This window comes from Podarcis cretensis, assembly GCF_951804945.1.
Source record: "Podarcis cretensis genome assembly, chromosome: 3".
Taxonomy (NCBI): Eukaryota; Metazoa; Chordata; class Lepidosauria; order Squamata; family Lacertidae; genus Podarcis; species Podarcis cretensis.
In genome coordinates this window covers 118,765,244-118,837,332 of record NC_137172.1, presented here as the reverse complement: position 1 = coordinate 118,837,332, position 72,089 = coordinate 118,765,244, and the positions used below count along the sequence as shown (strand labels likewise).

Below are 72,089 nucleotides of genomic sequence, written 5' to 3'. Positions count from 1 at the left end.
CATTAGACTGAGGCGGGAGAGCAGGTTATAAATCAAGCCATTTCCAATAAGCTGCCGTAATGGTCATTCATCATTGCCAGCTACGGCGCACAGCAGACCATGGAGACATTGGAGGCTGCTAAAGCTGAGACATAAACAATAATAATCCGGGCTTGATGTTTCAGCCCTTCAGGAAATTTAGGAACATTTGCTTTTCTTTTGTTTGTCAGAGGTGATATTTAAAGTGTAAGATGTAATAAATAGAGGATAGTTGACATCAGTACAGTTTACAAGCACTGCATTGTGGGTGTGATTAAAGTGGTGGTGTTGGGGTGGCGGGAAGCAGGAGGAGGTTGGAGAGGGAACTGAATATCAAATATATCCAGAGCATCTGAGAGATGGCTCACTCCTTCCAGCACAATATATTTAACGCTCCGGATGCGGGAACCCTCCGGTCTTTTCTCTGGGAACAAAAGGCACACGGCTTCCTCACACCTTGCAGTGCTCCCCTGCCTCCTGCTAAACTTATCCGTGTTTTGTGAGGGTCAAGGGAAAGGAATTGATATGTGTAATTAGGTGGCATGTGGAGAAGTGGGATTAGATATGCATGGGCTGTACATTTTAATAACGTTTTATCGATTGTTCTGCACGCAGCAACATTGCTGCGCCAGATGAAACTCTGACGGCAAATATCGCGAGGGAATCTAAAAAGAAATGTTTGTAGTGAAAGCCATGGGGGAAAACCCTCCAGATTTTCCATAGTGCACAAAATCATTAGTTAGTTGGACTTTGGCTAAACACATGGAACAATCCTTTACTGGATGGCTCTTTTGTTCTTCAGGAAAAGACAGATATGTGGTTTAACACCAGTCCTTTCCCCCCCTTGTGAATCTGACCTTGCTACTCATAGGGCTGCGCCTGAATGAGGATGCAATCTGAACAGGGCAGCTTCAGCTCTTTGCAACCACACAGCAATGCTCAATGGCACATGCGGCCTCACAAAAGAAGTGGGAAACCCTTCTCTCTGCAGAATTCTTGAGGTGCAATTTTCATTGGGACAGATTCTGCCGATGGAAGCGTAAAGCCACTATCACATCTTTTCTACATTTTCTCTACATTTTCAAAGCCCCCTGCCAGGCTCCTTGTCTTTCTGCATTGGCTATTCCATGGCCTGCCATGGATTGTGCAGCAAGACTGTGCTATTTGCATGTGGTTAGGCCTGACTAAGGATAAGGGGAGAAATTCGTTGCAGTTCACATTTGAATGCAAGCCTAGCTAAGTCACGTTTCTGGAAACCAATCCAAAACATAGCTGTCTTTCAAAATTCACATTTCTCTGAATTTTCTGGTGCTGCTGTCCAGCCTATTAGTGTGTACAAAAACGAATATGTAAGGAGAAATTGTGCCAAAAATGAACATATTAGTGAAAATAACACAAAAATGTATTGCTTGCAAAATGGCTTGCACAAATGTGAATATTCAGCAAAATTGCCAAATATACACAATATAATGTGCAATAAAATGTAGACAATTTTTCATGAGGGTTATAAAAATGGTTTGCAAACTGTGGAAAATGTGGAAACGTGCCAAACTGAACAAACCAAAATTGCCACCTTTGTTCATCTATAATACGTGACTAGTGGGGGGTGGATGAGGATATGCTTTGTCACGTTATAGCTAAAGGTTGATAGCAAAGGGAACTAATTGTTTGGGGTTGTTCATTGGGATTTTCCCTTGCATAAATGTTGGGTGTGCTGGGAGTTTGGATGGCAAATAGAGTGGGAAACTGGGCTCCATCCACCCCCTTCAGGCTATCCTGAGCATATTACGACAATGTGGAATTGTGCCATCAAATGGAGGTGATAGCAGCATGTCACAGGCTAAAAGCTGGGAAGTCAACAGCAGAGATATAGATCAGTGGTTTTCAAACTGTATTCTGGGAGACCCTGGAGCTTCTCAAGATCAGCAGTTGTGGGCAAGTGGCCTTGAACAACAGGATATTAGTGTCACTGTTCGTACCCTGAAATGAGAAGCCACAGGAGAGCATTCTAGGTCACACTCTCAATTCAAGCAGGGCGAAAGTGGAAGACCATCAGACCCAGCCCATATCCACCCCCAAACAGAATGTGCATGACCCTAGAGCATGACCCCAAATCAGGGATTGCTAATGGTAGAGTGTTTGACAGCCAGCAGTGTCTGCTCTGCCACCCTGGGTAGTGTACCGCCATTTGAGGCACGCCAGTTCTGTACTGGAAGAGCGAGAGAAAAGAGCTTTCCTGTGCCCTCTTTCTTGCCTCGTGAAACTGCATAGGGCTGGAATATTTCTTTTTATTCCTCCTGCTGTAAACTCTAATACCTGGTTTAAAATTATATTACAAGCTATTAATACACACGGAGAGTTGGGGAGGATTTTATAACCCACCAGAGATGGCACTCTGGGGTTATGATGTCATTCAAAGCCATTTGATAATATACTGCAACTAGCTTGCAATATTCCAAAAGCAGCTATTAAACTAAATATAGACAAGGAACATGTTGCTACAACAACACAAAATATTATGAACAGCAATTCTCAGTAATATACTGCAGCAAGTGGGATTATTTGTTTAGTCGTACTGGTCCACCACCACCTAAATGTTGAGATCTGTAACATAAAGGCAGCGTTAGTAGAAAGAGAAGCAGCTGGCTGTTTGGAGATGTTTATCTGTAGGTAACATAAAAATATGGCAAAGGGTGGGAGGAGAGAGAGAGAGACAGAGAGAGAGAGAGAGAGAGAGAGAGAGAGAGAGAGAGCAGATTTGAGGCAGGAAATAGAGCAAACGGAGAAGGCGGAGGAAGAAGACAAATCAAATGGTGAAGTAATCCAGAAAGAAAATGATGTATGTAAACCACAGCACTCCAAGCCTGATATAAATCAGTTGCAGCCATTCAAGATAATTCAGATGCATTAACTTTTCTTTCCGTACCAATGTTTGAGCAATAAAAGAGGGAGCAAATGTAAACATCAGTTCCTACACTTTAGTAAGTCACCATTAGCAAAACAGAGTGCTTTTAATTACATTTCCAGACCAGGGTATGGACCTGGTGACATGTTATACTGGAGATCAATGTGAGCAACAGCTATTTTTCTTTTCCAGTTAGAAAAACACACACATACACAAACATTTGCCAAGGCCTGTTAGAAACTGCTGGCTTTAAAGATTCACATGGACTGCTTCATTAAATGAGTTTTGTGATCTGTTTACTTGTTATCTTTGCAAAGGCAAATCCAGCGCTTCTGCCATTTGGTGCCATTCGTAGTGGCTTTATGCTAATGGAAATCCCTGGGGTGTGGTCAGTCTCCCATCCAGGTCAGTCGTCATGCAGAGCCACCTCAAATGCACTCCACAGCCTTTGGAGGTGGTCATGACATTATAAAGAGGGATGCAGAGGAGACCTCAGAATCATTCCCAGATTACATCCCTGGGTTATCGCAAGGAACACAACTTACCCCATATTTTCAGCTCAGCTTGGCAGTTTGACAGGAGCTGGCTGAGAGCACACTGCCAGCATACATATTTTATGGTTTGTCTAAATATTCTCTCTTATAATTAAATATTTGAGCATGTTTTAATACGAAAGTAATTGATTGCTTTTCTCTCTTTCCTGATGAGTTGCTGTTTAAATGTTCCGTTATAATAAATATTTATAAAGCATTTATAAATAAAATATTAATTGCTCAAAATGACATTTTAATGTGGTGCTAAACGTCCAAGGAACGCTGTGCTACATGAAGTCATCTCAGTCTGGGATTTGTGAGCTCAGAGGCAGGGATGGCATTGAGTCAGAGGGCTATGAATAATCCCTGCCTTAGCAGGCTACGGTGGGAGCTCTCTCAGGCGGCAGCAGGAAACAATGGACAGGTTCTCTGCCACCATGATTGGTTTTTCCCTTTCCTTTCCTTGGGCCTAGTGGCGAAGGGGCTTGATTAACTCAGAGAAGCAATGAACTATGCCGAGCAGGGCACCCAAGATGGACAGGTCATAGTGGAGAGTTTTGACCAAACGTGATCCACCTGGAACAGGAACCGGCAAGCCACTCCAGTATCCCTGCCAAGAAAACTCCATGGACAAAGACAGTTTGAAGCTCAACATCAAAAAAACGAAGATCATGGCCACTAGTCCCATCACCTCCTGGCAAATAGAAGGGGAAGAAATGGAGGCAGTGAGAGATTTTACTTTCTTGGGCTCCATGATCACTGCAGATGGTGACAGCAGCCACGAAATTAAAAGACGCCTGCTTCTTGGGAGAAAAGCAATGACAAACCTAACCAAAACAGCATCTTAAAAAGCAGAGACATCACCTTGCCAACAAAGGTCCGTATAGTAAAAGCTATGGTTTTCCCAGTAGTGATGTATGGAAGTAAGAGCTGGACCATAAAGAAGGCTGATCGCCGAAGAATTGATGCTTTTGAATTCTGGTGCTGGAGGAGACTCTTGAGAGTCCCATGGACTGCAAGAAGATCAAACCTCTCCATTCTTAAGGAAATCAGCCCTGAGTGCTCACTGGAAGGACAGATTGTGAAGCTGAGGCTCCAATATTTTGGCCACCTCATGAGAAGAGAAGACTCCCTGGAAAAGACCCTGATGTTGGGAAAGATGGAGGGCACAAGGAGAAGGGGACGGCAGAGGACGAGATGGTTGGACAGTGTTCTCGAAGCTACCAGCATGAGTTTGACCAAGGTGTGGGAGGCAGTGGAAGACAGGAGTGCCTGGCGTGCTCTGGTCCATGGGGTCACGAAGAGTCGGACACGACTAAACGACTAAACAACAACAACAACAACAACAACTGGCATGAGAAATAGCAGGAACCTGCACAAAGTTCATTTAGCTTCATCTGAACTTGAGGGGAAAATATTGTTAGGTATACTGTATATTTCAACCTTGCAAACACAGCTACAAAAGTTCTTGGTCCACAAATATATTTATCACCCGTATGCACCCATATTAGTGACTGCGACAGCCTGAGAGAAAAGATCTGTTTTGTCCCAATATTACAAAAGGTTTCCCTCTCTGATTGCCTGAGGTCCATAGCAAAGGTGTGTAGGTATTCACCTCATGTATTTTAAAATAAGTGTTCATGGCATAGGCTGCATCTTAGGATGGTCTCACCGATCCATTTCCCCTGCAATACATAATGGGCTGGCTGGAATGGCCAAGAGCCACACAATAGTGCAAGAAAAGCTAGAATGTGTTGTTGGACTCAAGTTCCTATCAGTCAACATGGCCAATAGTCAGGGGAGATGGGAGCTGTAACTCAACAAAGTTTGTACATATTTGTACATTTATGTAGACTTATTGTTCTAGGGTGAGTCAGATCTTCCTACAGGAGCATGTAAAGCTAGAGCAATGCAGACTTGAATCCCACCCAGACCATTTCCTAGTATATATTTAGACAAATACTTAACAATTCCTTTGTGAATGATGGAGTAGAACTGAGCATATTTTTTTCTTTAATTTTTTTTATTGATTCCCCCCCAAAAAAAAAAATTAAACAGACAAACAAACAAGCAAACAAACATAAATCTCATCCATAATTAAACCAATCTTAGTAGCATTGTTAAGTGACTTCCTCGTATCCCCCTGGTTGAATTTCAGTGTATATCATTTTAACAGTTTTCCAAAACCAATTTTCTCATAAAATTAACTTAATCACTTAACATCTTTCTTTCTTTTGATTTTGGCATTAAACATATTAATTCCTAATATTACATATTTAAATCCTAAGCCTATCTGATATTTGCAAGCTTTCCCAAATAAATTAACTTAACATATTTAAGTAAATAGTCTTTAAATTTCCTCCATTCCTCCTGGTACTCTTCCTCCTTCTGGTCGCAGACTCTTCCAGTCAGGTTGGCTAGCTCCGAAAAGTCCATCATCTTCATCTGCCATTCCTCCACTGTTGGGACTTCTTGTGTTTTCCAATTGCGTGGACAGGCGGAGTCCCCAGATCCCGAGTGGTCCGCCCTCGTCATGTGGAATAACGACTCTAGACAATGTGCTATGGGATTAAATTGGCCACAACTTTATTAAATTTCAAATGTGGGTAGACCTTGGCCCAGGCATTGGGCGTTCTCCCTCCCCAGTCCCCAGCCGGGGACCTAGGGAGCTACAGGGTTATCCAGTGTGTGTGTGTGGGGGGGATCGGCTGGCTCTGGAGAACATATGTTCAAGCAGAGATAGCCGCCCCCGTTATGCCGCCGCCGCAGGGGAGAGCAATGACGACCTTTCGGCGTACGGTCAAAGCCTCCCTTCAGAAACCCCTTTAACAGGGAACCCTGGTATCGCCGCCGCAAAGAGGAAGATGAACTAAAGGATTCTGCCCAAGGCCTGATACTGCCAAAGTTGTGACGTTTTGCTACGGGAAAGGCGAAACCTGCCAATGCAGGGAAATTCCTTTCCGGCTCTTTAACAGCGACCTTATCGTAGCAGCGCCCGCATACCTGTGGAGAAAGGTTAACCTGCAAAACCTATGAAGAAAGGTTAACCTGCAAAAGAAGACATTAACTGAGGGTGGGTAGGGTGGGAGAAGCTCTGGAGCCAAGTGAGGATTACCAGGTAAGATCCACCCTCTGTTGTGTGGGCAGGTAATCCCTCCCCTACCTGGCCTGGTCTCCTTGGCAACGCTTCCCCCAGGTGGGATTGGACAACTCACTGGGGTAGGCGGGGACCTCCAGGTATCCCACCTGAGGGAAGGCAAAGCCTATGCTGATGGGGCCACTCCAGATCCAGGGCTGCACGCGTCCACGCAAAGGGCGCCCCCCGTTTTAAGTGGGGAGCGGTCATTCTTAGCTAACAAAATTCTCGCTGCAGTTGTGGCATACAAAAACAATTTAACATCTTTCTTGGGCAGTTTCAAACCTATTATTCCAAGAAGAAAGGCCTCTGATTTCTAGAACTGAGCATATTTCTGCATCTCATAAAGCTTTCTGTGTTGGGGATCAGTCGAGCACCATTCTATGAGCAGAAAGCTTTTTGTCTCCTTTGCCATGGACAGGAGCTACATCATTTGGCAGATTTTTGCTTCTTTAAAAGTGCATCTGGGGGACCCAAAGCTCTCCTGTTGCCCTGGTGTGGGGAATGGTGGAATCTTTGGAGCTGGCATAGTTTATTTCCCTCCCATTGGTTCCAAGTGGTGTATAGCTAGATAGCTAGTTAGATAAATAACTAACCAGATAAATAGATAAAGATATATACACACACTCAGAAAGGAGAGGGAAAGTGTCAACCCCCTCACAACTTATTCCCTGCTAGCACCAGAGAGATAAGACTTTGGATTTTCTGGTTTGCCTGCCATTTAATCTCCATCCCTTGGCCTGGTAGGATTGCTCTGTCAGAGCATTTCGGGATTTGTTATGAGTCATCTGTTGTGCCCCAAACTCAGGGCAAAATATAAATTATTTTAATATGCACATCAAGCTTTAAACCAATTACTTCAATCCTGTCAGATATTACCTCAGAAAACTTGACTGAATACCTTGAGAAGAGAATAAGCAAGACTGCTCATTCCAACCATCGTTGCTGTATATATTCATTTCAAAAGCACTGCTCCAAAACTACACTTCAGTTAATTAACGTAATAACCTTCCATTACTTTATTGACTACTGATGAGCATTATCAGAATTTCTGGCACAATGCTCACAACAAGCGAGTTTTTAAAGGAACAGTTGCCATCCTCCAACGGATAATACCTCTGGACACTATTTAACTTGTCACTGAGAGGACATTTGATAGGATAGATTGGCAATAGTGACATATTTAGGGATGGCGATACCTTCACCTCATGAGGTGAAAGTATAATGGACCTGGATTGCAGATCTGTGCATATTTACTTAGGCGTAAGCCTCGTGGAACACAGAGAAATTTACTTCTGAGTAAATATGTTTTGGGTTGTAGCAAGTATTTTCATGCCTTAAAACTCACCCCTTGTTTTTACTGAAATGGAGAAGGATGTTTTCATCTTTTTTCTCATCTAGAATTTAAACTGTGGCGTCATTATTATTTTCTGACTATCAAAGGGTTGAAAGTGACTTAAATTAGAATGTGTCAAATGATAATGTTTCTACGGATTTTGAATGGATTATTAAATAATCAACACTTCTAAGGCAATGTTGAAAGATTACTTAGGTTGCTTCAGAATACAAAGAACTTCACTGTCTGTCAAGCATATATTTCCTGCAATCTGGTACCAAGGCTACTGAGTCTTCTCCCCGCCCCCCAATTTTTCCTATGTTTTGCAATGGTAGAAATGCAGAAAAATAAGGAGACAGGTTTACGGACATTTGAAAAACCCCTGTTTGCTGTTGGTTTCTATATTAAACTTTCATCCCCTCCCCTTTTTGTCCAAGTGGCAAAATCTCAGTTATAATCAGGTACAGTGGTACCTCTGGTTATGAACTTAATTCACTCCGGAGGTCCATTCTTAACCTGAAACTGTTCTTAACCTGAGGTGTGCTTTCCGTAATGGGGCCTCCCGCTGTGCACATGCCTCCACCGCATGATTTCTGTTTGTATCCTGGGACAAAGTTCACAACCAGGAGCAGCTACTTCCAGGTTAGCGGAGCTCATAACCTGAAGCATTTGTAACCAGAAGTACCACTGTATTCAACTTACAGGCCTGTGCATGGACTTCTGGTTGACCAATGGGGCTTCTTGCCCCTCCTCCCCTTGCATGTCACCTACAACTGGCTTGGGGGAGGGGGTCAGGAGAACCTTCAGAACACCAAGTGGGAGAAGGAAAAGGGGGAATGTTTCAGCTTGTCGTGATGGAATAATTAACACAGTGCAATGTTGAATTTCTCCTCTTAGTTTTAACCAGTGTATAAAACTGTTCCATGTTAACATCCACAGGACATTTCAGGTTCTTATGTTTAGATCTGATAAGAAATGAAGTAAAGTTCAATTTGTAATCTTGGGCCAGTCATTCAGAAGATGAAACAGAGAGGACTTCCTCTCCCTGTATGAAATGACCCAGACCCTGCAATCACCATCTGAGGCTCTTGTTAGGTTTCTGTTATGCCACTGTGCAGTTCTTAGAGTCACAAGACTCTGTTGACATTCCAGACTGTTGGAAGTCTCACGGGAGACGGATGTTGATGTTACTGGTTTCCTGTTTCTTTGTTCTGTTGTTTTTCTGTCTCTCACAGAGAGCAGATGCATATTCTTTTCTGTCTTACATAGTTAGAAATAAAGTAGCAATGTAGCACATATTTCTGGCTCCTTCTGGAGAGCGTGCCTGAAGCCTCATTCAAAGGCTTAGGTCGTTCATCACCATCGGAGGAGAGCCTGGATGGGTTCTGAAGATACGTCAGAGGAGTAGCCATTACAGCTCGGTCGTGTGGAGGCTCTGATAGCTCTTCTTCATGTGCCTCCTCTGCAAGAAGTCTGGAGGGTAGCAACATGAGGGTGGGCCTTTTCTGCAGTTGGAAAAATCACAAAAAACCATGTTACTTTAGGTACATGGTGGGCTGCTACCTCACCACTCAAAGTGTGTGAACCAATGCACTGATAGAGAGAGTTCCAACAGTAGCTCTACTTACTGTTATGCCAGTTCTTAAGATCCAGTGGTCATGGTCTAGCTAGAGGTATGTACTTTAAAATTCCAATGGGAAAGCTGTAATGAAACTAAAAAGTGCTTAACTAAAGTTGGTCCATATCCAATGCTATTAACAAAAAACAAAAGTGGTGGGTGTGTTATTAGCACCCAAAGCCTTTTATCACTTAATATCCAAAGTGCCCAGGCTTCGGAATTGAAACTTTTGCCCCACGCTGCAAATCGATCTTCTGTACACCTGCCTGCCAAATATATATTTTCATTTCTTTGGCTCAGCACCGGACCCAACTGCAAAGGTCATTTGTTGCAGGCAATTTGTACGATTGCATTTGGAGGGAGAGGGAGAGTTAAGGCTTCAAAATGCCATTGTGCCATGCTCATGACAGCCAGAGGAAAGCATTGTATTTAGAGCCAAATGACAAGTAGGCTAAGGTCCACAATGCACCTTCATAATTGCCTGTGTCAATTGCCTTGGAGACTCACTGACAGATTCTGACAAGTCGGTGAGAAAGTACCATATTTAATCTATTTAAAACTAGAGTGGACAAAACACTTGAGAATATACTACTGGAGTAGGGGGCAGTGACCAGGATAAAAGGGTGGGTGGGAAGAGTGACGTTAAAAACCTATGGTCACAAACAGGAATAGTGAGTAGTCTAACAGCAACTGCACATTCCCACCTAGAGGCTTTGGAGAAATTTATGAATATTTATCTGGGTGTGTGAGACATAAACTATGCATTTTGCAACTGCATCATGTTATAATAAGGGCAGCATACAGAACTGGAGAGAACAAAGGTATGCAAGGTCTCTTATTTTGGGACACCTTTTTGATCCTAAATAACATGGGTATAAATTCTTATTGTATACAAAATGTTAAACTAATAATATTGTAGCATATCATACTTGAACGGGATATAAAAGCTTGTGATCTGACTCACCATCCTCCGGGGATGAGGCCTGGAATCTAGAAAGAAAATCAGAGCAAGAAAGGGAATTGTCCTCAGAACCAACCCCAGTGGTCCCAGAAGCTCCAGGCCAGAAGCCCATATTTCTGTCACAGCTCTGTAAACCAGAAGCCCCATCAGAACCACGACCTCCCATGAGCTTCCCTTTACCACAGCATGTGACAATGAAGCCTGCTTTCCACCTCTCCAGCCCCATTTTTGAAGCCACTTGTGTTCAAAGCCACTATTTCCCTTTTATTTTTCCTCTTACACTTCTCCCTTGTTCAGTCCTCAGCTGCCCCATGTGAGAGAGATGAAGGATGTGAAGACCTAAAATATTCCATAGTACTTCACTAAAACCTCTGCTGTTGATTTAAATCACTGTTTTCCTCTTAGGTCCCTTCATCACTGCTTTACTTAAACTTCTCCCATTGTTTTAAACCACCACTTTCTCCCTCTCAGCACCCCACCCTTCTCGCCCCCATGCCTTGGCCACTGCTGGTGTGAAATCTGCCCTGACTTTGGGTCATCTCTCACCCCGTCTACATGCAAATCCCAGATTGTGATGAGCACTATAAATCCTCCAATGTGGGGCACAATGACTATTTTTTTGGTGTGTGTACATGTTGGGGAGGGGGAATGGACTGGTGCCATGGCTAATGTGTCTGTCTAGGATTGCAGGAGTTTGATGTTCAAATTCTCACACAGCTATGAAGCCTACTTGGGCAAGCTTAATACAAATACCTGAAAGGGTTGTGGTAAGCATGGGCGTGGAGGGAATATTATATACCACTTTGCACTCTTTGAAAGAAAAACAAGAAGCAGTGTAAATAACAAATGAAAGTAAGTAAATGCTTTGTATAAAGTGCTATTTGTTAGATTTCTGTTTCCTCCCACCCCTGTGATTCCACTGAATTATGACTTGTAATGTTTTCTGTGGTGCTCAGCATCCTGTTACCACTAGCTAAATATTATTGAAAGAGATTAGAGGGGCGCTGTGCAAATGCAGACTTGGAAAAGTAGGTCATCCCCATTTCACTTGCAAAGTAGTCGTCTCTCGCAGTACATTTTGCTGTCCGGCGAAATTACTGCTAGTTGACAAGAAACCACATCGTTATGTGTGGTCATCTGCAAACCTCAAGGAGGATCTCTAGGATGAGAAAACTGCTGATTAGAGGAGTGCTGTCAAGTGCAGGCAAGAGAAGCTTCACTCCTTTTATGCACATTGCTGATGCTTCCTGCGGACAAAAATTCTCTCTTGCACAGTGTGTTGTAAACGAATTTGGTTAATGATTTGTGTTCACTGGGAGGATGCACTGCGATTGCAATGACCAGACAAACAGCAGACTCCCTCTCTTTTTTGTGTGCAATGCACTTATCTAAATGCTATGATACTGAATCAAGCAAAATGTTTCGCTAACTGCTGTACAGTTTTCTGATCCAAAAGTTTGTAGACTTCTATTGAGGGGTTTGAAAACAATATTCATGAAAACAAAAATAAGTGCAACTTACCCAAATGATTTAAGTCTGTGTTTCTATGGTAGGGATGTGGGTGGCACTGTGGGTTAAACCACAGAGCCTAGGGCTTGGCAATCAGAAGGTCGGCGGTTCGAATCCCCATGATGGGGTGAGCTCCCGTTGCTCGGTCCCTGCTCCTGCCAACCTAGCAGTTCGAAAGCAAGTGCAAGTAGATAAATAGGTACCGCTCTGGCGGGAAGGTAAACGGCATTTCCGTGCGCTGCTCTGGTTCGCCACAAGCGGCTTAGTCATGCTGGTCACATGACCCAGAAGCTGTATGCCGGCTGCCTCAGCCAATAAAGTGAGATGAGCACCGCAAGCCCAGAGTCGGTCATGACTGGACCTAATGGTCAGGGGTCCCTTTACCTTTACCTTCTATGGTAGCTGTAGTCTAAAAGCCCAGTTCCTAAAAGTGGCTTAGCAGAATCAGCCATGGACTATGACATTGCAGGGTGTTAAGTAGGAGTTTGTATTTTGTGATGCTCCATGAAAAATAACATCTCGATGGGAAGACTAGGCCAAATCCTTCCTCCTGACATGTTAGCTTTCTGCATACAAGGTTCTGTGGTTTGTGTGTGTGTTTGCAGGAGAGCAGATAGACACACCAACCTCCATCTGCAATTAGAGAAAACATCACATTCTTCTCTCCATAGGAAGGTCCATCTGGTTTTTCTTTCTTTTCTGAAGGAGCCTGGGAGACAATTCCCTTTCCAAAATGCACCTGAAGTGCCATGATGTTGGTTTCAGTACTTTGTTAAAAGTACACAAGCTTTATCATTGCTCTACTGATTTCGAGTCACTGCTTCACAATCATGAGCATGCAAATGTGTCTTTAAATCTCATCGAGAATATATGTGGCCACACTTTTTCCTTTAATGAAAAGAAGATCTGCTGCTGCTGCTAGCAGGGGAGGAATCTGTATGAGTCTGCTTCTCTTTTGGGGGTTCAGAACAGGATATTGAAACTCTCATTCTTTTTTCCTTTTCTTTTTTTGCACAAAGGCAGCCACATCACCCACACACTGTGTGTCAAGAGGAAGGCATTCAATCAGCTGGGACATGGCATCAAAACACAGCATGTTCCAGCCCAGAAACAGGGGGAGAAAGAAACAGAGAAGGAGAGGGCAAGAAAGAAAGGGGGGGGGACCCTCTTCCCTGGTCCTTTCATTTCGGAAGAGACAGGGCAGTAAGGAAAGTGGAATTGGTGCAATGGGTGTAGTGCTCAGCCATGTATGGGGGCGATGAGGTGAGCCATGAAATCGGCATTTGAAACACAACTAGGAACTCAGCCAAAAACAGCAGAGTTTGCTTTGGCAAAGCATAAAATATATGTGTTTAGATGAACACGTACCCTCGCTGAGTCCTGAGCACAGCAGGTACCCGATCCAGGCACTTTTGATGCAGCTAGTGGGATTCTGGGGGTAATCTTCACACACATTACTGTAGGCATGGGATGAATTAAGACCCTGGCTCTCCCCGTAACCTACAGTACAGTGGGAGAGAATTGTCTTGTTAAGCACTAGAAAGAATTTGGCAGACTTGCCAGAAAGATCTTGCTAACCACAAGGATTAACACAATATGGAATGCTTCTAAGCAGAGCATGAAAGGCAGTGACAGACTTCCAGAGCTTGGCAAGGGAGCAAGACCAGCTGGGGGTAGCTCTTTTGCTGTCACTGCAGGCCTCACATGGACCAAAGGAGGGTGGCTGTATGAGTCGGCCAAATTTCGATTAACCTAGGAAGTGATCAAAATAATAGTGCTATATATATTTTAAAAACCTACAACTACAATGATGCCAATAATGTCTGTCTATCTGTCTTGTCTGTCTATCTATCTATCTATCATCTATCATCATCTATCTATCATCTATCTATCTATCATCTATCTATCTATCATCTATCTATCATCTATCTATCATCTATCTATCTATCATCTATCTATCTATCTATCTATCTATCTATCTATCTATCTATCTATCTAATCTATCTATCTATCTATCTATCTATCTATCTATCTATCTATATCTATCATCTATCTATCTATCATCTATCTATCTATCATCTCTCTCTCTCTCTCTCTCTATCATCTATCTATCTATCATCTATCTATCTATCTATCATCTATCTATCTATCTATCTATCTATCTATCTATCTATCTATCTATCATCTATCATCTATCTATCATCTATATCTATCTATCTATCTATCTATCTATCTATCTATCTATCTATCATCTATATCTATCTCTATCTATCTATCTATCTATCTATCTGTCAGGGAACTGACATCAGAGCGAGAAGCGGAGGCAGGGCTCCAGAGCGATGCCGGAGAGAGAACCAGCAAGGGGGAAGGAATTCAGCGTGACACCAATAGAGAGGAGAGGGAGATAGAGGAATCGGTGTCAGGGCTCCAAGACCCTTCAACCGAAACTAGCGGAGAGAGCGCTGGCACGCCCCTGCCTTCCCCTTACTTGCGCAGATGCATTCCGCGCAGGGAACATAGGAGGAGACTTGGGGTCAAACAGCTTTTATGCTGGAAGAGATTCAAGAAACGCCCACTGACGGACTCTGCAAGTGACTAACAGGTCACGGAGGGTGAGCTCTAACCCTAAACATGATTGAGCAAGCAATCTAACTAATCTGAAGGCAATTTACGCACAAGTAACCCCCTCACAACCATTACACTATCTATCATCTATCTATCTATCTATCTATCTATCTATCTATCTATCTATCTATCTATCATCTATCTATCATCTATCTATCTATCTATCTATCTATCTATCTATCTATCTATCATCTATCTATATCTATCATCTATCTATCTATCATCTATCTATCTATCATCTCTCTCTCTCTCTCTCTCTCTATCATCTATCTATCTATCATCTATCTATCTATCTATCATCTATCTATCTATCTATCTATCTATCATCTATCTATCATCTATATCTATCTATCTATATCTATCTATCTATCTATCTATCTATCTATCTATCTATCTATCTATATCTATCTCTATCTATCTATCTAAAATGTGTCTGTCTATCTGTCTTGTCTGTCTATCTATCTATCATCTATCATCTATCTATCATCTATCTATCTATCATCTATCTATCATCTATCTATCATCTATCTATCATCTATCTATCTATCTATCTATCTATATCTATCTATCTATCATCTATCATCTATCTATCATCTATCTATCTATCTATCTATCTATCTATCTATCATCTATATCTCTATCATCTATCCTATCTATCTATCATCTATCTATCTATCTATCTATCTGATTTGTGGTTGGACAGAGCTTGAAGAAGCCACCTGCCCAAACATTCTGGCCTACATTACACCTCCCAGATGCCCTTTTGTGAAACCTCCCACCCTATACCACATGCAACAGGAAAGCTTGAAAGAAATTCTATGGTTGCAATCCAAAGTGGTAGAGCCTACCAGTAGCAGATGGTGTGGTTTCTGTGGTATGTTGCATATGCTGTCCCCTGTTTCAGATGTGAGCAGGGCAGGTATGTGAATAAACAAACAAGCATGGCTGGATGGCCCCAAATGGGACATTATGCACAAAGATAGTGTAGGCCATGGATTAGAATCTTCTGGCCCTCCAGACATTTTTGGAATGTACCGTATTTTTTGCTCTATAAGACTCACTTTTCCCCTCCTAAAAAGTAAGGGGAAATCTGTGTGCATCTTATGGAGTGAATGCAGGCTGCGCAGCTATCCCAGAAGCCAGAACAGCAAGAGGGATTGCTGCTTTCACTGTGCAGCGATCTCTCTTGCTGTTCTGGCTTCTGAGATTCAGAATATTTTTTTTCTTGTTTTCCTCCTCCAAAAACTAGGTGTGTCTTGTGGTCTGGTGCATCTTATAGAGCAAAAAATACGGCAGCTTCCAGTATGGCTAATGATCAGGGGTGATGGGAGTTGGAATTCAACAACATCTGGAGGACCTGAGTTTCCCCAGCTCTGGCACAGACCATTGTTACCATGCTGAGACTTACAGCTGGTTCACATCTGCATCATTGTATTATTGTGCTCTTCAGTCTTCCCTAACCTCTGGCCCTCCAGATGTTGTTGGACTTCAACTCCGATACCCCCAGTCAGCATGATCAATGGTCAAGGATGATGGGAACTGTAGTCCAACAACTTCTGAAAGGCCCTGGGCTGGGGAAAGCTGCTGTACATGGTGACTGCAAGTGAAGATATCAGACTCCAATTGTAAAGCATTGTGCTTGAGGTGACATGCAGAAACGTGGGCATTTTGTCACAGATATGTCTGTCATGGTCCATCCCCAGGCCATCACTTGATGGTGTAGTCATGAATTGCTGAGAATGTATATCTGAACCAGGGCTTGTGGAGTTACCAGGGAGTCACTGCTTTCTTACTTGAAGTACATTCAGAAAGCACTGGATACTTAGTTATGCCTATTGAAAAGGCAGCTGGGGTTTAATTTTTCAGTATATCATGAGACTCTTGATCTCAGGATTGTGGGTTGTGGGTTCAAGCCCCAGAATGGGCAAAATATTCCTGCGTTGTAAGGGATTGGACTAGATGACCCTCGTGGTCCCTTCGAATGCTACAGTTATACACATGGCTGTCTTAAGCATACGCGCTGCCAGGGTGCAAAGATCTGCCCAGTGCCCCCCCCCCCAGGTTGCCCAGTCCCAGGCACTTAGGAGGGCGGAGCTGGCCGGCCGGCCGCCTCAGCATCTCGCTGGCCTAGTTGTCTCCGAACTTGCGGTGCAGAGCCGCAGCAGAAGAGCCCACTGTAGCACTCCAACCAACAGATGGGCTCTTCCCTGGACTCAACTCTCGGGCCCTGGACTCTTGGCCTGGCCCCCCGAGAGCCCAGCGCCCAGGTGCCCCACACCCTTAGGGCCTATGGGTAAGACGGCCCTGGTTATACAATTCTATGATTTCATGATTCTCAAAAAAAGGAGGTGCTGGCACTGAAGCCTGCCCAGAAGTCCAAAAGCCTTACCTGCCTTCCTCCAAGCCCCAGCTCTGTGTGGGTGGACTCGGAGAATCATTCTTTCCTCTGTTGCAGCACATCTGTCACTGGGCTCTGATAATGAAAACAGGTTCCAACAACCCTAGTAAGGCCTGGTACATATGTATCCTGTGGACTGTCCACTCTTTCCTCAGTCCCCCCCTCCTTTTAAAACAAGAAGCCACTGTTCTCATTCTAAACATTTCCACAAACACACAGCCAAGTAAGTAATCTCCTTTATCATTACTAAAAACACGCGCATCATTTCTTTAGTCGCATTTTCCGCATTTGTCCCCTTAGTTCTTTCTCTTCCCTATTTGTGCAAGAAATGCTGATGCAGGGGTCCCCCACCCAACCCACTATCCCACCACCCCATATTCTGGCTCTTTTGATTGCTGAACCCCCCCCCCCAAAAAAAAAGACCCTTTGAATGACTTGTTAGGATATTGCAACAGCCTTGCTGAAGTTATAAATGTTTGCCATATGGCAACTCAAGGACTTTGCCGCTTCCCAGTTCACCCCTGTTGTCACTTCACTGGAGTCCGTCCAGGGATGAAATCAGTGCTATTTTTTAAATGCCTGAACACCAGCAACATTAATCTTTCAAGAAGCTAGCCCATACTTTAAGGAGATGAATAGTTATCTCCCGGCAGTGATGCCGCCGCAGTCTCTTTCTGACCTCTGGGCTCTGCTTTTGTCCTAGTAAGGGAGCCCCAAGGGTAGGGCCAGGGAGATGCAAGTAGTGGCTTTAGGATGTCCTCTGGCAGCAATCACACAAGTGACATTATTAACATGCCCAGCAGAGGACTGAACTTGGCACGTCAATTTCTTATTTGAATTAATTCCCAGGCAGGCTCCATTTATGACCTTTATTGCAACCACATTATGGCAATGCAATGGTTGTTCGGGACATTCTCTATATTCTGGGTTGCTAAGGACATAGGCAGAGGCAAATGGAAGAGAACAGGCTTCTGCTCTAAAACAAAACTTAAAGCAGGAAATGCTTCTAGACAGATAAATCAAGATTTTTTTCCCGGTCAACTCCAATAAGGGAACAGGGTGTTTCCATAGCTAAGGGAAAAGCTTTCCCTAAGCCAAAAAGAAAAAAAAGATGTAGGTGGGGGGGGATAGAGAGAGGGGAAAAAGGAGTTGAGTATTCACTCCTTGAGCATCTGTGTCACTGAGCCGTCTAGTAATGTTGGCACCACAAAGGAAATGAAATGACAAACAAAGAGTAGAGTGAAAGATTATGAAAGACCACTGGCATGTCTTGCAACTCCCACATGAATGGAAATGTGTTTCTTAGAGAATTAGACACCCCTCTCCTTGTGTATGTTTCCTTAATTCCTATTCACACACAATTCGGACTGAGAAGATACAGTCAGCGAGAGGCAAGCATTCTCCAATAGCCCACCGATTTCCAGAAACATATGCAGGAACTCATATAAAAGACATCAAACCGGCCATGATTGCTAGGACTGACAGTGCTGATGGCAGACATCTTTTTCTCCTACAGTTTCTTTAATACTTCCATGGTGCCTTTCCTAATGGGAGAAAGAGACAGCTGTTGCCAACCTCAAACCTTTAAAGTCTGGAGTCAAATATTTCAGGTCATGAAATGCATTAAAAACGTCATAAGATTTTTGTTTTTAAAAGATCTCTCACCCCCCTTTGTGTGTATTATTCTATCTGTACAGAAATGCAATATGATTGCTACATTTCTGTTGGAAAGGGGCAGGAAAAAGAGATTGATTCAGTCAATAATATGTATTTATCGTATGTATATATTCTATGATGGCACGATTGTAAATTTACATGAGACAATTCATAAATCAATAAACTATTACGATTACTACTGCTATAAAATGATGTAACTAGATCAGTGTTCATAAAGGCTACTACTTTTTCATAGTTTGGAAGGTAGGTAGCTTCTCAGTGGTTGAAATTTAGAATTAGTATATGAATGGCAAAGCTGCCACGTGGCTATTATTTACCGAGAGGGCTTCTTTTTCAATAGTTTGATGACCGATCTTCAACTTAAGTGTATTTGCTGCCCTAACTCCTTCTTGGACGTGGGTGGCGCTGTGGGTAAAAGCCTCAGCGCCTAGGGCTTGCTGATCGAAAGGTTTCCTAATACAACAGAATTCCTTAAAGAGGAAAAAACAAAATGAGAAGAAAGATAAGATTTTGGAAAAGATAAAAGAAGGTGAAAAGAAATTGAGGTTAAAACCAAAGTCTCATGAGATTTTGAGAGAAATTACATTTTACCAGTTGCAGTATATGGAACTGATGAATCAAGAGATAGAATGGAAAATTAAACAAATGAGACAAAGGACATTTGAATCAGCAGACAAATGTGGGAAACTTCTAGCATGGCAATTGAAGAAGAGACAAAAATTGAACACAGTCACAAACTTGGAGGTGGAAGGAAAGAACATCTATAAACCAAATGAGATTAGTAATTGTTTTCAGAGCTATTTCAGGAGACTGTATGCACGAGGGCCGGAGAAAGAAGGAGAAATAGATGATTTTCTTAAGAAATATGGATTACAAAAAATTTCACAACAAAGTACAATGGCCTTGAATGAGAAAATAACAGAACAAGAAATAGAGGGTGCCATTCAAAATATGCAATTGGGGAAATCTCCAGGACCAGATGGATTGACTTCCAGATATTACAAAGCTCTGAAGGAATGGTTAGTACAACCACTGAAGGAGGTCTGTAACGAAATTTTAGAGGGGAAAAAGGCACCTGAATCGTGGAAAGAAGCATTTATTACGCTTATACCAAAAACTGAGACTGAAAAGAACCAGATTAAGAACTACCGCCCTATATCATTACTTAATGTGGATTACAAAATATTTGCTGACATTTTAGCAAAAAGACTGAAGAAGGTGTTGGTGGAAGAGATTCATAAGGACCAAGCTGGCTTTCTCCCAGGGAGACATTTGTCAAACAATGTGAGAAATATAATAGACATTATGGAATTGCTAGAAGTTAATATTAATACGAAGGCAGTATTAATATTTGTGGACGCGGAGAAAGCCTTTGACAATATTTCTTGGAGTTTTATGAAAAAGAATCTCCACGGGATGGGGGTAGGTCAAGGTTTTGAAAATGGTATAGGTGCAATATATTCTGAACAAAAAGCAAAGTTAATTGTAAATAATGTGGTTACTGAAGAACTTTCTATAGAAAAAGGGACATGACAGGGGTGCCCAATATCCCCACTACTTTTCATATCTGTCTTGGAGGTTTTGTTAAATATGATCAGGGGGGACCAGCTGGTTAAAGGAATTCAGGTCGGAGCTAAACAATATAAATTGAGGGCTTTTGCAGATGATTTAGTATTGACTTTACAAGAGCCAGACACTAGTACGAAAAGAGTTTTAGAATTAATTCAAATCTTTGGTCAGGTAGCAGGATTTAAGCTGAATAAGCAAAAAACTAAAGTTTTGGAGAAAAATTTAACAACAGTAGAAATAGAGAGGTTCCAAAATGAGACAGGATTAATGGTGGCTAAGAAAGTGAAATATTTAGGGATCAACATGACATCTAAGAATGTGAATCTATTTAAAGACAACTATGACAAATGTTGGACAGAAGTAAAGAAAGATCTAGAGATATGGTCAAATTTGAAACTTTCCTTGTTAGGCTGAATTGCTGTTATTAAGATGAATGTATTGCCTAGAATGTTATTTTTGTTTCAGACTTTACAGGTTGTGGACAAAATGGACTGTTTCAAGAAGTGGCAGAAAGACATATCTAAATTTGTCTGGCAGGGCAAAAAGCCCAGAATAAAATTTAAGATATTAACTGATGCAAAAGATAGAGGGGGGTTTGCCCTGCCGGACTTAAGACTTTATTATGAATCAGCAGCTTTCTGCTGGTCGAAAGATTGGCTACTTCTTGAGAACATGGACATTTTGGATTTGGAAGGGTTTGATAATAGATTCGGTTGGCATGCATATATATGGTATGACAAGGTTAAAATTCATAAAGGATTCAAAAACCATATCGTTAGGAAAGCATTGTATAATGTTTGGATTCGATATAAGGATTTGTTGGAAAATAAAACTCCTAGGTGGCTGTCACCAATGGAAGCTAAGGGGGTGAAAAAACTTAATATGGAATCTAAATGGCCAAGATATGGTGAAATTTTAGAGCAAGATAGTGGGAAAATTAAATTACAGAGTTTCGAGAAATTGAAGTTTAAAGTAAGAGATTGGCTTCACTATTATCAAATAATGGAGGTGTTTAAACAAGACAGGAAAATTGGCTTCCATTTGGAGAGATCAAAACTAGAAACAGAACTGTTAGAACCCAATACTAAGAATCTATCAAGAATGTATAACTTGCTGTTGAAGTGGAATACATTAGATGAGACAGTTAAATCAGTTATGATTAAGTGGGCACAAGACTTTGGTTATGACATTATGTTTGCTGACTGGGAACAGTTATGGACCACCGGTATAAAATTCACGGCATGCAATGCCTTAAGAGAAAATATTATGAAAATGATTTACAGGTGGTACATGACCCCGGTCAAGCTTGCAAAAATTTATCATTTGCCCAACAACAAATGCTGGAAATGTAATACGACTGAAGGTACCTTCTTCCACCTTTGGTGGACTTGCCCGAGGATTAAGGCCTTCTGGGAAATGATTTAAAATGAAATTAAGAAGGTACTTAAATGTACTTTCCATAAGAAACCAGAGGCATTTCTCCTGGGCATGGTCGGCCAATTGGTGTCAAGGAAGGATAGAACGTTTTTTATGTACGCTACTACAGCAGCAAGGATTCTCTTAGCAAAGTATTGGAAGACACAAGAACTACCCACGCTGGAAGAATGGCAAGCGAAGGTGATTGACTATATGGGACTGGCGGAGATGACTGGCAGAATCCGTGACCAAGAAAAAGAGACGGTGGAAGAAGATTGGAGGAAATTTAAAGTATATCTTAAGAACTGCTGCAAAATTAATGAGGGCTAAAATGTCAAGGGAAAGGAAATTATAGAATTACAGCTGTAACCGATTAACTATGAGAATGAAATTAAAATAAGAAAATGTTATTATTTGATTGACCTGAGGAGTTGTTGGAAAAAAAGTTTTAAACAGGATGCAGAAAAGGGGAGGTAAGGGGAAGTCCGGGAAGCAAGGTTAATGAAAAAGAGGGTTTGAAATTATACATGTTTACATGTTTTTGTATGTTTTTCTGTGTGTGTTGTTTTGTTTACAATTTGTGTTGGAAAATCAATAAAAAATTATTATATATAAAAAAAGAAAGGTCGGTGGTTCGAATCCCTGCGGCGGGGTGCGCTCCCGCTGCTCGGTCCCAGCGCCTGCCAACCTAGCAGTTCGAAAGCACCTCCGGGTGCAAGTAGATAAATAGGGACCGCTTACCGGTGGGAAGGTAAACGGCGTTTCCGTGTGCGGCTCTGGCTCGCCAGAGCAGCGATGTCACGCTGGCCACGTGACCCGGAAGTGTCTCCGGACAGCGCTGGCCCCTGGCCTCTTAAGTGAGATGGGTGCACAACCCCAGAGTCTGTCAAGACTGGCCCGTACGGGCAGGGGTACCTTTACCTTTACCTTTAACTCCTTCTTACTCCCTTGCCGCCTTGGTTTATTAACAGTTTTGACTTGGAATTGTTATATTTGTATAACAGCCAGTGACAACATGGGTCCTTCGACAGTTCATGACTGACCTGCTGGGAGTCTGAGGGCCCTGCCCTGCCTCTCTCCCCCTGGCTTGAGGTGGGGCCTGACGGGCTCCATAAAGGACTGCTGCTGATGCTTGACACAGATGGATCTTTTCAAAAACCGTTTTTATTTTTTATCTATGTCATTTAAAATTGTTATTGATATTAATGTTGTATTTCTTTGGTTTTAGATTTTATGATTTATGTGGAAATTGTTTTCCATTTGGTTGTGTTCCTTTCGATGTGCTTCATTTATTCGTTGTTTATGACTTTTGTTGGGGATGCAGGTGGCACTGTGGGTTAAACCACAGAGCCTAGGACTTGCCAATCAGAAGGTTGGCGGTTTGAATCCCTGTGACGGGGTGAGCTCCCGTAGCTTGGTCCCTGCTCCTGCCAACCTAGCAGTTCGAAAGCATGTCAAAGTGCAAGTAGATAAATAGGTACCGCTCAGGCGGGAAGGTAAATGGCTGCTCTGGTTCACCAGAAGCGGCTTAGTCCTGCTGGCTACATGACCCGGAAGCTGTACGCCGGCTCCCTCGGCCAATAAAGCGAGATGAGTGCCGCAACCCCAGAGTTGGCCACAACTGGACCTAATGGTCAGGGGTCCCTTTACCTATGACTTTTGTTATGTTGGTAATTACGTAAATCCTGTCATGCTGTAAGCCGCTTTGAGCATTGTTTTAACTATGGAAAGGCGGCATACAAATGAAAAATGATGATAAATGCAGCCAGCAATCAATGCGCTGCAGGAAAACATGCCAATCATAATAAAACCAGCAAGAAAGCAGGAGTTTGAACACATTAAGAAGAGAGAGACCTTTAAAGACCTAGGGAAACAAAGTCTTACCCTGATACTCAATGGAAAACAGGAGGTGGGAGCTCAGCTTCCCTTGGACTCCATAAGTGGGGCACCACCACTGAAAAGGCCCTGACTGCAGAGGAGACCCCTGAGGTGGAGTCAGCTGAGTAGTCTGCCCATGACAGGTCAAATATCAGGTAGGCCACAGGCCACTTCCCTGGCCCACACAAGACCCATTTGGCAGTTGTGCTAGCCTGGGAAAACCCTCCAATAACTGCTTCCTGGCTGGACCATGGGGGGCCTGAGGTGTCGTACTGGAAAAGTGCCCAACCATTGAAGATTAATAATAATAATAATAATAATAATAAATTATTCATACCCCGCCCATCTGGCTGGGTTTCCCCAGCCACTCTGGGTAGCTTCCTACAAAATATTAAAATACAGTAGTCCATCAAACATTAAAAGCTTCCCTAAACAGGGCTGCCTTCAGATGTCAGATAAGCACACTTAAAAGGTAAAGGTACCCCTGCCCGTACGGGTCAGTCTTGGCAGACTCTGGGGTTGTGCGCCCATCTCACTTAAGAGGCCAGGGGCCAGCGCTGTCCGGAGACACTTCCGGGTCACGTGGCCAGCGTGACATCGCTGCTCTGGCGAGCCAGAGCCGCACACGGAAACGCCGTTTACCTTCCCGCTGGTAAGCGGTCCCTATTTATCTACTTGCACCTGGAGGTGCTTTCGAACTGCTAGGTTGGCAGGCGCTGGGACCGAGCAGCGGGAGCGCACCCCGCCGCAGGGATTCGAACCGCCGACCTTTCGATCGGCAAGTCCTAGGCGCTGAGGCTTTAACCCACAGCGCCACCTGCGTCCCAAGCACACTTAGGGTACGATAAAAAAAGGAAACGTAAAAAATGCCAGTCACATGTATAATAAATTTAATACAAATAATAGTAATGGTAATAATAAGATGAAGACAAAGTTAGCCTTTCCCTTTATAAACAGGAAAAGCTATTTTTTAATCGTCTATTATTCTTTGTAATCAATAATTTATTCTGCAATAATATTAGTTTAATAATGCACATCTGTATTCATGCAGCAAAATGCTTTGCTGGAAGTAGACTTAATAATATATGTAGAAATTGGACAAGAGGAGCAGATGAAATCCACAGCAGACTTTGCCTGGGAATACACCATGGACAGAATTTGCTTGAACTGCTCATACGCCTTGATGGGTTCTAAATTAAATGTAGCCACTCAGGAAAAAGGAGCTAGGCATTGGTGTAGACAGCTTGATGAAAGCACCTGCTGAAGGCCCAGCAGCAGTCAAAAAAGCAAACAACATGTTGGGCTGGATTAAGAGACAGCTCAGCTGGTAAGAAAAATACCACAATATATCTTCAAAAATAGCCTTAACTGGTGTCTCTCTCCCCACACGCCTTCCCCAAGGAAGGAGAAAAACCAAAGAGAAAAGATGAGGGGGAAGGAGGGGGAGAGCTTATTAAAACAAAACACCATTCCCTTTTTAAAAAGAGAAATGAAAATAAAAACTCTACTTTAAAAAGTTTGAGATGTGTCATTGCACTGGACAATGAAAAGTTCTCTTGGCTAGCACAAATGAATTCAAGCTGCATGGAATTTGAATGTGCCAGGGGCTGCCAACTTGGGTTATGAACATGTGGGCAGGGAACTAAGTGTGATGAGGATGATGGTGAAAATTCTGCAGTGGAGTTTGATGGGCATGGATACAGGATTCTTGCCTATGAAGCTCATCAGGTATACAGTGGTACCTCTAGATGGGAACGGGATCCGTTTCGGAGCCCCGTTCGCATCTAGAAGCAAACGTACCCCGTGTCCACGCATGCGCGGGCCACGTTTCGGCACTTCTGCGCATGCGCGGGGTGTCATTTTGAGCGTCTGCGCATGCGCATGCGGTGAAACCCGTGCTCCGTTACTTCCGGGTTGCCGTGGAGCGCAATTCGAACGCGCTCACCCCGAAGCACATTGAACCCGAGGTATGACTGTACTGGCTTGCGCTGCTCCACATGACTGATGGAAGGGTAAATATAATAAAAATAATGAAGCACTTTGGCTACCTTTAGAAAACCAACAACAACAACAGCAGCAGCAACAACAACAACAACAACAACAACAACAAGAAGCAGCACTTCAACCACAGTGTTTTGTGGTTCAACCACAGGGTTTGTCCAATATGTATGTATGTATGTATGTATGTATGTATGTATGTGGGATGCAGGTGGTGCTGTGGTCTAAACCACAGAGCCTAGGGCTTGCTGATTGGAAGGTTGGCAGTTCGAATCCACATGAAAGGGTGAGCTCCCATTGCTCAGTCCCAGCTCCTGCCCACCTAGCAGTTCGAAAGCATGTCAAAGTGCAAGTAGATAAATAGGTACCACTCCAGAGGGAAGGTAAACAGCGTTTCCATGTGCTGCTCTGGTTTGCCAGAAGCAGCTTAGTCATGCTGGCCACATGACACGGAAGCTGTCTGCGGACAAACGCCGGCTCCCTCGGCCAATAAAGTGAGATGAGCATGGAACCCCAGAGTCGTCTGCGACTGGACTTAACGGTCAGGGCTACCTTTACCTGTATGTATGTATGTATGTATGTATGTATGTATGTATGTATGTACTGGATATTAATCATCCTCTTCAGATGAAAAGGATCCCAGAACAGCTTACAAAGATAACTAATAAGCCAGTAAATCACCTCAGACTTACAATCTACGGAAAAGTGATGGATAGGGAGAAGGAATAGGATGAATTTTGGCACTACTTCTCAGATGCATTAGTATTTACCAAGGAAGTTGATTGAGGGGAACACACGTAAAACATACAGTAAGCAAAGTGAAGCAAAACAAAATACAACCTCCCTACCTTCCATAACAGGAGAAAAGAAACCCAGTGGGTTTTACTGAATATATTATTTAAAGTAGCACAGCAGTGTGGAATTCTAGATCCTGTGAGATACTTGGGAGAAACTGTGGCCTTCCAGATGTTGCTGGATTAAAACTCCCACCATCCCTGACCATTGACCATGCAGCTTGGGGCTGATGGGAGCTGAAATCCTGCAACTTCAAGGGGGGGGGGACAGATTCCCCACCCCTACTTTAAGCATGTGAAAGCTGTTTCTCCATGAGAAGATCGGGAGGGCCTGAAAGCTGCCTCAGAATAACCCACCAACATGGGTGGGGCCAGTTTTTCTTTGGGAATTGGCTTCCTCCCTCTGGGTGGGGTGTTGATTTCCAGGAAAAGGTCCATGTAATAATCAGCCTTGCCCAGATGTTTGCATCTTGCAGATGCAGCAACAGCATCATGAGAATCTTTTGCAGACAACAGTTTTCATGTGGCTGGGCTGTAAACAGCACTTTCCTTACTCACGGGCAAGAGGTTGAAATTGGTTCTATCTGACCCCCTTTTTGGTTCACCAACTTTAACCTGCTGAAGGACCAAAGAAATTCATGGCTAGATCTCATAATTTCAATGGGAGGGTCTGCTGGGCTTCCATGGGCCCATCAAGAGGTCCCATGTCCAGGCTTCTTGTCCCTTTCTCTTCCTGCATACAAATCGTGTCCTCCCTAAAAGAGGGTATGTGTTGTGGTGAGACCTGGAGACTGACCTCCTGGTTGTGGGTGGGTCTATTGGATAGCCACACACACAACACCTGATTGGTAGATCCCTTGATGCTGGGTTTAATCTGGCCAATGGGGTGCAGTCTAAACGGATCGAGGGACCTATATAAACCCATGCACGTGTCCCAGAGCTTCCTCTTTCGCTTGTGCATTGGAACACCCACCCACCTCTCCCTAATTTAATTTTTTTTTTCATGAGGCAGACAGTGTTCTTTATTTTTATTTTGTTTAAAAGCTGCTGATCTGTCTCCTTTTTTAAAAAAATGATATTTTATTAAGTTTTACAAAAGAGAAACATTACACACAAAAAACAAAACATCAAAACACATAAATACAAACAATCAACATACAATGAAAAAGAGAAATCAAAAAGTTAACAAACAAAAAAGAAATAAGACCCTCTTTTCAAGTTATTAACATTCATGAACTTATTTTCCTGACTTCCTCACACCTCCCTTTCTTGTATTCCAGTTTAAAATTGGTTAGCAAATTCATTCTTATTAGTTTCATCCTTGATTACTTTCCCTCACATAGTTTATTTCTCAAAATTTTCATTTAGTATCTAACCCTTCTTTTATACTCTTATTTTACCTTATTTACTAGAACCCCTTCATTTCATTTCAATGTCATCAACATTCAAAAATTTTACAGTGTTTTTGTAGATAGGTTTTAAATTTCTTCCAGTCTTTTTCCACCAGCTCTTCTCCTTGATCTCGAATTCTACTGGTCATTCACCTCTCCCTAATTTTAGGGCATTTTGCGATTGACCTTGCTATGCCGTCATGTGTCATCTGTCGTTGGGACAGGGGCACGGCAGGAATTTCCCCCACTTAGCTGATTGGCTGTTGCCATTGGGTTTCACTTGCCGTGTAGCAAATTGTCACAACTTGTAAGGTTGTACCCACCCACAACACAGGGTTTGGTTGTCAGGTTGCACCGCAACACGTGCCCTCTTTGAGGGAGGACACGATCTGCAACAAGCACTGTAAAAGTAAAAGGTAAAGGTACCCCTGCCCGTACGGGCCAGTCTTGACAGACTCTGGGGTTGTGCGCCCATCTCACTTAAGAGGCCAGGGGCCAGCGCTGTCCGGAGACACTTCCGGGTCACGTGGCCAGCGTGACATCGCTGCTCTGGCCAGAGCCAGAGCCAGAGCCAGAGCCAGAGCCGCGCACGGAAACGCCGTTTACCTTCCCGCTGGTAAGCGGTCCCTATTTATCTACTTGCACCCGGAGGTGCTTTCGAACTGCTAGGTTGGCAGGCGCTGGGACCGAGCAGCGGGAGCGCACCCCGCCGCAGGGATTCGAACCGCCGACCTTTTGATCGGCAAGCCCTAGGCGCTGAGGCTTTAACCCACAGCGCCACCTGCGTCCCAACAAGCACTGTAACTCTCCAGTAATTTGACATTGCCCCCAAAGGGTCCCTCTTCCATTGTCTCCTGAGAGAGGTGGATGCCAGAAACCAGCAACAACATTATAGTCCCACAATGGTGGGGTAACAGTGGTTGGCAGAAATATCGCACTCCAGGTGACCAGTCGGTGACAGAGGGAAATTTTATAAGCCTAGCAACCCCTCTGGAGGTGAAACAGGGCTGTCTTTGTTCTATCCAGGGAGAAGCATTTCTGCAACACCCACATGGTTAGCACCCAAGAGAAACCACATCATATGCTACTGCTGAAGCTGAGATGGAAGATATTAAATAAAAAAACAAACAAACACACAAATAACAACACAACTGTTATTGCCATCACATCACATTTCAATGTGCAAGTGGGACTACAGAGATGATGATAGCTGTAGGATATTTATATCTCCCAGAAATCTCTCACAAATTGAAAGAAGATGTGTGTGTGTTTTGCTGAGGCTCCAAGAGGTGCTGTACTGTAAAACCTCTTTGCCTCTGATGGGGAAGGTGTTACCGTAACAGGCAAGGAAGCAGAGCCCTGCAATTATTTGGGTTTTAATTCAAACTGGAAAGTATCCGCAGGAGGACTGCAGCATCTGAAGGTTCTGAGAGAGGCACTACAAGATGGGGGGGGGGGGGGAGAGCATGTTTATGCTATCGCACATTGTGCATCAATTAAATATAATCTGAGCAAAGCACAACTGGTGGCTACAGACATAAAAATAGCCTTAATATTTTAGCGCCTCTGTTGCTTTGTGCATCCAGGTTCTTAGAAAGGTGGCTGCAAATGATTATTTCCCTTAGCAAGTTCACATGGAGTTGTTTGCTCAGTTTAATAATAGTCTATCTTGTTCAGGGTGAACAAACTGGTCCCGGGAGGGGTAGTGGGGTGGGGGAGGCAGTAATAAATCAATAGCCCAGATGTAATCTTAGGTGTCTAGAATGCAGAGAGGGATTTTGGAGCATAATGGCAGTGGTTGTCTATTGTCATTCAGACATGAGCTGCATCAGAAAAAGGCTTGTGGGAACTAGATAAGGGTTGGTCAAAAGTGGGCTATAAATCAAACAGAGGCAGGATTCTGCTGATTTCCCGCGCACGCTCGCTGGGGAGGGAGGGGGGGCAGTGATAGATCTGCAATTTACTGCTTATCGCATCTGCTGGAAGTTTCATAATACAAAAGCCTGACCTTCAATGAATAAACACCCTCATTGACTACCTGTTTCTGGCTGCAATATATATATATATATATATATATATATATATATATATATATGACATTACTCTATGCTCATTGCAGAGAGCTGCTGAAAAAAGAAGACAAGCAGCACTATGAAAATGATGTGACATCTTTTTGGGCTTAACAAGCTCTCGCCTGTCGCTAGCAGCTGTCACTTCAGCTACGTGTAGTCACTTTGCCATCAAAATGCGCAGAATTTATTGAAAGGAACTAGATACTTATTCAACAGGACTAAAAGGTCTACGGGGAGAAAACAGCCGCTCAGCCACTAAAAGTGTGCAGAGCAGGAGGTCAGGCTCTTTTAAAACACTCTCGTGTGAATAGCCCTCTTCCCTTTTAAGTGGGGAAGAGGCCTTTGTTCTGCCTTCCTTTGGTTGTGAGAAAATTCAAAACAGCCTCACCACTGGAGGAGGCGGTACTGGAGTCTTGGGTGATATAGCATAGAGACTAAGAGCCTGAGTGATGGACCAGAAAGACCCTTGCCTCTGTTACAATACATTTTGTTTGATTTACTTAATCTGATTACACGTATACCCAAGGAGCTCGAGAAAATAAGCACCTCCCTCAAAACAACGCTGTGAGGCAGGTTAGTCGGTGAAATGGTAACTGGCTGAAGGTCAACCTGTGGTTTTTCATGGCTAAGGGAAGATTTGAATTGGGGTATCTCCAGATCCTCCATTATTAAGGAAATCAGCCCTGAGTGCTCACTGGAAGGACAGATCCTGAAGCTGAGGCTCCAGTACTTTTGCCACCTCATGAGAGGAGAAGACTCCCTGAAAAAGACCCTGATGTTGGGAAAGATGGAGGGCACAAGGAGAAGGGGACGACAGAGGACGAGATGGTTGGACAGTGTTCTCAAAGCATGAGTTTGACCAAACTGCAGGAGGCAGTGGAAGAGAGGAGTGCCTGGCGTGCTCTGGTCCATGGGGTCACGAAGAGTCGGACACGACTAAACAACGACAACATCTCCAGATCCAGCCCAACGTTTTCTGCTAAAGTTTCTAAGCTGCTTTAGGCTGGCCATTATCTCTTACCCTCAGCGTCTCCTTTCCAAAACAAAAAGAAACCAAAACTCATTAAAATAATTTGGCATTACAGTGTGAGTTTCTATTAATTTTCCTACACAGTTTTGACTAATGTATACATCTTCTGCAAGCAATTTCCTGCAGAATAATACATTTTTGTGTGCTGGGAACTGCAGCTCTAGAAGAAGAAGAAGAAGAAGAAGAAGAAGAAGAAGAAGAAGAAGAAGAAGAAGAAGAAGAAGAAGAAGAGGAGGAGGAGGAGGAGGAGTTTGGATTTGATATCCTGCTTTATCACTACTCTAAGGAGTCTCAAAGTGGCTAACAATGTCCTTTTCCCTTCCTCCCCCACAACAGACACTCTGTGAGGTGAGTGAGGCTGAGAGACTTCAGAGAAGTGTGACTAGCCCAAGGTCACCCAGCAGCTGCACTACACCACAACAACCCTAATCACCCTTAACAAACTACAGTTCATGACTTCCCCCAAATGGCGTGATACTGCTCTAAATGTCAGGTGCAGATCTGACCCTTTCAGAAGAAGTGCTCTTATGCCACCAGGTTTCAGCGTCTTGTGTTGTGTAGGTTTTGGGTCACTGCTTGTTGATTCAACAGCATAACATCTTGAGCTGTTCAACACTTCTTCTTTTTTAGCAGTTTTCACTACTGTGTTGTTCTACAGCCGTTCTCCCAAAACAAGAGCTCAGCTGGCTTTACCATTTGGCATGCTGCATGGATTTTAAAAACAAACTATAAAACAGATGGCGGAAATACTGATTAATCTGTTTAGGAAATGCAGGTTGTATATACATGTATATTAAAGAAGGAGAGACTTAGCAACACTGTTCAGCTGAACCAGCTGAACCACAAAATATGGATTGGCATACAATCGTAAAAATGAATGGGATGTGCTGTATCATATTTATTTATTTAGCAAAACCTATGTACTGCTTCACGAATAAAACTTCTAAGTGTTTTCCCCCCTTCCAAAGTTGCAGGGAAGAAAAGAAGATTGAAGTGTGCTATCTGGGTAATGTTCTGCAGGATGAAATTTTATCAAAATTTTAAGAAACGGTGAGAAGTACAAAAGTTTTTAGCAGCAGTTAGCCAAAATCTGGATGCAGTTGCTATTTTGGGAACCTAGTGCAGGATTAGTGGTTGTGCTGCCTGTTATATTTTGTATCTAAGTCTGTTTGTTTTCAATAGACTCTGCTTGTATATTAGCATATAAACATATATTACAAAGACACTATAAATCATCCAACAGAAACGAAATCCTTCATTCCCATCCTAGACTTCTCACTGTTTAGGGAAGAGGGGAATATTTCTGTATTATAGACTGTGGTCTCCTGCTATGCAGCCTTTGTGCTAATTTTTGCTTAACACAAGTAAAATCAATGAATGCCCCCTCTCACCCTGCCAATTCCACCATGTCTCTCATTGCTACATACATGTATTTTCTTCCTTTCCCTCAGTAACCATTGGATGTCCTACTCACAATCCAGCCAGGATACCTCTCTTTCCCTCACTTGCCCTGCAGGGCCAGAGTTGTGTCCTGACTTCTCCTTCAGTTTCTTACAAATGTCCCCATCAATTCCACTTGTTCAAAATATTTGGTGCTTGTGAACAAGAAGAAGAAGAAGAAGAAGAAGAAGAAGAAGAAGAAGAAGAAGAAGAAGAAGAAGAAGAGGAAGAAGAAGAGGAGGAGGAGGAAGAGGAGGAGTTTGGATTTGATATCCTGCATTATCACTACCCTATGGAGTCTCAAAGCGGCTCACATTCTCCTTTCCCTTCCTCCCCCACAACAAACACTCTGTGAGGTGAGTGGGGCTGAGAGACTTCAGAGAAGTGTGACTGGTCCAAGGTCACCCAGCAGCTGCATGTGGAGGAGCGGGGAAGCAAACCCGGTTCACCAGATTACGAGTCTACCGCTCTTAACCACTACACCACACTGGCTACACCACACTACACCACAATGGCTCTCCCAGGGGAAAGAAATAGATGGAAATAGAAGTCTGTCTCAGGGTTCCAGAATGTGCCTCGGACACACTGGCGGAGGAAGAGGAGTGCAGGGGGAGCGCACCGCCCCGGCAGCGCAATCCCAGTGTGGTGCCATTGCAGCTGCCCCCTCGCCCGTGCTGGGCGCCATGCCCCCACAGACAGCGTGCCATGCCCCAGGACGCATGCCACGCCCCTGCGGGCAGTGCTCCATGCCTCCAGGACGCGCACCAAACACGCATCCGCCTGCTCCTCGCCCCCCAGTGCTGGAGCATGAAGCTCCACCACTGCTTGGACATCTGTAATAATCTTCATTGAATGTGCTGCAGCAGACGTTTAAAAGCTTCTTCTTACGTTATCTTTTTAGCATGAGATCTTCTTTCATAACATTCAAACCTGGGGTCCCGATCGCAATTGGGACGCACACAAAAAATGAAGCACTCCTTCACACAGGCCATTGCTAGACTGAGGTCTGGTTTTCCTAGATTTGATGAAGGACACCGGCCTAGATGGCTTTAGGAGTATATTGGACAATGTTCCGGAAGATAAGTATATCAATGGCTACTAGGAATGAATGTTGGATATATTATGTCCAGTGTCAGAGGAAATATATCTCCAAGTCTTCAAAGCCCTTGACACCTTTGGTAAAGGCTGTTCTCCAACTGGAGCACTCGCAGGGCAGTGTTTCCCAGTTGTCGGTATTTATACTACAATTTTTTTTAGAAGCTAAGAGGAAGGCATGCTTGGCAAACCCTCACTGTGTTCAACTCCCACCCAGAAACCTATCTCCCCACTGTGGTAGGACGTGTGGATCCAGAATTGGCCTCCACAGTCACTTATGGACTCACTGTTAAAACCGTGTTTATGGAAGACAATCTTACTCGGCTACGAGTGATCGCCAAAGAAGAATATTTCTAAGTACCAGTTGTTGGGGATCTTGAGCAAGAGAAGGCTATTGGGTTCATGTCCTGCTTCTGGACTTTGCATGCAAATCTGTTTGGCCACTGTGGGAATAAAACGCTCGATTACATCCTTTGGTCTGATCCCACAGGGCTCTTCCTATGTACAGCACCATTCCCTTTTGCATGGCAAAGGTAAGACCAGAAGCCCCACAGCAAGGGGGAAAGCCCACACAGTGAAACCCCCTCCATCTTTTCAAGAAGGGGCAGTTCTGGCATGGAGAGGAACTGTGAAAATCAGCTCCTCCAACATGGCCAGGTTCTTCTGGCATTACCTTCGTGGTGTGGGAAGAATCCGTGCTGTAACGCTGTAGGGTTCCCACACCGCAAAGGCAACATGAGACAGGGCCCCAAGAGGCAGCTCTGTGCAAAAGGGTTCTCCTTTAGTGGTAATCTGTGTTTTTCCTCCATGTAAAACATTTTGCAGCTTGTCTCGTTACAGCATTTGCAAAAACACCAGCTGAAAGCAGCATGAATTATTTAGGTTTTGCAGCAAATCACCCTGATCTTGGTGTTCAACTTCTTAATGCACTCTAAGTGAGCCCTAGGAGGCAAATCTTAGCAGACAAGGGGCATAATGCAAAGCAAGCTTTATTAGCCACAGAAAGCCACACTATAGTGTTTATTAAGTATACCATAGATAGTAAATCGCTTTGATGGTGTGCATGAGAATCACCATCGCAATCAGCACTGACCAGGTCCACGCGCCTTTCTTTTATGAAAATAAATTTATGACTTTGTTGGTCTGATTAATATAACGGACCTCCCCCACCCCCTTTTAGTAGATAACTGATTTTCAACAGATCGCTACGTGTCACAAAGAGTCTCAGTCTCTCATGGTTTAATTGTTTTCAGAAAAAGGAAAAAGTACATTAGTGTTATCATTTGCCTGTTGCCTGTTCCAACTCCGGAGAGTGTTCTTCCTCCAGTGATCTGGGGGAGTATATGCCAAGAGCTTGCTGCTTGTCCATTCAGTTGAATAAAGAGTCATTAAGCTTCAACCCTCCCCAAACATTTTGTTCATTTGAGAAACTGCTGCTTGGACCGATCAGAAAGAGTAACCCCCCCCACCTCACCCCCATCTTACATCATTAAATGACATTTGCAGGGAGGCTACATTTATGATCCTAATCAACTTTTATCTTTGGCCAATGAGATTAGTCTGTGACCAGACAGACAATAACACTAACCTCCCCCCTCCCTCCAAGTCCTCAATGGGCAGACACTGGCTAATAAATATTTAATGGATCAGATAGAGCAAGTTGGGTATTTGCAAAATATAGCCAGTCTCTCTCTCTCTCTCTCTCTCTCCCTCTCTCCCTCTCTCTCTCTCTCTCTCTCTGCTAGAGAAATACAAATGGCAAGTCCTAACGTTTTCTGAATGAAGAGGAGGTACACATCATCCCTTGTGTGTGCTATGCTCTGATCTCATTGTGCACAGTGGGAGCAATGGAGCCAATAGGAACCAAGAACAGATGCGATGACATGGTGGGTACTACCTGTTTTATTTTTAAAATATATGCACACAGAAGTGAAAAATTTCTAGAATAGAAAGCAGGTGGTAGAGGGTTGGGATAAAGTAACTGAGGGGAGGAACAAAAATACATTCCAGATGCATTCCATCAAGCTTCACCCACTGGGCTAAACGGCAAGTGGCAAAATATTTATTTGTTAAATTTGTACACCACCCTCATCCATAGATCTTGGGGTGGTTCACAACATAAAAATACAAGATATAAACACAAAACACACAAGAAAAACAAGGCAAACCCCCCACAAACCAATAGCCCCCTCTCCTACATCCCTTATCCAAGACTGAAAAAATGGCAGTGCGCCAAAGCTAATGCGCCAAATGCACACACATAAAGATCAGATCTGAATGATCCATTTGTGATCTAAGGTTCCCACCTGGAAGTACTCTAAGCCAGTAATGATTTCATTTCTTTCCTGACTTACAGTATTCTTTGCCTCCCCTCCACAACAGTCTTATTTGGCAATTAGGTGCAACTGTCACTTCGTCAAAAGTGTGATTTTTCTACAACCCTGCTCCTCCCAATCATCTTAATTCTGATAGTTTAATACAAAATCTGATATCTAATATCGACTGACAGCTTTTAGAGAGTGTGAAAATATAATCCATGTAACCACATCACTTGCGATAATATATTCTTCATTTATTTTTGATATTGATTGGGGGAATATTGTCTGTGCTGTATGTTTATGTAACTAAGGCTGGCCTGTGTAGCCCCAATAAAAAAATATGGTGAAAATAACTTATTCATATAAACTTATTTAAGATGACAGCCTATAACTTGAACTCTTCCCTTGCACGTATTTATTTACCAACCTATACTCTGCTTCCCAACCATAGCTTCTGAAAACATTATGAAAAGAAACACTACACTATATCCATAAAAGTGCATCAGCTATGAATCAAATGTCACAGCAATGAAACACATACTTTAAACCACCAGCAAAACCCATAAAATCTACTCAAAAACCCAACCAGTAGCTTCTCCCTAGAAAAGAACTTTCAAAAGAGGAAGATCTTAGCTATCTGCATAAAGGCTGAGTGCACACTACTGTTAATCTGGTAATTCACCTGCAGTGCTTAAGACAACAAGAGAGCCACTTTAGACAATAGATGGACATGCAAAGAAGGGCATCCCTGGTAGATTAAACGTGTGCCTGGGGACAGCATGTTTTATGCTTCAACTATAGCAGTCATTTCATTCACACTCATCTCTATAGTCTAGCAGTCTTAATAGGCCCCACAGGACACCAGGGCTACTGACAGGGGGGTACAGGGGGTCCACAGGTACCAGGTCCTGAACCAGCAGGGCCTCCTGACTCTTTACTTTCATGTTTTAAAGATGTAAGTCAATTGGACATATACAAAGAAAGTTAGAAAGGAAAATGTGGAGGCAGTTATCTAAGACTTTATCAGGCAGCAACATTGCAACGGACATTTAATCACGGCCACTAAGCAGACAGAAGAAGGAATGCTGGCCATCCTCATCTGCGGCTCATGTAAACTTACTGCTTACATACCACAGAGGTTAAATGTGAATGTTTTAGGCTTCAATTCTCATGCTTTTGAGTACTCCATCTCTTCTCTTAAACCAGTGTTCTTCAGCTTTAGGGCAGGTTATCTATTGTACATAGGGATCTGCTTCCCATACAGCATTAAGTTATGTTCAGTTTGACTGTATAGGCGCAATCAAGACATGGATACAACACAAATCTAACCCATTCTATTTCCTCTGTGTGCTCATCAGAACAAAGTCCTATTGCATATATATAGTACACCTAAATCCATTTATGTCACACACCAGTACTACCTTGTTTAAATCCTAAAGCTTTCATGTCCAGACATTATAAGCTGATACATTTTTGAGACATGCAACCTAGTCAAAAGCTCCATGGATGCACCAGTGTTCACAATGATTTATGTGTAGTAGCTCTCATAGCAGCCAATGAGAAAGCCTTTGCACACCTGGAAGCTCTGTGTACACATCAGAGTGTCAGGTGCCACAGGGCTGAAGGATGGAGCCTGGGTCGCTTCCACTTGCCTCGCAAGAGCTGCTGGCTATTGTGGATGGAGAGAGACTACAGACTTGGCTTCACCAATTTGTTACCCTTCAGATGTTTTGGATTCTTTTCACCCCCAGCCAGTGCTCACATTGTTTGGGGCTGAAGGGAGTTGCATTTCAAAACATCTGGAAGGCACCAGCCTGGCGAAGGCTGGTGTAGGCAATACCAGGCTAGATGGTCTGACTTAGTACAGTGGTGCCCTGCAAGACGAACGCCTCGCAAGACGGAAAACCCGCTAGACGAAAGGGTTTTCCGTTTTGGAGGCGCTTCGCAAAACGAATTTCCCTATGGGCTTGCTTCGCAAGACGAAATGTCTTGCGAGTTCCTGCGGTTTCCCCCCCTTTTCCCCCCTTTTCCTAAGCCGCTAAACCGCTTATCAGCTGATCCGCTGATAAGCCGCTTAACAGCTGATCCGCTAAAAGTCGCTAAACCGCTAATAGCGCTAATCCGCTAAGCTGTCAATGGGCTTGCTTCGCAAGACGAAAAAACCGCTATACGAAGAGCCTCACGGAACAGATTAATTTTGTCTTGCGAGGCACCACTGTATAAGGCAGTTATCCTATGTGGTCCAAAATACTTGGATGACTTCAGGTTGGCAACAGCTGCTAGAGACAATTCCAACTCAGAGCCTCATAATACCATCACAAACTTCCCTGGCCTGGGAATTTGGGTGATATGCGAGGGCAAATCAGGTGCTATTTGTTGTTGTTGTTTAGTCATTTAGTCGTGTCCGACTCTTCGTGACCCCATGGACCAGAGCACGCCAGGCACTCCTGAACTAGCATTTGAGGGGTGATGTTCTATCCTAGCTATGGATGCAGCCCCTTACACACTTACTTTTCCACACACCCCTTCCTCCACAGTGGGATTTATTTCTGAGTAGATATGTATAGGATCACACTGAGAGCCTTCTTCCTGACTTGCTGGTTTTGAATGTGTTGTTGTTGTTGTTGTTTAGTCATTTAGTCGTGTCCGACTCTTCGTGACCCCATGGACCAGAGCATGCCAGGCACTCCTGTCTTCCACTGCCTCCCGCAGTTTGGTCAAACTCATGCTGGTAGCTTCAAGAACACTGTCCAACCATCTCGTCCTCTGTCGTCTCCTTCTCCTTCTCCTTTCCCAACATCAGGGTCTTTTCCAGGGAGTCTTCTCTTCTCATGAGGTGGCCAAAGTATTGGAGCCTCAGCTTCAGGATCTGTCCTTCCAGTGATCACTCAGGGCTGATTTCCTTAAGAATGGAGAGATTTGATCTTCTTGCAGTCCATGGGACTCTATAAAAAACTCCCATGCTGCTGATTTTCACAGCTCGGCTGAGGCCACCTTGTCATTCGTCTTGGCATCAGACCAGCCTCTTTGGCCTGCTTGCCTTCATCCTATGCATTGCAGAAGAGAGTGACTGCATAGCTAAAGACTTTTAAAGGAAGAAGCTATTTCAACACCTCAAAAAGATAAAAGATCTAATGAACAATTTTAATAAGCTGGAAGAGAATTCAGGAGAACACGCTGAATCCAGCGTAATTTCCCACCAAGCCAGGGCCATCTTTACCCGGGGGTGCAAGGGGTGCAGTGCACCTGGTCACTGAATTCTGGGGGGCACCAAATGTATTCTGAGGGGTGCCAAATGTATACCTACTGTATACCAGTCACTTTCGATCAGCGGCAGTGAAAAGCAATGGAGCGAAAGTCCCCGCCCCCCTCTTCCATCGCTCTGTTACTCCGTAGCGTCAAATATTCCCGATGAGTCAGGAAACAAAAGCAGTGATTTCCACTGTGTTGTTACAGATGAGCAATTTTCCTCCCCACCCCAAAAGTCAACAACTTTGAGTTGCCCCCCCCCCAAAAAAAAATCTGAGGGTGGCTAAACTCAATTTGGGGGCACTGGGCAGATCTTTGCACCCCGGTGGTGCATATGCTAAAGATGGCCCTACACCAAGCTACTAACAATTTTCAATACCACCTCTCCTAGTTTTCTTCACCAAATGCAGCACCTCAAAGTAAAAGAGAGGGTAGCTCTGTTAACACTTTCTGAAAGAAACAAAAATAATAATTTGTGCATGTCTTGCCCTTTTTTAAAAAAAATAAAAAACAGTTTTGGCAATGCATGGTGAGTCCTGCATGAAACCCTTATTTGGGAAAGGTACATTTTTCAGATATCGGGATCTTTGCAAGCCGAATATGCTTGCAATATCATTTGATATTCCTTAGCCTTTAAGTAGGAGCATGGGAAGTTTTAAATGCCGGGGTGGGATATTGATTTTTCTGGTCCTGTGAAATTGAATAAGTTAATTCATAAGATTATCTCCGGGAGAGAGAGAAAAAAAGTCAAAAGTATTTCTTTTAAATGCTGCCCTAAGAAAAAGAGCATGGAAGTCAAACTACTCCTCTCTATGAAGGCACATTTAAACAAAAAAATGGGAAATTATTTTTAAATAACCTTTTAAAATGGTATTTCCTGCCACATAATTTTGTGGAAGCACCATTTTTTAAAATAAAATATGTTTCTAATAGCATATTATATTTTACTCCCCACACTAGGGGAAGGCAGCACAAGGGTTCTGAGGGCCATTTTCTTTTTCCTTTTCTTCCAGGAAAGGGAATAATTTATTAACCCCGCTGGTGCTGATCTTTTAGAAATCTGCTGACTGGTATCTACTGCAATATAATGCCAGACAAATTATAGAACTGAATTATAAAATGATGAGTCACAGTTTTGTGCCGCTAAAGCAAGAAGGAAAGCAAAGAGCAGAATCTGCTTCATCCTCATGGAATCAAATGGTTGGAATGCAATGGAGTTTAGTCATGCAAACTACCTATTCAGCTTAAGAAAGAATGCACACCATAAACCTCCCCCTGAAAAACCCTCCTAAGAATGACAACCAAAAGCCTCGTGATGGAAGAGTAGCTCCATCTCAATGCCATCCAAAGCTATGCTTGGCACACAGTTTTCAGCAGATAGTTGGTAAGACAACCTGTTGATTATTACAGCGGCCTGGCTGTGAACTGAGACAACACACAGCAAAGATGATTGCTATCTCTTTTAAACAAGCAACCACTCTTTCAAAAAGCATCCGCCAAAATGTTTTACTATGAGATCATCCTTCGAACGCCCTGTAAGTACTGCAATCTAGGGCTGGGTGTGGTTCATCTGGAGAGAGTTGGGTTTTAAATGGAAAGGGTCCAAACAACGGGATTTCTACCACAGATCACAGGAGTGTATAGGTTCCCAGGGTGGGGAACTGTCTGCCTGGGAAGAACAGCAATTACTGTGACAGATTGCCATGACTTGGTGGCGGTTGAGAGACTGAGCTATGAATCAAAAAGTGCCAGTTTTGAATATTGCTTCTGCGACGAACTCACGAGGTGACATTAGGCAACCTCTTTTCAGTCTTAGCCTGCAATGTAAGCATTTTGAGGAAGAGAGGATAATGTATGTGAAACTATTCAAAAGTACTGTTTCGACCCTTCATGTCATTTACAGAGCAGTTTTTTCTCTGATAGCTACCTGTAAAAGGGAAAGGGACCCCTGACCGTTAGGTCCAGTAACGAACGACTGTGGGGTTGCGGCGCTCATCTCGCTTTACTGGCCGAGGGAGCTGGAGTACAGCTTCCGGGTCAAGTGGCCAGCATGACTAAGCCGCTTCTGGCGAACCAGAGCAGTGCACGGAAACACCGTTTACCTTCCCACCGGAGTGGTGCCTATTTATCTACTTGCACTTTGACATGCTTTTGAACTGCTAGGTTGGCAGGAGCTGGGACCGAGCAACGGGAGCTCACCCCGTCGTGGGGATTCAAACCACCAACCTTCTGATCGGCAAGCCCCAGGCTCTGTGGTTTAACCCACAGCACCACCCGCATCCACAACTACCTGTAGGAGGTCTCAAATCCGGTTTTCCATGCTTGTGTGGCCCAGACTTTCAATTGCTAGAACATTATTGGTTTTGCTGCCAGCTTGGCTTGCTGGAAACATCCTTCCTGACCTTACAATGGTCTTTTTCTGTCAGTTATGAAGTCAAGTATTATGCTGGTGCCTCCTATTAATGTGGATTTGTCTAGGACCAAGTTAATTTTAGCCTGCCCTTGTGTTCAGGAAGGTTCTGTTCAGGCAGTTCCATAGGAGGTGAACGAGGTCTCTTTGTGGCTGTATGCATCTTTAGCAGCCCCCCATGGGTGCAATGCCTATGTGTTTAAGACAAGCTGGAGTTCAGTTGGCCCAGAGGAATATTTTCTGTGGGATTAACCTCAGTACAATGCCTAGCTTAATACTATGGAGGACCTTTCCACATTGTGTTAGGTGGCTTTTGAATACTTTGTTCCACTTATGCCTAATTAGATATAGATCAGGGCTTGGTGTGTTATTTGCTATTGTGTATGCACACTTACTGAGTTTTCTCGTTAAGATGAAGGCATGGGCTACTTACAGGTGACCTGGTATGCCTTTTTTAAAGTCATCCAAGTTGGTGGTCATTACTACTTCTTGTGGAAGAAAATTCTGTAATTTAACTACACACTGTGTGAAGAAGAATTTTCTTTCGTATGTCCAATGTTCCAATGTTCAGTCCCCAGGTGGTATTACTGGAGAGGGAGAAGAAATTCCCCCAGTCCACTTTCACCACAGTGTGCACCATTTATACACCTCCATGATTTCTCTTCTTACTCTCTTTTTCTTTAAATTGAAAGGCCCCAATTTTTGCAGCCTTTCCTCTTAGGGAAGTTGCTCCACCCCTTTGCATAAATATGTACAGTGGTACCTCGGGTTACAGACACCTCGGGTTACAGACTCCACTAACCCGGAAGTAGTACCTCAGGTTAAGAACTTTATCTCAGGATGAGAACAGAAATCGTGCGGCGGCAGTGGGAGGCCCCATTAGCTAAAGTGGTACCTCAGGTTAAGAACGGTTTCAGGTTAAGAACAGACCTCCGGAACGAATTAAGTTCGTAACCGGAGGTACCACTGTATATAACATATATGCAGGTATAGTGCAAAATATATTTTTTTAAAAAATTCTGAGAAAGAATGATAAAAGCTAAATACTCCTCCGTAAAGCAGTGACCAAGTAAGTCACATAACAGCTTTTAGATATGAGCAAGAAGAGGTGAACTTTGTTTACACTATGTCTCCAGATGTTTCATGTAAGGACAGTGCGCAACACAGCTGGGATGATGAGCTCTAAATCCTGGGAAGACGTACGATTTTAAACCCAAACTTCAACTGGGGGGGAAAGAACAGCCCATAATGGTGAGAGATAACAGGTGGAAGCCTTGCTTTGCCATTGTGCCTGGAGGGCAAAATCTGGCAGGCAGAAGTCACTTCAGAACAAAAGCCACGGCATCTGCTGTTCACTGTGCTTCTTCAGTCCATCCCTATTTATTCAGCATCACTGACAACACTCTCACTGCAGTATTTTAAGCTGGTTTTACTTTTTTTAAAAAACCAAACCCTTATGACATGACCATCAGTTCTGGGAAAACAGTGATTTAAAGGATGGTTTGGGCCTAAAGCTGGGTCCAAAGTCCTGTTTCTGATTCATAACAATAACTAACTAATAAGACACTGATGCAGTCCTTACAGGCTTACAACTTTCCTGGAAGGTGGGTCAGTATTATTACAGTGGTACCTTGGTTCTCAAACTTAATCTGTTCCGGAAGACCGTTCCAAAACCAAAGCGTTCCAAAACCAAGGCGCGCTTTTCAATAGAAAGTAATGCAAAATGGATTAATCCGTTCCAGACTTTTAAAAACAACCCCTAAAACAGCAATTTAACATGAATTTTACTATCTAACAAGACCATTGATCCATAAAATGAAAGCAATAAACAATGTACTGTACTATAAAATAAATAAGACAGTATTGTAGATGATGAAAATTAAAATTATTTTTCTTTCTTACCTGCACTGATGATAGTCATTGTTTGGATGTGGGTCTTTTATCCATTTCCGCAGTCACACAATCAATTAATCAGTAGCTGAACTGGGTTCCACACAGTGACAAAAACAAATTAACCGAAAAAGCCTCAAAAACAAAAACGCAAAATAAATAGCAAAAACAAAAGCGCCAAATACAGTGGTACCTTGATTCTTGAACTTAATCTGTTCTGGAAGTCCTTTGACTTTTGAAATGTTCAGAAAACAAGGTGTGGCTTCTGATTGGTGCAGATGCCCCCGAAATATAGCCGACAACTGCATCGGATGCTCGGCTTCTGAAAAATGTTCGGAAACCAGAACACTTCCTTCCAGGTTTTGAGTGTTTGGGAACCAAAGCATTTGAGAACCAAGGTGTTTGAGAACCAAGGTACCACTGTATCTGCAAATTGCAGAGTGGGGGCAGATGCAGAGTGGCTTCCTTAGTACTACCTAGTGAGTTGTAGGCAGAGAAAATATTTAAACTGGGAACTATTCCTGATTTACGGATGCGGGTGGCACTGTGGTCTAAACCACAGAGCCTAGGGCTTGCCAATCAGAAGGTCGGCGGTTCGAATCCCTGCAGGTGACTTCCGTTGTCCGGTCCCTGCTCCTGCCCACATAGCAGTTTGAAAGCACATCAAAGTGCAAGTAGATAAATAGGTACCACTCTGGCAGGAAAGTAAATGGTGTTTCTGTGTGCTGCTCTAGTTCGCCAGAAGCGGCTTAGTCATGCTGGCCACATGACCCGGAAAAACTGTCTGCAGACAAATGCTGGCTCTCTTGCCCAGTAAAGCAAGATGAGCATTGCAACCCCAGAGTCGTTTGCGACTGGACTTAACTCTCATGGGTCCTTTACCTTTATCTTTTTATTCCTGATTTGGAGCCAAGTCACTTGGTCACTTCATCAGCTGTATGAATTTTGTATCAAGGCAGGAAATCCACGAAAGACATTTCCCTCTCTCCCCCCCCCCCCCCGTCATGGTTTTTCACAGTAGGGAAATATTATAGAAACAATTCTAAACTAAGCCTGCTGGGTCTTCTTAGATTAATGGCAGGGAATCAGCAGCTCAGCAGATGCAGTGGTTCCACTTCTGCTCTCTGGACAACCCCTCCAGGAATTGCTTCCAGGAATTGTGTGTGTATGAGAGTGGGCTTGCATTCAGACATGGGGTTTATTGCGTTAGCTTTCCTTGCATTCGTTACACTGGCTTCTGTGCTGATTTTGAACAGCTCTTTTACATTGCACTATTTGCTGAATTATGGGATGGTGGCTTTTTGGTTGACACCCACCACGTCGTGCTAATTTCTAAATGGCAAGAGAGGACTGTGTGCCAGGAAACAGCCCCCGATATAATCATGTGAAATTGCAACGCAAAAATCCCACAATTTTCCTTAGGGTTGCCACCCCCAAGGAAACAATTAACACAGAAATGAGTGTTAAACCACTGCTAGATTCCCCTAGGTTTCCACTAGTGGCTTTTACATTGTGTGAAAGATTAACAGGTAAGAAAATGTCAGGAAGATGGAGTGATGTGCTGCCTGAATATAGCCTGAGCGAAAGTGAGAAAGATCTAGGCAACACTGCCACCTGCTTCTGGCTCCAAACAAATTACCCCAAAGGGGAGGTAAAGGTAAAGGGACCCCTGACCATTATGTCCAGTCATGGCCGACTCTGGGGTTGCGGCGCTCATCTCATTTTATTTGCCGAGGGAGCCGGCGTACAGCTTCCGGGTCATGTGGCCAGCATGATTATGCCGCTTCTGCACGGAAACACTGTTTACCTTCCCACCGGAGCGGTACCTATTTATCTACATGCACTTTGGCGTGCTTTCGAATTGCTAGGTTGGCAGGAGCAGGGGCCGAGCAACAGGAGCTCACCCCGTCGCGGGAATTCAAACTGCCGACCTTCTGATCGGCAAGTCCTAGGCTCTGTGGTTTAACCCACAGCACCACCTGCGTCCCCTAAGGTATTGAATTAACCCTAAGGTAACTCAACCCTAAAACAGAAAGTTTTTGCCCTAGATCAGGCATGTCCAACATGTAGATCGTGACTTCTGGCCCCTCAGTGATCTCCTAACAAAAAAGCAAAAAAGCAAAAAAGCAAAAAAGCAAAAGCCCACCCCAACTTTGGCTTCCTAAAAAAAGCTCCACGACTTTGGGTAGATCACTGCCAGTTTTTTTTAATACTATGAGTAGATCTCAGTCTATTGAGAGTTGGATGTCCCTGCCCTAGATATTGGGGTGGGGGGTTGGAGAAAGAGGAGAGGAAACATGGAGTTGGTCTGAATAGTCAACTTCCATCCCATACTGTAGTGGGCCACCTTCAGTCACAGAATTCAGACTTCTCTGAATACTTTGGTTATTAATGCTCTTGCACCATTGTGGTGCAGGAGGAAGCATGATAGGGATGGCAGCTATGTTGCTTTTCCAAGAGAGCCATTCCATGCCCCGTTCTCTACATACAGAGAATGCAGGATTGCAGTTTTAGTCTTTTTTCTAATTAGCTTTGTTTCATTATCAATGACCCACTTTCACCATACTGGATACAGGCAGGAGGAGAGGGAGGGAATATGTGGACTGTGTCCGTGGCACTGTCCAAATCACATTCTGAATCGGGGCCAGCCCACCCTTCTTCCCAACGTAGATCTTTCTTACCCCCTTGTTTGTGATGTAGAGCTTCGCCCAACCCCTTCTCTGGCAGGAGGTGGGCACCATTTTGTGGTTTGCCTCAGAGGCCAAAATGCCTTGGGCCAGCCCTGCTATGAATCACATTCATGATCTTCTTGAACATCTGCCTTCCGTACTTCTGAATTTGTTAAGCAGATGTGCCGCTCTTTGGATTCAGAGTGGAAAGTAAAGGCCAGGTTGACACCTTTCCCTTTCTACCCAAGCAGCTGTAGTCAACTAAGTTTTACTCAAATTAAACCCACCGAAATTAATGGACCTAACTTCCTCATGTTTGTTAATTTCAAAGGGGCTGCTCTGAGGAATGCTTGGTGTGGTGTTTCAGCCTATGGAGTCAAAATATTTCTTTTTTTAAATATCATTTTTATTAAATCTTAATATTCCAAAACATTTATTGTCATATACATTTTTAACGCAAAGTTTCTTCTTGACTTCCCATCCCTCCTTTCCTGATGTTTTTCTTCTTTTTATTAGCTGTTTTACAACACATTAGCTGTTTTTCTTATCTAAACTTCACCCTCATTAGTTCTTTCAATAACCCACTTCTTATATCTCAAATCCTGCCCACAACTCCATGGGCGATACTTTGACAGATAATCCGTCCATGGTCTCCATTCCTCCTTGAACACTTTGTCGTTATGTCCTCTTAATTTAGCAATTAATTTCGCCATTTCAGCATAGTCCATCAGTTTCATAAGCCATTCCTCCTTCCTTGGTAATCCTTCCTTCTTCCACCTCTGTGCATATAAAGTTCTAGCTGCTGTTGTCGCCTACATAAATAAGTTAGCCAGCTTTTTCAGGACTTATGTCCCCATTATTCCTACCCAAAAGGTTTCATGGTTTTTTTTGTTTTGTTTTTTTTGTTTTGTTTAGGAATTATCAGTTTAAACACCCTTTTCAACTCATTAGATATCATTTCCCAAAGCCCTTTCGCCTTTTCACATGTGATAAAATGACCCTTCCTCCCTTTGGCATTTCCAGTAGGCGAGTCAAAAGATTTCATGCCCAAGAACTGGTTTGTTAAAAAGGTCTTGTTACTTCCTACATTAACCAGACCTGATGATTTCCTCAGTGTCAGCTAATATGTTTCTTGCTTGGGTTGAGCTACAATTTAAGCCAGGGTCCAGTCTGAGCTGAAAGTATCTCAGGAAGCATATACTTCTGGGGAGGGCCTACATTCTTAATATGGCTCCACCCGGCCTTCATCGTACCCTTTGGAATGCAATCCTGATGCAGAGAGATCTTTTCAATAAGAAAAGGGAAAGATGGGGTGGCCATTTTGTTGTGGGGTTATCCAGAAGGAGCCTGCATTATACATACAGCTGCTTATACGAGCTATAAAGGATAATTTTCTTGTATTAATGCCATAAATTTTGTAGAGCCAGCAAGGCTTCCCACTGCATAATAGCTTAATTTTTCATTCTAATAATAACTGGCTGCCAGCAGAAATGAATGGGTGAAAAAACAAACATTTCTGTTCTGTGACATGATCTATGACAGATGTACAGTTTTTGGAGGCCCTCCGGCAGGGTATTCCAATCCTTCCCCCTCTTTACCCAATGGCAAGAAAGAGAATTAGCACCAAGATAAGAGAGTGAACTGTAAAGGAACTCCAAGAAAAATGACTCCCTCCATCTTCCACTTAAAACTGTAATTGGCAATCAGCCCAATTTAAAGCTGCGCTGAAACACCCCGGATGTTTCAAAAGTGCTTTAAGACTATGAGTATTGTGTCTACATTATTTAAACCAAACAATGAAAACATCTTCCTAATACTCACAAATGCCCGTATTTTTATTTAGGTAAGGGCAGGGAGAAGTCAATGTCTCCTACAAGAACCAATTTTCCCGGACTTTCTGAAAGCAGCCAAGATAGCTAGTATCCAGGAGTGTGTATGGGATACTTTTGGAGCAAACCAGAGGCGAGAAGGAAATTCTTCGCATTAAATGTTTACAATTCAACCCTTTACGGTGGGTAATAATTTTTGCTTGTATTGGACTATTGGATTGCAGAATTACCAAATAGCTTCAACTAAAGTGGCCATTACAGAAGTCAATAATTATGGTTCTCTGTGAAAGGCTACTCTATTACAATGTGAAATAAAATGGGGGGGGGGAGCAAACTCCTTACAGTTCCAAAATGTGCCAGACACCCAGAAATCAGAAGTATGACAATTTGAGATGGGACACAAATCCACTCATTTGGTGGATGTGAATGCATTTTTGAAGCTCATCAGAGATAGCCAAAGCCTCGTTAAATGAAGGTAAGAAGCTTTCAGAAAAATATGGAAATAAAATAATAATCCATAGCTCCACGGCTGTGGTGGTTGAGGAGGTCTGTTTTTGTGGATTCTGATATGAAATGGCCTGATCCTGCCCTCTAATGTGCAGATTAGAATTTATTTATCCTTTCAGATATCTCATTTCTCCAAATTTTCCAACATACTTCTCAGCTCAAAAGCATGAATTTTAAAATACGTATTGTAGGATGAAATACATTATAAAAGGCTTATTTTGAGGGGAAAATATGTTTAGAAATGCTTGAGAATACTCAAAATATGTACTGAAATTGAAAGTTGTGTCATTTTGTGGGGGAACCCTTTTCCCAGATTAATGTATAAATGGGATGGATTGTGAATGAATGTATGTGAAAGTAATAAAGACTGGAATTAGGTTATACTGGATACTTCTCTGTGTGTTCAGTACTGCAAGCTCATCCTGGAGGTACATGAATGTGTGCTTCTGCATATAAAATAATAATAATAATAATAATTCCCTTTCAGGGGAATGGGTTCGAGACAAGCCATCACCTTGACTTGCTAGCTTTCTGGGATTTTTTTTTTTTTTTTTTTTTTTAATGATACAGCAACTCATCCTATCACTTGTAGTCTTTGCTGGGATATTGGTTTACAGTGGCTGGCATTTGCAAAAGCAAAACTTTAAAGTCACATTTATTTGGAACTATATACTGCAGTGAACAGTGACTCATTGATTAATTGAATTTATATCTCAAATTTCTTTCTCCAAGATGGTTTTCTTTCTCCAAGATGGTTTTCCCCCTCATTTAACCCCCACAACGACCCTGTGAGGTAGGTTAGGCTGAGAGGTAGTGACTGGCCCAAGGTCACCCAGTGAGCTTCAGGGCCAGGTGGCAATTTGAACCCTGGTTTCCCAGTTCCAAGTCTGACACTGTAATATTGCAAAGTGTGCGTGCACAAAATTATGTGTGTAAGGAGCTGTGTGTGCCCATATTTCCCTGTCACCACCATTGCTCTTTCCAAACAACATGATCCCTAATATACTCCAACTTACAGTGGTACCTCGCAAGACGAATGCCTCGTAAGACGAAAAACTCGCAAGACGAAAGAGTTTTTCGTTTTTTGAGTTTCTTCGCAAGACGAATTTCCCTATGGGCTTGCTTCGCAAGACGAAAACGTCTTGCAAGTTTGTTTCCTTTGTCTTGCATGTTTGTTTCCTTTTTCTTAAAACCGTGCATTCAGGGGGTGCAGTTGTGACTTGACTTCGAGGAGCAACTCATAGCATGCGGTGTGGTAGCCTTTTTTGAGGTTTTTGAAGACTTTGGTGATTTTTGAAGCTTTTCCAAAATCCGTGCTTCGCAAGACGAAAAAATCACAAGACGAAAAAACTCGCAGAACGAATTAATTTCGTCTTGCGAGGTATCACTGTACCTGGTTTCTTGAATATCAGTTGGGCATGGTAGGATACAGCAGAGCAAGATTCCTGAGATTCTTGCATTGCAGAGGATTGGACTAGTTGACTCTCGGGAGTCCTTCCAACTCTGCAATTCTATGATAATTCTGCATCCTTGCTTAATCTGAGACACCTTGTTAGCTGATAACTGATCAATACCTTGGCTATGTTAGGATATAGTTCCATTCCACCCTTAGAACAGATTTGTGGATTGTTGTATGTCACATGTCTGTTTACTTCCAGCGCAGTCTGCTGGGAACTTCTGTTGTATATTGCTTTTGCTTTGCTGCTGTTTGCTTGGACACGAAGGGAAGCAGACATGTTTTTCTTTTGTCCTGCTGCTGAATAAAATGCTGTAAATATTCTTACACACATCTCTGTCTGCCACTTCCATTGTAAAGATTTATTCACTCTGCTGACAGAGCATGCTTGTGCTGGTCCCATGGGTTACATGAGAGGTGAGGTCCAAGTCCGGTTCGTGGTCAAAGGTGCAACGTGGAGACAGTCCGTAGTAGCTGAAGCTGGGTGCAGGGCAGGGAGTCGGGTGAAGTCAGGAACAGGGTTGCAAGCAGGGAGCCAGGGCGGGTCAGGAGCTCAGGCAGGTAAGCAGGACAGGGTTCAGACAGGAACTAGCAACCAACAATGTTGCTCCCGCAACTTGGGACTGGAGCTGGCTGGCTTTTATCTGCCCCGAGGCATAGGGGCCCCCGATGCTCTGGTGACTCGCCTCTCCTGGCCTGGAGGCGAGCACTCCTCCTGCGGGAACTTAGTTCCCTCCACCTCTCTGCCCCGAGCCTCTGCAGCTCAGGAGAGGCTGGAGGGTTACCGGACCCAGAGGCAACCTCAGCTTCCTCTGACAGGGCTGGGAGAGGAGCACCTGCAGGCAATGGGTCCTCCATCACCTCAGGAGCCAGAGCAGACTCAGCTGGTGCCTGCACCTGAGGATCCAGCACAGGTGAGGACCCTTCAGGCTCATGCCCCAGCCCCGGCTCAGCTGGTTCTGGAGGCAGGGAATCCTGTGCAGGCTGGGATCCCTCAGGTTCAGCATCCGAGTCCGAATCCCAGGCCATCACAATGCTCAAGTTTCTGAAGGCTTCTGGAGCTATGAATCGCTGATTGATGCTGTTCCAAGGGAGACCGGAGTTCGCCCAGCTGCCGGCCGGTGGCTGGAGCCAGCTGGGGGCCTGCCTGATGCCCCTGTCTTCCCAGCAGCATCCCAGCAGGGTATCCATTCTACCTGATTTACTGGAGTGCGATTCATGGCTCCAGAATGATCAACACTACAATTTGGCTTATTTGTGTACCATATTACTATTTGGTACAATATGAACACCCAGTTTATTTTTGTACCATGGGAGATTGCAAGTGAGAAAAATACCTATGTAACAGAGAAGCCTATAGGATGGATTTAACATAACACACCCCAAAATAGATTAGCATAATACCATCAATGAGAACATTTATTTTGTGCGTATAGTGGTACCTTGGGTTACACACGCTTCAGGTTACATACGCTTCAGGTTACAGACTCCGCTAACCAAGAAATAGTGCTTCAGGTTAAGAACTTTGCTTCAGAATGAGAACAGAAATCGTGCTCCGGCAGCGCGGCAGCAGCAGGAGGCCCCATTAGCTAAAGTGGTGCTTCAGGTTAAGAACAGTTTCAGGTTAAGTACGGACCTCCGGAACGAATTAAGTACTTAGCCCGAGGTACCACTGTATGTACTTTAGAACACAAACACCTGTCTAAGAAGAAGACTCGGGGGTTGGACTCAATGGCCCTTGTGGTCTCTTCCAACTCTATGATTCTAAGAAGAAGAAGAAGAGTTTGGATTTGATATCCCGCCTTTCACTCCCTTTGAGGAGTCTCAAAGCGGCTAACATTCTCCTTTCCCTTCCTCCTCCACAACAAACACTCTGTGAGGTGAGTGGGGCTGAGAGACTTCAAAGAAGTGTGACTGGCCCAAGGTCACCCAGCAGCTGCATGTGGAGGAGTGGAGACGCGAACCCGGCTCCCCAGATTACGAGACTAACGCTCTTAACCACTACACCACACTGGCTCTCAGTGTACTTTGCCATGGCGAGAAGTATGAGGAAGAACAATATTTGCCTTACAGAAGTGCAGGGGGGTGGAATCCTTTTTATTAATGAATACTTACAATATTGAAATTAAGCCCACATGCTGGCAGGCAAATGTTGTTCAAACACACATACATACAAGGTGTAATATGTTCAGCACAGTGCTATCACCATGCATTGCACAACTAGTTTAGCTAATTATCCCAGGACACTGAGAGTAGCTGCATAAATACCATTGGGAAAGTGAAATCGAGCAACATTTAGCACTGTTGCCTGCTCCTACCACTTCCAAGCACCTCTTAATTTAATTAGAGAAGCCACATCCTCACGAGTTTAGGAGAGGACCCGTCTACTGTTTTCCTTTTCCAATGGCTACAGACATTTATTTGATCAGTGACGATGCAGAAGGGAGTTCATCAGACTTGCTCCTTGGTGTAAACTGCATGTGCTCTTGGTTTGCCTTTACTTCTTGAATTTAAACCGTTTGGTTTAGTTCAATACATCCAGAACCTTCTGTGGTATGCTTGTCTATAAGATTCACTTTACAAACTGAACTACACATAGTTGTTGTTCTTGGGTGTGTGTGTTTTAATGGCATCACCTCCTTGGTTTTAAATCACTCTTCAGTGTGCAAAGTAATTTAAAATTACTGGAGTGCTTCCAATTTTTATTAGTCCTTGAATCTGGAAGTGACTCAGGGTCTTCTGGGCATGTGCAGTGCACTGTGACTTACAACTATAAAGCCCTTGCATTTTCCTTACCTCTTGTTGAAAAGCAGCTGTTTTGCAGTAACAGAAGCCACTGAATTTACTGCGCTAAAAATTAATAAAATGCGATTCAGTTTGAGATCCATTCCATATATACTATAATTGTCCCATTTATTAAGGATAGTCCCCATTTTCTAGAATCTGTCATGCCATGTCTCCATTTGGTCTTTGATGGAAATTTTGGGTAAACTTTTTATAAATGTTATTGTGAACTGCAGGAGTTGCACCCAGACTTGATTTTATTTGCACCAGACCCATTGAAATCGACGGGACTTAAGTTAATCATGACTAGAAATGGTGGAGAAATTCCACCATTTAAAGTTCCCATTTAAAGGAAAATCCATTGAACTAGCACTTTCTGAAACAATATGAGAACAATAACGTAGAGAAATGCATTATATTAAGAAGTTGCTTGCAAAAGTGTGTGGATTAGTCAAAACCTTAAAAGATGTGTACTGGGAACACACTTGTATGTTGCCTTCTCCGCGCATCTTTGTGAAAACTCATGCATAAACACTTGTTGGTATCTACCTGTCTCGGCAGACAACGGAAGAGTGTGCCATCAGTGGTAATGTCAAACAGCTGGAGAATTACAGTGCTTGGTGTGGCTGTAAAGACCAATATGGGAGAGACATGTTTTATTGCAGGCAGGGCAGATTAAGGCAACTGTTTTTGCTGTTACAGATGTTCCACGGCATTTCTTGTCTGTGTGCTCCTCCCAGTGGTCATTCCTCAATGCTGTGGATGCATGACCTGACTGTCTGTCTCCAGGGACTGTTGTCATGTGCATGGGATTCCCACATGGCGGGGTTAATGTTGTCAGCCTTTGTGTCACATTTGCAGACAGCTTTATAATGCAGTGTTGGGCCTGGTGGCTGAAGTCAGGCTCCCCATCTTCCCTTTGGTGGGCATGGCCAACCCAGCGAAAACGTCACTGAAACAAAAGTGCGAACTAAGCTGGTAAGAAGTGCTCTGTATGACATTTCATTTGCTGCAGCTTGTGAGGTTCATGTTGAACTATTAAGCACGGTAAATCTGCTCCACTTCACAGTGGGGAGGAGTTGCGGTGGACCACGTGGTCACCCACTCCCCTCTGGGGGCGGGGGACAAAGCTTACATATGCTTCAGGTTACAGACTCTGCTAACCCAGAAATATTACCTCGGGTTAAGAACTTTGCTTCAGGATGAGAACAGAAATCGCACGCCGGTGGCACAGCGGCAGCGGGAGGCCCCATTACCTAAAGTGGTGCTTCAGGTTAAGAACAGTTTCAGGTTAAGAACAGACCTCCGGAACGAATTAAGTTCTTAACCCGAGGTACCACTGTCCAGGGAAGTAGGGAAGGTGAATCTCGAGAGCCGACTGCCTGGCTGTTGTCGGCTCCACCTCCCATTTATAAATGGGGCTGGCCCCACCTCTCAGCAAGAACTAATTACTGAGGTTGGGTGTGAGCCTCTGAATAATAACCTGAGAAGCAAGCCAGCCCCCTTTTACTAGTAAGTTCCCTGGGAACTGTAGTCCCGTGTGCGATCACGCAAAGGCCATGCACATTACGGAAACAGCTCCTCCATCTGAGGAGCGACATGGTCTTGCAAATGTTGCATTAGCCTACCTGAGGAAGTAGATTGTCCAAGTAAATTTAGAGACAGCATATTAGCATCAAGTATCAGCAGTCGGCAAAGGAAATGGGAAAATTTATTGTATAGTGCTTGTTTAATATTTGATACACATAGGCTTTGTAATGGAACAGGATTCAAAGATTCCCCCCTCACCCCCATCTGTGTCAACAAGGAGCCCGTTATTAAAAGCAATGAGACTTTAGTGTAACAAATAAGCTAATCAATGAACAAGCTGAGTTTGTTTCAAAAAATGCTTTATTTTATTTTTTAAAAAATATATATGGTATGTCCACTTCAGTTTCCTGCTCTCAGCTGTGCTAATAAAACTTTCAGTATAGCTAATGCTGTTTAGCTAAACAAATTAGACAACTGCACCATTTAGATGGAAGGAAAAGTTTCCATTAGTGACTGAAAAGCTCTATGCCTGCTCAGCTAGTATTTTTTATTGCAAAGCTAGAGTCACAACTAGAAGCTAGAATATGCTGCTTTGTTGTGATATGCTAGCTATCTATAGTATGTAATCTCCCATGTAATCGCTAGTTTATTTATTGTTATTATTACAAGTAGTAGATCAGAGCAGATCTCTTTATATCAGGCATAGGCAACCTTTGGCCCTCCAGATGTTTTGGCCTACAGCTCCCATGATCAACAGGACCAGTGGTCAGGGATGATGGGAATTGTAGTCCAGAACATCTGGAGGGCCGAAGGTTGCTTGTGCCTGCTTTATATGGTCCCCCTGGAGAATTCAACAGGAGAATCATCCACCAAACAATAAGGGGGTACATATAAGGGGTTTTTTGTTAGGATATTTCCGTTCCATCTTAAAAAGTGAACAGGCTGTTGTGTGTCACATGCCTGTTTACTTCCTGCTCGCTGGGTGTTTCCATTTTGTATATCGCTTTTGTTCTGGCTGTTTTCCTGGACACGGAGGCAAGCAGTCATGTTTTTCCTTTGTTCTGATCTACGCTGAATAAAGTTGTAAATATGCTCTCCTGTCAGCGTCTTTCGTTGTGGAGACTCTGCAGAAAGGGTGTGCACAAGTCTTGGAATATCTCTGAGGCTCGTGTCGCTAATTGACTGATGGTGTTCCACAGGAGACCGGTGATCGTCCAGAGATGATTGGGGCCTGCCTGATGGCTCCATCTCCCTGGCAGTATCCCCACAGTTTTAAGCACAACACAAGCAAGGCATACAGAATGAGGTGTCCATCTCAAACTTATTTTCAGACCATCTGAGCTCTTCTCTTGGTTACAGAACTTTTACAAAGGGCTACTTCTCTAGTGATGTACTTGTTCTCTCCTGCCATTCAGAATCCCAACATAACACCATTCAGTCTTCCACATAAATATTTTAAAAGTGGGAGGATGAAATCCTTCCTAGCTCCAGTCTAGCATTTGCAAAAATACGAAATCAATAAAATGAATCCCACACAATGACAAAGAGTCCCGATAACCTTTATCACAAGGCTTTCCACCACCAACCCAGGCATTCCAGTTAAATCAACTCTCCATCAATGCTCCTGGCAAAGAATTACAGCATGAAGACCCTTTGAAATTTAGCTGAAACCCACTGATAACATTTCCCATTATCCAAACCCAAATACGCTGGGTAGCCAGTTCCAAGAGAAAAGGCCTCCAGATCTTATAAATCCATATCCTTAATTATTTGTTTAAATACATGATTAGTTTTCCCATAATGAAAGGCAGGCTGAATGTCCACAAAAAAATCTCAAAGATGTGTTTCATGCAGAATATTCCCCCACCCACTCCCCAAACTCATGAAAGAATCTGTAAATTTTGAATCAACCAACTGGGCAGATTTCCTAAAATAGACATGAAGCCAATAATTAAAAACAATGCTCTATGCCAGGGGTGGCCAACTGTGATCTACTAGACTGCGATCTACTCACAGTTAAAAACTGGCAGTGATCTACCCCCTTGTTGTTGATGTTTTTTTAGGGAAGAGGAAAGAAAACACCGTTTTTTTTGGGGGGGGGTGCAGGACTAAAATTTTGAGCTTCTTTAGGAGAGCCAAAGTTATTGAGCTTCTTTGGGGGGAGCCAGTTGTCTACCAGTGATCTACCACAGATGTCCAGTAATCTACCGGTAGATCACTATCTACCTGTTGGACGTGCCTGCTCTATGCAGTGAAGGCTGATCATTAGGGCAACCAGGACTCAGCCCACCTACCAAGTGAAGTGCCCAGCAATTTGTTAAAAAAAAATAAATTAAAGTCACATTCTTTCCTACCCCACATATTGTTCCACAATCCGTTTCACTTTAGAGAAATGTTCTGTTCTTTTAATGCAGCATGGCATCTTATCATGATTTCAGGGGAAAGTAGGAAAAAAAAAAACAACCTGCCAGAGAAATAAAAATTTCAGTTCCATCCAAGAGGGGTTGGGAAGAGATTGAGAGAGATTTGCACATTTTCCTTCTTCTCAAGCTCTGAGGCAATGGGGTGTTAAAAGTTGCAGAACCTCAAGAAATATTCTTAATTAAGCCATACAGTATTGGAAGGGTTAATTCTTTTTGAAAGGAGAAAAAGCTCTTGTTCTAATAGCTAGATTACTTTGAATGCACTGCTGGGTCAGCACTGTAATTAAGAAAATTGCCTTTAGCATGCTTGTTTGGTATTGCTATTATCATCTTTTTTCATCTTTTTAACAAGAGTAAACTACTTGAAGACGTCTCCATTTACTCTTCTTGCTTCTAGTAACCTCTGAACCTATTGAGTCCATACTCTTCCAGAAATTAATGGCCTAAATGAGTTACTTTATCATCTGGTTCAACCCTGAAGTCTTTTACATTTTTCTTCTGACCTCTAACCCTGCTGCCCTGACTATTATTTTGACAGCTATCATTAATGCTGTGTCCTGGACAACCACACATAGACTAAGATGGATGGCAAAGCAGCCAAGGAGTTGAAAGCAAGATGTACATTTTCATCTTCCTCATGATTAAAATCAAAACCATATGAAACCGTGGAACTAAGCAACAAACACCTTAGCCAGGTTCTGGGTGTCGCATTCTTTCCACATAAAAATTATGTATTACAAAACCCAAAGAAACTATCATTACAAAGAAGCCTATTAATTATATATTCATCAAAAGTTAATTATCTTAAGGTAACCAGATTTTTTCCAATGAATCTGGGGGCACTTTAATTAATTAATTAAATACTACAGGTTCGGGACATTGATGCTGCAGCGATGGCGGTGGCAGAGGAGCGGACGCCGCCTTGACCTCAACCGCCACGTTTCCCCTTCCTCCGTGGCTTCTATCTCCTTTCTCCATGAGCCTGGGCAGCCCCTGAGTTTTTGGTTCTTTGGTGGTGGTGGTGGTGGGGAAGCGCGTGGTGGGTCAGGCATGGAAGGCCGAGAAGGAGGGCCGAGAGTGGCAGTGGCAGCGAGGCTCGTGCAGCGCGATGCCTCCCTTCCCATCGGAGCAGCCCCAATCCCATTCCTACTTGTGTGTAGGATCCCTCAGCTGGGAAGGGAGGCTTCTTGTTGCCTAACTGAGAGATCCCTGCCCCCTCCTGCTTGCACACAAGCTCTGATAGACAGCATGAAGCCTCCCTTCATAGCTGAGAGATCCCAGCCCCGATCCTGCTTTTATCCAAGTAGGAGTTGGGAGGCTGCTCCGATAGGCAGCATGAAGCCTCCCTTCACAGCTTAGTTGCTGGGGTCAGGGAAGGTGGAGGCAGCTCAGAAGCTGTATCTTAGAGCTCCTGCACCACCATCATATGGGGACTTCCGAGCAGCTCCTGAAGCCAGCCAGAGCCAACCGCTCTGGGCTGCTGAGATTGCCGCTGCTTCATTTCCCGGGGACATTAGATGAAATCCGGGGATGGAATTTGCCCAGGGACTTATTCACAAATCCGGGGACTGCGGGAAACGGGGACGTCTGGTAACCCTAAATTATCTTAGTGGTCCATTCAGAACTTGGTGTGTTTGTATGTATAGCATTTGGTGGTACACTTCAATATGATGAATTTAGCAATCAGCAGGATTTGTGTTGGGAGCTTCTGTGTGAATGGAAGACAGGATCCTTATGTGAGCCTAGCTCCTCTTTCTGTGGGTGGTAGATTCTTTCCTTCACAGAGCAAAAACAAGATCCGGGCCAATTATTATCTAGCTTCTTTCTCTCTGGCTGTAGTTAGCAAAGCCAAAGAATTGTAGAGCTTTTCACAAAGTCCGCATGATATTCTTGCAGACAAGCTGGTGAAATGTGAGCAGGACAAGGTAACTGGTAGGTAGACTTATACTGGTTGACTGACTGAACCCAAAGAGTGCTTGCTGAGGGTTCCTCAACATTCTGGAAAAAAGTTGCAAGTGGGGTGCAGCTGGGTTCTGCCCTTGGCCTGTTGCTGTTCAGCATCTTTCTAAATGACTTGGATTTGAGGGGACACTCATCAAATTTGCAGATGACACCAAACCAGGTGTGGTAGCTAATGCCACAGAAGTATTGACATGAGCCATCACTGAAACCCAGCAGCAAAAAAAGGTTTAATGTTATCCAGGCTGCATCAACAGAAGTATAGAGTTTCGATTAGGGGAATCCAAAGTACTGCTCTATTCTGCCTTGGTCAGACCACACTTGGAGTCCTGTGTCCAGTTCTGAGCTCCACAATTTTAAAAGGATACTGACAAGTTGGAATGTGTGCAGAGGAGGGCAACCAAGATGATCAAGGGCCTGGAAACCAAGCCTTATGAGGAATGGTTGAGGGAGTTGGGTATATTTAGCCTGGAAAAGAGGAGACTGAGAGGAGACATAATGGACATCTTGAAATATCTCAAGGGCTGTCACATGGAAGATGGAGAAAGCTTATTTTTTCCTGCTACAGAGGGTAGGACCCGAGCCCATGGCTTCAAGTTACAAGAAAGAAGATTCCAACCAAATATCAGGAAGAACTTTCTGACAGTAAGAGCTGTTTGACCGTGGAACAGTCTCCCTCAGGAGGTTGTGGACTCTTCTTCCTTGGAGTTTTGGACATGGCCATCTGTCATTGGGAGTTGGTCTAGGTGACCCTCAGGATCTCTTCCACCTCTACAATTCTATGATTCTATGATTTTTCATGACCTCCTTCTGTGATTTCTCTCATGCCAGTAGAATATATGCTACAGCTACAGCCACTTAAGACGCAATCCTGACAAAGGAAGCAGGTGGACTCCTTAGCCTTCTATGGAAGACACCTGCTTAGGAGGAATCCCTTTATTACAATTTGCCACAAAGGCAAGATCTTTAATCATCGTCGTCATAATCACCATCATCTGGTGCTTGATATTAATTGAATCATTAGTTAAGGAATGCATAAAAATGTATAATGAATTATGGAAAGACATTTAAGGAAGGCAAATACATGCTTCTATTAAGCAGAAGGCTTGGCAGTTGGATGCATCCCTGATTGATCATTCTGGTTCTGTTCAAAATCCACTTGTCAACCTTTGACCTGGAAACAAAAGAGCTTCAGATGATTTATCTGCCATTGTTCCCTGTGATCTCTGGATGTGGGTAGAGAAGTGGACCATAGACATTTCTTTGTTTAAAAGACACAGTTCCCAGAGGAATGTCTCCTGCAAGTCAGAGGGACGCTGGCTGCAGTCTTTTGCTATCAGTAACCCCAGGGGTATAAACTAAGGATTGCTTCTTTACAACACGGCCTTTGGGGCCCCAGGTTTTTCACCTGCACATTGTTTCAGAGGGTTTCAGAGAATTAACTTCAGTCTTGATCTGCTGATATCTTAACCTCATACTTTGCAGGCTGACGCCAGTTGCTGGGCAAACCGTCCAGTTGTACCCTGGACCTTTTCCAGTGTCTTGGCTGCTGTACTGATAGAGATCCATTTCGGGGCCTTTTATAATATTATTTTGTACTTGGGTATACGTCAGTCCCACCAGCAATAATATATTTAAACAACAATTGCAATAATGTAAGTATAAAAGAAAGTTACGTTAAATGACTGATTATTTGTCTTCTGTAAGCAACACTCAAATACTGGCAGCTGTAGCATCTGCCTCACTCCAACTCATGACAGATCTTGCCTTGGTGGGAAATGAGGACATGATTATGCTCAGTTTCTAGGCTGAGACCAAAGTGGGATGGTTTTCTTGAACATTTTCAGCACTACTGTGATATTTTGGCATTCACATAAAAAGTGGGTGAAATTGTTCACTCGTATAAAATGAAGGCAATCACAGAGATGGTTTGACTGAGGTCATCCATGTGTCCAACTGAAGAAATATTGTCTTCACTCTCAATTAGTTTTAACCAAATCCTTCTAAAAGTAGGAGCTATGAGAACTATCAAAACATAAATTTAAGGAGTCGGGGCCTCCTTTGAGTCTTTCCATATACGGTAGCTTGGGTACTAAACAGATCATTGCACAAGGGATATGTGAGAATTTGCGGTTAAAACAAAAGCATTCATCCTGGCATTACTTCATTGTGCAAATACTTCTTTCAATCTTCTTTTACCTTAGTTGCATTTCTACCAAGGTATGAAAGTCAATGTAAATAAACAATAAATTCAAACAATTATAAGTCTTAAAAAGCCAACAATAAAATGGAAGGGCCTGAGAACATCAAAATCAACTGACCTATAATCTCAGTCTTAAGCTTAAAACGTTCCTTTGAGTGCACACTTTGCCGTTTGAAGTCTGATTACTTCCAGACAATGCCGTGTAAAGTCCATGTGTTAAGCAGGTGCAAGTAGGATCAGTTTTACAAAAGGGGTCAACGATCTGAAAATATAAAGGAAAATGGGGACACTACCACAGAAATAGCTTTCAGTTCTTCATGACAGAAGGGTGATTGATGAATGATGATCAGAGGGGGAAACACACCCCCCCCTAAAATTTAATTCTTCCTAATAGCCCTTCATTGTAGGTCATCTTAATCATCTACTGAAGTCTTTACTTTTGGTCTATATTTCTTACATACATTTATTAAAATTGCTAAACACATACATGCATCTTTTTTATTATAGGGTGACATCTGACATTATGAAAGCAGACTTCTCCTTAGACAAGGGGACTTCCCCTTCCTCCTTCCTCCTTCCTCCTTCCTCCTTCCCCCAGCCCACAACCCCCACCATTCAATATGCTCCAGTGGATCCTCCAACCTACTAGAGCATCTTTGGGGGAAATACGTAGCAGGGAAAGATCAGCATTCCATCAATGGTGGTCCAGTTCGCTGAAGTATGGAAAACTTTTGTGTGGACACCTTTGAATGTCACCTATAGTCATTTTCAACAACTGTGCAGAATTATCTCTTACCAATGGCCCAGGAAAAGACCGGAATGAGCTCTTTCTAAGACTGTGACAGTTTTTCTTTCCTCACTCTCTTCTGATTCTGGTTCTCTCTTCTTCAGCCTTAACTTTCTCTCAGCATCTACTGACCCATGTATTTTGATCAGCTATGGAGGCTCAGCTCACAGTGCCACCACGGGCAGCTTGTATGATTATACCTTCTCAGTGTTGGTGCCCAAACGTAAACTTTCTCCCTATGGAAATATGGTTGTCGTCCTCATTACTGGCCTTTAGGCACCAGTTAAAGACCTACATATTCATTTGGGCCTTTGTAAATTAAGTGTCCCAGGGACCCAACAGTTGTAAATATATGGCACTTGTTTGTTTGTTTGTTTGTTTGTTTGTTTGTTTGTTTTGTTATGGTGTTTTAATGGAGTTGTACAACTGCCCTGAGCTCCTATTGGGAGGAAGGCAAGTACAGAAATAGCATACATCCTAATAATATCTCATTCCTTTAGATGGGTGGATGGGTGGATGATGACGATGACACAAATTGAACCACCAGTTTTATTTAAAGCAATAACTTTGCATGTATATAATAGAACATAGCAATTAGGGACAGAATTTTCCACAAGCAAGACTGTGCCCATAGCTGTAGCTCTGCATATGCAGGGTAGTAAGAACTGACGAAAAAAATAACTGTTTAAGAAAGCAACTCCCTTTATTTATTAAACTAATTGCTCTCCTTTTATTTATTAAACTAATTGCACTACTTTACCAACGGGAATTGCATTGCCACCATTACCCCTTAATCTGAGTCCTGAGCGCCATCTTCAATGTTTTAGCTCAGTAATTTGAAAACCGTCTGCTGTGTTATTGCAGCACAGTGCATTATTACCGTCGTAAACAAAATATTCTGGTTTCTAGATCATAAAAACAGTAGGTAGGTGATGAGATCTCAGAATATAAAGTTGGCTTTGCATCATCTGAAGTCTTTCACTCTTCCTAGCACACTTCCCTTACATCGCTGAGCAGATTGGTATTTTTAAAATGAAAGGGCAAAAACTACTAGTGTTGCTGCCCCCCCCCATTATATATATATATATATATATATATATATATATATATATATATATATATGATACCTGAATGGTTTTTGTTGGATGGATTTTGATAAGTAAGAGAGGATTTAATTCAGTAATTATCTTTCCAGTTTTTCTCACTTGTGTGAAAATGCAAATACCCGTTACAGCACAACATATCACTAGCCATCACAAATGGAGACCAGTTTGCACAAAGGTTCAAATGTGTAATACTCAGTGCTTTTTTCTGGGGGGATGCAGGGGTACGCATACCCCTAAATATTTTGTGAATCTAATTTTGGCCTCATTGAGGGGCAGTATTTCAGAATGTGTAGGAAAATGAGAGTACCCCTAAACTAATACTAATACTACCGTATTTTTCGCTCCGTAAGACGCACCTGATCATAAGACGCACCTAGTTTTTAGAGGGGGAATGCAAGGGGGAAAAAATTCTTTTAAGGGAGCGCTGAGCAGAGCCTGTATGCATCCCAGGCTCTGCTCAGCGCTCCCTTTCACAAGCCATGTGGAGCGTGTGTGCAGCGCTTGCGGGCTTTTCCCCGAGGAGGGAGAAAGGCAGTCCATCACTGATGGGCTGCCCTTCTCCCTCCTTGGGGAAAAGCCCCCAAGAGCCGTGCACACACTCCACACGGCTCGTGAAAGGGAGCGCAGCCCTTGGGGGCTTTTCCAGGAGGTGGGAGAAGGGACTGAGGGGTGAAGCCAGAAGCCAGAACAGCAAGAGGGAGCACTGCACAGTGACCCCTCTCTCTGTTCTGGCTCCTGGGATAGCTGCGCAGCCTGCATTCGCTCCATAAGACACACACACATCTCCCCTTACTTTTTAGGAGGGAAGAGGTGTGTCTTATAGAGCGAAAAATACGGTAATTTTGGAACAGAAAGCTTAATCTTGATACTAAAAATGGGGGTAATGTAACGGGTGTATTTTCTGTGAGCACAGTGAGTTTTGACCCAGTGGCCCCCTCCACAAATGGAAGGGGAGTGGGGAAAGCAATTTTTGTCTGCTCACCCTCCTTGCTGCAGCCCTCCAGTTCTGGAGGGTGAATCTAATACTCTCTGGAGCTGATTTTTTGGGGGGAGGGGGAGGGATGCTGCAGTGGGGAGGAAGAATCAGCCTAAACTGCCAACCTTCTTATTCTGGTAGCTGAGGTAACCACTGGATCCAAAACTGCTCTCATAGGCACAAATACATCAGTTGGATCCCAATCATACTTGGCTGTTACTTAACCCTACCAAGGCAAGTGGAAGCCATTATTGTGATTTTGAGGACTCAATCCCCGCTTGGGGAATAAAGACACGTGGACACAGTATATTAGGTTAATGGGCAAGAAAAGGCCACAACTTGTTGATTACAGCATGTGAGAAGGTATTGGCTTAGGCATTGGACCACAGAAGATTTGACTCCACCCACTCGGAGAGGGGTGAGTCTGTAGAGGGGTTAACCACCAGTCGGGGGAGCCTATTGATGCTAATACAACTATAAGCTCTCCCCTGATGTCACCGAGGGTTGTGCCATGGCCCCCCGCCACACAGGCATCGGACAGGATCCACGACCGCTGGATTCCTTTAACAAAATACCCAAAATTGAAGGGGTAGGTGATGGCCACACCTTGCCCTTCCAAACACCAACAACACATTCCAATGCCTAACCACCAAATACCACCACAAAAGTTGTGATGATTGTTACGAGGTAGGTGAAAAAAACCAAGAGGCCAGTGCCAATTTGCCAATTGGAAAAAAACTCCTACCAGGCCCCCCTGTGCAACCAGGGCGACCAACCAGAGGTCCATAGCAAAGTCAAGGGGAAAGCTAAGCCCTAAAGGGAGTGGAGGGTGGGTGACTCGTGGGGAAAATGTGTGTGCAATGGCCGAGATGGCTGGCATGGCCGCATTTGAGCGGCAAACCACGCCCCCCACTGTGTCTCCCGATTGGGTGCCCAACCGGGAGGTGTGGCGTGCCAGCCGTGACAATGGGCAGGGGGCAGCATGCCCCCTGTGTGACACGGGAAACGACTCCCACTCACAACACCTCCGGAAGGAGAAGAGGCCTTAGCATTCTGATCTATATCCATGACAAACTTGTTTGAAAAACCAAAACTTATTGATTATACAGCAAATGCTGAGTTTTCACCTTTTTGTTCTATACTTTTGGGTCTGCAGAAAGCTATGATCACATGCTACAGGTTCAAGACTTCGGAGGTTATTTTTTGTTCACTTTTAAGAGTTGGTGGCACTTTTAGAATGCTGCAGACTGATTATAATAACTTACGATAATACAAAATATGAACAATGTGCATCTATGCTGCAGACAGCCCTTCATAGTTATTTGAAACTTTCCTCAGATTTTTCTTAGCCAGCCTTTTCAAGTTGCTTATTCCCACCCCATTATTTTTTTAAAAAAACTATCTTGTTTTTTGATACCTGTCAGTGTATAACAAATGCTGGAAGCACGTGCGGCTTCCATTTCTTGGCTAGTATTCACATAACAGACTTTGCAAAAGACTTCGATAAATATTGCTATGGTCAGTGAAGAAGGGAAAGCAAAGCAAAGTGGCCAATCACAGTTGCTTTCTTCAAAAGGTGCCAACTGGCAAGGTTGGATGTTTGGAACAGCTTCCTGGCTGCGCTTGCCTCTTCTACATTATTGGTAAAAGCTTTGACAAGCTCGTATTTTTCTTTTAATGTTTGTATTACAGATTGCACTATTGCTTCAGTTTCTTTTTCTACATTGGATGGAATTCGAGAGTCTCCTCCTAGCTGGCTTCTCCTCTCTGCCCCCACCTGCGTCAGACCAAAGACGCTCAAACATCTCCTTATCTAGGAAAGAATATTTGAGCCTCTCCCAGTCACATAAAGTGCTGCACTGAATATCATCCTCATTCAATTGTGTTTCAAACAAAAGGGGAGGCATTTTTTGTGACTTTTTTGGGGGGGGTCTGCAAATTTTGGGAGAGGTTAGTATTAGGAAAGGAGGTGGCAGAGGACGATAGTTTTTCTTCCTTAATTTTTTAGAACAGCTTTGTTGCTACTTGCAGTGACACAAGATGTTGGCATTCTTCTGTCCCACAGAATCACTCAATGGGGACAGTGCTGTATCACAGCTATTCATGAAAGATTTGCAGGAAATAGGGTTGTATCCAATATTCAGCAGAATTTTGTGGACACACTTTCTGACAACCAACCATCAGAGAACAATCAAGACAGTGCCGGGCCCCCTCAAAATGGGGTAAAGGGCTGGACCCCCTTCATACAAATATAGAAGGGTTGAGTTGGCATGCCTGGGTGTTCCAGAAAGTCATCTATCCTGATGATTTTCTAAAATTACTGTATGCTAGATGATGGACAGTTGAATGTTTCACCTGTTTGCACTGAAATGCTGAAGTGATGTGAAGCTATATGAAAGCTCAATGTCTGTTAGTTCATTCAATTATCACTTGATATTACAGCAGTCAAGCAATGAACACCATTGTGCCAGCCAGCCCCCAGATACAAAAGAAGATTTTATATTGAATCAGGAGCCAAGTATAAATTTAAATGTCACCCAGCAGCTGAACAGTAGCTGGTTCCCAAATAATAGAATGGAAAGGTGAGAGTGACCCAGAGACATGTGCTGGAAACCAACAATTCAAATCTAATTTAAATGATTAATTCACTGATTAATTAAGGGGGGGGGACCCAACCCAACTAAGAATAATTCATAGACAGAAGGAGCTCACACAGTTGGATAAGCAAGTAACAAAATACTAGATGAAACTAGATTATCAGATATAACATTAACCAAGTGTTGACAACATTGATCTCTAAATTAGTCATTCCACCCTGTGAAAGAAATGGTTGTGACTATTTCACCTAGAATACCAGATCAAAATGTCACATTAGTTTAAAAAGAGAATAGTAGAAGACCTAAGTCTAATACGTTCCCCAATGTTGCCATAGGGGGGAAAATGCAAAAACGTTGCTCTTTAATTCCATGAATTACCCATGAATACCATAGATGTTTTTGGCATACATATGCATTGGGCCCCCTTTGCCTATAGCTCACCCAACTTTCTGGATTAACTTAGTTTATACTAATTTTGTGTCCTTTTCTTCTGCAGGAGCAAAATAAGTAACTGGAAAAGAAATCATTTCTTTGGCAAAACAACGAATGGAAAGTTTGCTGTCCCTATAGTCTGTTTGAGCCAGAGAAGTGAGCAAGCAGTTTTTTATGGTAAATACTGCAAGCATCTCCTATATTAGTTCCAACTATTAAAATAAGTGACTGAGATGGACAAAGCAACGTTGGTGGCAACAGTCCATATTACTTGGGGAATGTAACCAAAATTGATGGTTTTCAGTTCCCAGAAGCTAACAGTTTGTCCAGGTTTGGATGACACCCTAAATTACAATTAATCTGTTATAGAACATTAATGGAAACTTCTTATCTTCTCATGGCTGCACTGGAAGAGTTGAGGGGTAGAACAGGTGAGCATATAAGCTAAGGGGGTGTATGAGCTAAAGATAATGCTAACTCATGGTCCAGATGTAGTCAACAATCTCATGAATACGTAACAGATCTCTCATGTCCACCCTTCAGGCTCTGCTGAAAACTGTTTTTCAGTTCACAAGCTCTTGCTGTCCCAAGTGAAGAAGAAAATGTTGGTCAAATATTCAAAAATTGTCCCCCCCCCCCATATTCCCCCCAAAAGAAAAAAGAAAACAAACGGCATGTATAATTTTACCAACAGCCCATGTATCCAGTTATGCTACTAGGTTTGGTGGTGTAGTCTTAAGTTGTCCCCCCCCCCCAATGTTGTAGCCACTGTTCTTCTACCATGCTTCCATAGATTCCTATCCAGTTGCAGCACCAGACACACTCTTCAGCCTGCAAATGTTTATGGAACATAATTCTTCACTAGGGCAAAACCACATCACACACTAAAACTCTTAGGACCGCAACTATCTGCATTAGCTTTGAAAGATTTCTTTTAAACTGTTTTGCTTAGATTAGAAACCTAAATAAAGCACAATGAATAAATGTGTTGCATTACATGCAGTAAATGCCTGATCTTTCGATAAAAATAGCCACAACTAAAGTCATGGGTGAATCCTCATGACTTCTTTTTGCAGCGGATTAGCTGAGCTCCATAGAATCTTAGAATTTCTAGAGACCAAAAGGATATCAAGTCAATTCTTCTACAACCACTTGGCAAGTTCATTGACCATCAGAACTTCTTGACACTTGAGGTAGCAATTTTACTTGTCATCGCTACTTTGGCATGTCCTGCTGTAAAACACATCGGCGATTAAAACGAATGTGTTGCCAAAAATGCTATTTCTTTTTCAAGCAATACCAGTCATCCTGAAAGATGAATGTTTTAAAAAATGGCAGAGATTTCAAAATTTATCGGGGGGGGGGGGCAAAAGGCCAAGGATAAAACATAAAATACTTACAGATGTAAAAGACAGATGCGGGTTTGCCCTCCCAGACTTTAAATTGTATTATGAATCTGCTTGTTTGGTATGGATCAGGACTGGATGAGATTAGATAAGCAAGAGGCATTAGAACTAGAAGGACATGACAACAGGGGAAAAAACACACACAAACAAACTATATTTACCTGGTGATATGGGGATGTCTCCATTGCTGAAACAAACAATGCCAATAGGTGGGGCAGAGCTACGTCATTGAGTCACTGTTGTTTACTGGGAGGGGGAGGAGCGAGGCAGTGAAGAGGTGGTCATGGTGCAAACACACCAGCGGGCAAGCCAGATTGGCTGAGCCAGTTCATTTGCACTGCACTGACTGCCCAGTCACATTTTCCTTCCCCTCTTGGGAAGCAACAGCCGTCCACCTGCCAGGAAGCAGGTATAGCGACTCTGCCCCACTCCAGCCAGCTTCTTCTCCCAACGCTCCATCACATTCCATCCACAGGTGTGTCTGACTACGGATGCCATTCCTCCACACTGCACTATAGTGCAAAGAAGAAGAAGAAGAAGAAGAAGAAGAAGAAGAAGAAGAGGAGGAGTTTGGATTTGATATCCCGCCTTTCACTCCCTTTAAGGAGTCTCAAAGCGGCTAACATTCTCCTTTCCCTTCCTCCCCCACAACAAACACTCTGTGAGGTGAGTGGGGCTGAGAGACTTCAAAGAAGTGTGACTAGCCCAAGGTCACCTAGCAGCTGCATGTGGAGGAGCGGGGAAGCGAACCCGGTTCACCAGATTACGAGTCCACTGCTCTTAACCACTATACCACACTGGCTCTTTGCCAGTGGCATTGTTGCCTAAATTAGGCTCAAACCAGAGATAAGGAACACCCCCACACACACACACACACACATACACACACAAATGTTGGTGGACTCCATCAACCTCAGCCAGCATAGAAAACTTCCCTTTGCCACCACATCCACTCATGAGATCAGACTTTGAGATCGAAACTTTATTTACTGAAATATGACAACTTGGAGGAACTGAAAACAAATTAACGGAATTCAGGAAGTATGGGCAGGTAGGGACCAGGGCCGGATTTAGGTTTCATGAGGCCCTAAGCTACTGAAGGTAATGGGGCCCTTTATATGTCCAGCTGTCCTTTGTCAACAACCGATTGTCACCGTTTTTTGTGTTGAATATATGCTGTATGGTAATTTATGGACCTAATAGGTATCTAAAGCCTTTTGCACATAGCAAAATATATATTTTATCAAAGTAATTGTTGAACTGAAATACAGTTAAGAAGAAGTATATTAATAGTGAATTTTTTGGGGGGCCCTCAAGAGAGGGGGGCCCTAAGCTATAGCTTGTTTAGCTTGTACGTAAATCTGGCACTGGTAGGGACACAGTAGATGTGACTTTTGTTAAAGGTCTCCATTTACATGAAATATTTAAAAAAGAGAAATGAACACGAACTGACCAAGCTTTATGAGCCTTAGTATGGTCTGCTTTCACAGCGTCCTTTTTCTGGTTCCGTGTTGCTCAGCAAATCGGATGTCAGTTGCATTGGGATTAGCGTGTACTTTAATGGATCATATATGCAGAGTCCACATTTCACATTAGAGCTATTAATTTTTCTAGAGGCCGGTGGAAAAAACCAACCCAGGTACAGGTTCTTTCTTTCTTTCTTTCTTTCTTTCTTTCTTTCTTTCTTTCATTCCTTATTTCCTTATTTCCTTATTTCCTTCCTTCTGTCTCTTTCCCTTTCCCATTTTTGGGGGAGCTGATTAAAAAGTGATGGATTGTTTTCATGTGGTATGAAACATAATGTTTTCTTTAGCACAGCAGGATATTCTGTTTGCAAGGTTTAACAGTGAAATATTATGCATATCTACAGCTGGCCTGCTGCCAAAAATTAAGCAGGAGAAAAAAGAGATTGCAAATCTGAACCTTAAAATGAACACAGCTCTATACAATAACTAATGAGCCATTCTTAACAGAAAACTATTTATAGTAATATATGATTGCTGTCATACATGTCAGCATTTAACAAAACAGTAAATAATTGCTCATTTGAATGTTACCACAAACTTTCATTTGGAATATTATATATAATATACTGCACACACACAGAGAGCATGTAAAGCATGTTTATTTTATCTCCCGTTCTGCAGCCCGAGTGTTTTATTAAACTTATGTAGCCTGCTCTGCAAAAGGAATACTTATGAACAAATATTCACACTGAAGTCTGTTTGGACCGCAGAGTGCAACTTGTGCAATCCTATTTATCTGAATTCAGAGCCACCCTCCGACCCCACCCACGGCAGAGTCATCTGAGCAACTGCTCAGCCACAGCTGTCAGGAGAGATGCCCAGGCTGTTTACTGCTCCCTGCCTCTGATGGTAGCAATGGGTAGCAGCTGTGGGTGCAGGTATCAGGAAGCTGTAGATACAATAGTGGCTGCAAGCTCCAACTCCCAAAGGGTGGGTCTTCCCCATATTTCCCCAAGTTTGCTTCCACACTCAAGCCTCCACTCAACTGTCAAAGTCTCCAGTTGTGTGAGCTGAGCCAAACCATTCCTAACTGCCCCCTTGGCCTACCTTTTTCCACCAGCTCGTTATGTGAGGATTCTTTAGAAAGAAATGCAATATTTGATTAATTGTAGACATGCAGTTTTGCACAGGGTACTATCTGAACCCAACCCCCAGACTCTTTGTAATGTTTCATTCAGATATTTACATCTCGGTGCGTGTTAGAGAATCTGAACTTTGTCTAAACTTCTTTGAAAAGCTGAAGAAGGAGCCAGGTACTTTTCTGCACATCTGGTTCCTGAAGTACAAGTGAAGAAGAATGGACCCCAAGACTGAACAGCTTCAGCCACAGACAGGAGAAAAACATCATATGGAGCATGAATGCTTATTTGGGGGGAATGGAGCCCTTCTATTCTAAGGAAGAAGAGAGTCTAGACAATTGGTATAATTCTGTAAATGCTAACAATTTACACTGAATCAGAGCCAAGAAGGTTGAGTGGTTCCAGTACTGGTTTTTAACTCCAGTGGGAATTTGTGGTGTAGGTTTGACTACATTTTGTGCAGAACATCTGTCCGGAAATGTGCTGAGCACAGATTTCAACCTCATTCATGCTGTGGACTAGGAGTAGTTATTCAAGATTAAAAATTAATCCATGGATTAATTTTTTTGTAACATTTCAAGGATCTATGTTTTAAAGAAAATATTTTGGTAATGACCCAACTGGGAAGACATACATCATATGAAGTGCTGGTTGATGAGACCCCAGTGGCCAAGTCTGTAGTGCAATTTTAGTTTTCACAGAATACAGTTCCCTGCAAGCGTTGTCATCACAAGTGTTATCATTCTATAACTTTGTGAGTAAAAGCAAACAAACGGAGCAGCCATTGCAAAAACATGATGGAGAACACTAGGAGGCATCAGCATCAACAGTGGGCCCTGGCAACTGCCTGAAGATACAGTATATATTTTAATCTATAATGGACTGGAAAAGATGTTTAAGATAATATTTGTAAAACAAACAAACCCAGAAGCTTTTCTTTTTGGGAATTATTGGATTAGAACTACCTAGACAATATAGATATTTATTTATGTATGCAACTACAGCTGCAAGAATGTTATTTGCCCAAAAATGGAAAGAAGTCCCGATGAGAGAAGACTGCCTACAGAAATTAATGGACTATGCAGAAATGGTGAAATTTACCAGAAGAATAAGAAATCAAGACAACAAACTTTTTAGAAAGGAATGGAAATGGTTTGTTGAATATTTACAAATAAACTATAAACAGATTAAGACTTTGGCAGGATTATTGTAAAAACCTAAAGTTTCAAAAAACATATACGAGAAATAGATGAGAATAGATGAATAAAAGAATAAGTGAAGTATGCAGGAAATGATAAAATATAAATGTAAGGAACTGCAGAAAGAGGAGGAAGTTGAACTATTGTTGTAAGGTATATGCCGTATTTTTCCATGTATAAGACTAGGTTTTTTTAACCAAAAAATAAGGTTTAAAATTGGGGCTCGTCTTATACACCGGTAGTGCTAAGGGGTGTTTTCTTAATTTGGAGTCCCCCAAAATGTCTTATACATGGGGGCATCTTATACACAGATAAATACGGTAAATGGTAATTATAAATATATATTTTAAGATCT

The 72,089-nt window shown here is 43.1% G+C and overlaps 1 long non-coding RNA gene across 1 annotated transcript; it reads left to right on the top strand.

The window, feature by feature from the left end:
* The first annotated feature begins 17,160 nt into the window (after window positions 1-17,160).
* LOC307212809 lies at window positions 17,161-47,895 on the top strand. The gene is made up of 3 exons (XR_013837239.1): window positions 17,161-17,262; window positions 35,145-35,285; window positions 47,779-47,895. It is a non-coding gene; the product is annotated as an uncharacterized lncRNA (long non-coding RNA).
* Window positions 47,896-72,089: the final 24,194 nt, after the last annotated feature.